This window comes from Chaetodon auriga, chromosome 8 (assembly GCF_051107435.1).
Source record: "Chaetodon auriga isolate fChaAug3 chromosome 8, fChaAug3.hap1, whole genome shotgun sequence".
NCBI classification, from domain to species: domain Eukaryota; kingdom Metazoa; phylum Chordata; class Actinopteri; order Chaetodontiformes; family Chaetodontidae; genus Chaetodon; species Chaetodon auriga.
In genome coordinates, this window is record NC_135081.1 from 15,060,135 (window position 1) to 15,130,249 (window position 70,115).

Consider the following 70,115-nt stretch of genomic DNA (forward strand, 5'->3'; position numbering starts at 1 on the left):
GGGACACCTTGCCTGTCGTGCAGGCTGTAGCATTAACATAAGCACCCGCCACCCACCTAATGCATGCAGTGATTTACATACATGATGGTTGATCCCTTTACACAAAATCAAATTGTGACTGGAGAGAGCTCAAACGCTTCAGACCAGGTGCATTCTGTTTATCCAGCTTCGACTGGCTGACAGATTCATAAAGGTGGCGCTTTCAAACAAATAGATGCAAATAGGCAAAGATACGTAGTGTCACACAAAGAGATGGAAACCGGGAGAGAGAGTTGGACAAGGAGTTGGACTGGAGGGAAGGATTATGCAAAAAGATCCTGATAAGAGCCAAAGACTGAACGTGTGGGGGACTTCCATCAATAAGAGTCCGTGTTCGTTTCCATCCACAGCAATGGCATTGGATGCTGCTATGCAAGAGACTGCTATAAAAAGAAGAAGAAGCCCACATTAATTTAAGATTAATATTTTTATTCTCAATATGGAAGGGACGCTACTTTGAAAACCAGTTTACAGGAAGTCTCATTCTGTAGCTCCTGTTGTCAGTGAGGAAGTGTTCCATTTTTTTCTACATTGTCATGCAAAGGTTTTTGAGTCAGTCACTTTTAGGCTTAAGTTTACAGGTGAGAATGTAAAAGTCAGAAGTTCAAACTCCTCATTGAAGGTGGATGGCAAATGCTCATCTGCTTGTGTTTGCAGATGCACAGAATAAAGCTTTTGGTGAAAGTAAGGAAATACTGCCAAATCTTAGGCTAACTACAATTCTGCCAATTTACAAACAATATTTCGCCATTTCTGTTGCATATCTCAGGCTTTTCTCTCTCTTCTGTAGCTCAGTATCTGATTATGTTACAGCCATTTTTTTTCCTTAGACAAAACTGCCTCCCTCCACATCTTATGTTACATCAGAACTCGTTCACCAGGTAAAGAGAGACCATGTCTGTGTAAGCTGCTTGGTCCCTTTTGTTTGGTCCCTTTTATAGCAGCAGACACGCAATGACACACAGACATATGCACAAAAAAACCACACATTTGGTGACTCATGTACTGAAAATCTGGCCTAATCTCCACAAACCAGCCCAAACTGTCCGTTTGTGCCATAAACAGAGCATTTACTGAAGGTGGATTGATGATTATGTTGTCTACAGAGAACTCTGGCTTTTGTTGACATTGATTACATGTGTATGTATGTGTGTTTCACTCATGTGTGAAGTCTGTGAAGATTCTCAGTCATCCAGTTCATGGAGGAGGGTTAAAACGATTCAGCCCTCCTAGGATCACCAGCCTCCGTGGTTGAGAAGCTTACAGTTTTCAAGTTTCTGCAACCAAGTCAAGTCACTTGAGATTCAACCGTCTTTGGATATTAATGTGTGAGGTGTTTTGTTTACAGTTGGAGTAGATAATCTGTGTGAATGTGGGTAAATGGAAAGCTATACACTGAGTTTCAAGCCAGCCCCAGAAATGGTGAGTTTAAAGCCTGTTCCAGATGAGAAAACTTCCTTTTCAACATTATTACTAATTAATTAATAGTTGGTGTGAAAGGAACCCAAAGTGCCGGGCTGCAGAAACAATGCTAGGCCAAAAGTTTTGTAATCAGAAACTAACCCTAATCCTTATTCTGCACAGAGACTTGTAATTAATCCTGAAGATGGAGGAGACTACACCCAAGTAAATGCAGTGTATCCACATTTCAGTCAGGTTTTGGTCCCTTATGAGACTAAAAGGTTTTAAACTTCATTATAGAAATTTGAAACATTTTTGGAAAATTTGCTATTTGCCGCCTCCCCCCTGCCTCTAGTCTTTGTGCTGTCTAGAACATGCCTCACAGCCACGTCCGTATCGATCTTCTCATCATGGGTAAGACTCCACCCCAAACTCTGCCTTTGGTGTATGTAATAAGACAGTTGTAAAATGTTTGTAAGCTTGTACGATGTGGCAAAGCCATTACAGTCAGGCGCAGACTGAAGGAGAGAAGGCTCTGATATACTGATGAGTTTATGGAGCCGGGCTGGGCGATGGCTGATTGTGGGCAGCAGCAAAGACTCAGCTCTCTGTCAGAAAAGCAGGTAAGGACCTCTGCTGGATCTGAAGGAAAGCACAGCGTTTAATAACTGCCAGTTAGAGAACGATGTCCACCAGTGTAAGACACAACTATATCAGCATTAGTTTTGCATGTGGTATTTACTGTTTTTATATATAGTTCATTTGACAAGAAGACAGCAACATGTCTAAATGCTACTGCCACAAGAGACAGACAACAGCCAAGAATGAAGAAGTTTGACCTTTGAGGAATTGCCATCATATGTCTTCACTGACAACAGGAGCTGCTGGTACATGCACTCAAACCTGTTTATTTGAGATTGAAAACTGGTTTTCAAAGAAGCGTTCATTAAAACCTGGCCAAAAAAAAAAAGAATTTAAAAAAATGCAGTTTTTAGTTTTTTTTTTTTCTAGGCAGTGTTGTGGTTTCCTTCCTCACATCAGGTGCTGTTAAGCCATCAAAGAAGGGATTTCATTGTGGTAGAAAAACCAGTTCTACAGGATTTCATACTCCAAATATTTTGTTGGCAGTGAATTTGTCTTTTTGTAGACGCTTTGAAAAGAAAATCAGTGTAATGTTCTCATGTTTATGACATGTTTAAGTTTAGCACAAAGACCGAGAAGACAGCAAATAGAGGTTTCCAAAATGCAACTTTCCTTGAAGGTTTGGTCAATAAAGATGTATTTCCACCAGGTGAAAAAAAAAAAAGAAAAAAAAAAAGAAATTAAGCAATATCATACTGATATAAACACATTCTTGGAAGATAAAAAATATGAGCTTGTCAAAGATTTTTTATTTTTCCTCCCAATTTTTACTTTTTATCTTATAGTTGTGGCTCACCATGAGCATTTTTTTTTTCTTTAAATCATGACTAACTTTTCATTATTTCTTTTACTTTTACAGGTGGAAATGGGCTCCCCTGAAGAAGAATGCTTGGATTTTACAAGAGAGATATCATGTTAAACTGCATTTTAAACTGTAACCTGTCATTGTTTTGTTGGGCTCATTAAATTTCCCTCTAAAAAGAAGGATTAGGGTTAATATGTGTTCACACAGCTTCCAGCTACACACTAGCTTTGACTGTGGTACATATTCTGTATCTGAAAGGAGGTTTAAAGTCATAGAAACCTTCAGCATTTCAAGGAGTACACTGAAACTTGCAGTACATGAGAGAAAATGATTGTAAGGTCAACAGTGTGCTGGCAGACGATCTCCTCTCATGAAGATATACTGATACACGTGCTCCACCTGGCAGGCAGCAGTGGGAATGCAGTACAATAAATTGGCAGTGGGTGGGACTCTGATTTAGGAAGTGGTGAGGACACAAAGTCAATTTCTTCCTGTGAGGAATTACATTAATTCTGACTATTCAAAGCTTCCAAACACAAACTTTGTACACTACACTACATACACATCTCTGCATTGTATAGCTAAAACATTTGTCATGACCTGCAGGCATCCATCCTTTTGATGACTAACCACATAAAGGAGCAGGAGGTTTGCTGTGAAGTCAATCTTGGAGCTAATTAAATACAAGAAATTAAATCCTGTCGTCATCCGGGCTGCTTTCAGGTGTTGGTCTTTTTTATTTTAACACCCATGGTAAACCTGCACAACCCGTTCTGTTGAGTGACACCTGTTTTCTCACAGGAGGCTCGTTAGGGACACTCTCGTTCCTTCATCTCTCCGCCTGCGGCAGCAAATGTTCTTGGGAGGACTGGATGCTCAGCCAATCACAAGTGCCTCACAGGAATGTAGGTTAGTTAACACTTTGTGGGGTGGATCCACTTGAACGGACACCAAACTGAGCAGAAATTGATTAAATCTATGGGACCATACAGTCACACTTTCAGTCTCTGTGGACACATTCCTGTTGTTCGCACCTAAGTTTTCCGGAGCAAGTGTGCTGTTCGAACTGCTGAAGGGATTGTTGGGCAACAACAAACCTCAAACAACCCTATCAAAGTAGTCTGAGTGCCCCCCCCCCTTTTTTTTTTGTTTGTAATAAACAATAAGCTATAATCCCACTGTGCATTGTCATTTTTGTCAAAGAGAGAGATTTTTTTTCTGAGAGACTGAAGTATAAATGTGGGCTTTAATTCATGTGATTTGACACCTAAACACTGAGAAGACAGACAGAAAAGACAGAGAGATAAATATTTTCAATGATTTTTATGACCTGAAGAATATCTGATGCCAGTCAAAGCCTAAACCTGTGCAGGACTTCAGTGGATAGCATTGGAAAGAATAGACCAGACAGCTCCGCTGAGGAAGCACTGACAGTGATGTGCACTGGAGGACAGAGCAAGCAATGTCTACTTAATGTTTGATGAGTTCACGCTTGTTTCCTTCCACAGCAATGACACCAAATACCGGTGATTGCCATAAATGAACGAGGAAGCTCACAACAAATCAAACTTCATAACTGCCTTTTATTTTCAGTAGCATCTGTTTTCAAGCTCAGCAGTGTCATAACATACACACACTGTATGTGTCACATGTACAAAATGTTTTTCAAAGCATTATGGTGCTATAAACATTTAAGGATTTGTAGTTAATCTCTTTTAGTCTTCTGCTGGTGGTTCTTCTTCCTCTCCTTCCTCTCCTTCTTCTTCTTCCTCTTCATCATCATCCTCTTCTTCGCCTTGGGCTTTCCTGGCAGCCCTGGCAGCCCTGCCACCTTTGCCACCCTTGCCACCTTTGCCGCCCTTGCCGCCCTTGCCACCCTTGCCACCCTTGCAAACTTTGCCGGTCCTCTTCTGGTACTGGGATCTGGCCAGGATATTCACACACCGACAAAACTCTCGGAAGTTGACCTCGCCATCCCGGTTTCTATCAGCTATTTTCATGGCGCCGTCAATGTCATCAGGATTTACTTTAGCCTGAAGAATACATTCTTGGAGTTACAAAGCAGCACAGAATACAGAAAAGCACACTAGAATGATTAGTAAGAAGCGGGATAATGCATTTTTTTTTTTTTTTTTTTGTCTTACTCTTATTTCTGGACTTTCTGTTTCTGCCTCCAACACGCTCTTGAACGCATCTCCGCTCAAGTGCTCTTGATCGCCAACATACTGCAGATATAGATCCACAATGTTTGTGACGACCGAATCCAGGCGAGCCATGGCTGTAGCTGGAGAAAAGATTGTTATTAATTGTAATTAATTAACATATAGGCAGGTGGAATTACCTTTAAAACATACTGGATGAACAGAAAATACTTTGCAGTCCATTAGAGGTATACAGCATGCTGTAATATTAGTGTTTATAGAGCATAAGATGTAAAAGTCAGTGGGTCAACATCAGGAAAAAGGCTGACAATGCTCAGACCTTCTTGTGTTTGCAGTAGCACTGAATAAAGCTTTCATAAGCACCATGAAGTTTCGCTCAAGTTTTAACAGCAATAATAATCTTCTGGCATTTCCACGGCACCTTTCAAGCTCAGCATCCAAATATAAAGCTGCTATTTTCTGGCCTTCCACAAAAGACATCTTGCTTTTCATCAGCACTCACCTCCTTCTTCACGTTCAGCAGGTGAAGAGAGATCACGTCCGTGTCAGCGGTCCCAGGTGAGAATGCTGACTGAGGGGAAAGCCTCCTCTTAAAGAGTTGACACACACTGACAAACACACACCCATCAACAAACACACACACACATAATGGCATGTATATAGCCACAGGCACACACACCAACAATGATTCATCCTCTGGAAATGCTCCCTACTCCACCCAAACTAGCTCCATCAGTTGTCTCACAACTGCAGCGCCCTAAAGAAAACGTTAAGTAAGGTGTTTATGTCTGTGCTGTATAGAACAAATGGTTGCATTTGTTGACTGTTTGTGTGTTTGTTCAGAAGAGCCTCTGTGTTTGCATGCGCATGTGTTATGTTGCCCTGGGGTTTTGCAAATGTTCTGTATTCACAGGGCTATATTTAATTTAATTTAATTCTTTATTTGTTTTGCAAATACAGGCAGGGATGAGACTATGAAAACAGGGCTTCATGCTACTCTAGCCTTCATCACAATGTTAAAAGTAAAGGGGTGTAAGAGCCAAGAGCGCCAGTTTTAAACGTTCGAGTCTTAGTAGTATTAGAATAAAGCTGAATACACTTTGGAATGCATGTTTCTAACTTTAATTGGTAGTATCTGTAAACAACAACATAATTCAAATTAGCAGCAGTAACATGCATGCTGGATATAAGTATCAAAACACTCCAGTGCGAGAGTCTTGACTGTGTCCCTGAAAATCCTTGATTGTGACACAAGTCACTCTTGTTAATCCTGTTATGTTAATCAACCTCCACTTTCCACTTGTCTGTTCCAAGGCAGCATTTTCTTCTTCACTTGCCCTCTCATGCCCCCTGCCAAATCCCTTTACAGGTCAGTTCAAACTGTTAAGCACCAGCCTCTCTTCACTTTGGCCATATTACTTTCACTTATTGAATACTATCAGATTCTCCTTGCAGGGGAGGAAAAGAAAAACGAGATGGAGGAACACGTGGTGTTGATTACAAAAAAGTTCATCTTTCCACACTCTGCTCGCTGAGGTATAAGTTACACTTTCACTGCTGGAGAGGTTGTGTGCCTCTGTGGTGGTAAGTCTGCACAATGAATATGAACATTGAAAAGTAACACAGTAAATAGAGACAGCTCCCTTCTTCATACTGCTGTTCATCAATATTACCAGTCTCTGCAGTAAATGTTTAAAAGGCAGTTTTTAAAGATAAATGATCCATTTTTTCATGTCATCTAATGACTGCACGTTGCTGTGGCTATTTTCCCTTCAAAATCAAAATAATCCCCCAGAAAAGCAAAAAGGAAACAACTTCAAAAGCCACACAAAAAGAGTGACACCACAATGGAAAGATTCAATTCTTTTCTGAAATGCAGGGGTGTGGAGTACAGGTTTCTCTACATTTTGGTATGCACAAACAAAAGTGGGAAGGATATATGTGCTGACTCTATAATTATGTTGATTATGTTCAGTGCAATGCATATCTTGCAAGTTTTACAGGGGAGTGAACATAACTGTCAGCTCACAAAATACAAATCTTCAAAGGCTCTCGTAGGAACTACTTTGAATAACTTTAGAAAATGCGTATGCACGGCAGTAATGTGACCTGCTGATGACGAGTCCTGCACCAACATTAACAGGCACTTTGTCTTGTTGACACTAACGACACTTCATCTACACCAAACCACACTCTGTAAAACAGTGCTTTTCATGTAACCTCCATTCATCTGATGGTCTTTGTCGGGACATGGTAAACAGTTTACATTTTGTGTTTGCAAGCTAAAGTCTGGCATAACACATCCTCACTGAAACCAGCAACCTTTATGACCTTTCCTCACCCAGTTGTGGAACTGGATTCTGGGTGAACTGTCAAAATGTTTTTTAGGAGTTTGGTTACATCTAGTGGCGAATTAAAGACATTACTCCTTGTTTAAAGGACCAAATCAACTGTTTTCAGTGTTGTCTCAATGTCCAGTCCTTGTTAAAGGCTGGCATGCTGGCTGAAGTGTGATCACCAAGTCCCAAAGAAAGTATATTTTAAGTTCATTTATGTCTAACTTTTAAAGTGTCATGTCTCATTGTCCAGCATCCATTCACCTTCCCTTTCTAAAATCCCAGAGAAACTTAAACTTGCAGCCATAACAAATTACAGTCAGGCTTTTGTTGAAGACCCAGCACAGAAAGCACCTTTTTAATAGTTAAAAACATTGTTGTTTAAATAATATCGTCATGGAAGATCATGCTGGTACACGTTCTGTTACCCAGATGATTAACTTGTGCAACATTTGACACTGTTTCCTTTATAGGCTGTAGCAGTGAGTCAGTAACCTACAACTGGGACTGCCATTGCAGTTTTGTGATATTTGTATTTTATTCATCTGTAAAGTAGGCAGTGCTCTGTTGTTGCCGACATTTTAATTTCCCCTCACCTGTGGTGTGCTCCAGGGCTCCTATTCTACTGTCCTGCATGAGCCCCTTGGTTATTGATATAGTTGCTGCAAGTGTCCTTTGAATTTTTGTGGAGATGAGCCTTTTTTCACACCTTGCAACCCCAGTACACAGTCAGCGCTGTATGTCCAACAGGTATGATGGACTGCATGTTTCATAACTTTTGACTTGGCACAGCAGGAAAAGCGCATGCGGAAATGATAAAACAGATGATGGCTGAATTCCATTTAGCTGCTTTGATTTCATACTTTTCCACCTCTCTTGTTGTACAACCATGGCTTTCTGGGACAGAACAAAGCCACTGTTAATGTAACAACAACAACAACAACAACAACAACAACAACAACAACAACAACAACAACAAGTCAATCATATCAAACACTGCAGATCTAAGAGGATAAGAACTGAGACCTTATTCTCATCAGAATTTAGTGGTGGTTTGTTCTAATTCCTCCAGAATGTTATTTTCTTGCCCTGCAATCGGCTGGCGACCGGTTCAGGGTGTACCCCGCCTCCCATTGCCAGCTGGGATAGGCTCCAGCCCCCCCCAACCCCAAAAGGGATACGCGGGGTATAGAAGATGAATGAATGAATGAATGAATGAATGAATGTTATTTTCTTTAAAAAAAAGGTGTTCATTTGCCCTAAAACTATTACTAACTATTAGTAGAAGGTGGGCATTTGCTTGTAGATTGCCTGTTTGCAGAGATGTTTTTATAATCTTTAGCACATGACTTGAAACACTGTCGAACACCTGCTTTAAAATGCTGTAGGTATGGGGTCAACACATGAGGTGGAGGAGTTTGACTAAGGGACAGTGTAGCAGAGCTCAGTTAATGTAATACAGGAGAATTTTCCTGTGGTTATATCTTTTTTACAGGGTTTGCTGTGGTCATCTGTGTTCACGTCAGCACCATTGCCGGCTCTGTTTGAGGTTATTTTGTTAGTGAAGAAGTTCCTCACAGTTTGATGTAGAGAGCTCTGGACGGGTGGGGGCGGTGCTGAGTAGCTGGTCAATAGTGGAGAATAATATTCTACAGTTCCCAACATTCTCTGTGCTAACCTTGGAAAAGTAATCCTTTTTTGCCAGACGCGTTGCTGTGTTACAGACAGTCATGGCTTCTTTTAATTTTTAATAGAGTTTTCCTCCATTTTCTTTCAGCTGCTCGACAGATTCTCTTATTCTCATTAACACTGCTGTTGTTCAACCACAAGGTGATTCTGTCAGTCGGGTTCTTTATAACCTTTAATAGGGCAGCAGTGTTTAAGGCAGATGACATAGCGTTATTGAAATATTATGACTAACAGTTGTGCTTTTTGTACTGTTACAAGTCAAAACACCTGTAACCTTCTGGAAAAATTCACCAAATCATTTTTAATAACTTTTAAAGCATGACAAGGCATGTTTCTTCCCCTCTTTCGTGTATTTTAGGGCTGTGTATCATCGTTTCACTGCAAGATCTCTCTGAATGCTAACTATCCCAAGAATGCATCTGAAAAGACAGGGAGGGATTTTGTAATCATTACCTACAGGCTTGGGAATGATGTTCCCTTAAACGTAAAAAACAGGGAGCTTCTTGCTGTCTTTTAACATCTCCCTTATATTACATGCTGTACAAAAATGCACCCACTGATTAATCATAATTATGATCATCGGTCTCCCACCTCATGCTCTGCAGTGCGCCGTGTGGCTGCACTTTAACCTTTCTTTTACATACAGCACTTTTTTGCCTGATGACATCCGTGGAATTCCATGTTGGCTGGTGCGTGTCGTGTTCAGTCCCGTCGGGGATGTTCATATTTGCAATGAAAATCCTGACCATGCTACTTGTGTGAAATGTCAGTAGAATGTGCACAGAAGTTGAAATGAATTTGTTATCGAAACTGGAGGAGGGACATGCGAGAAACGCGACCATCTGCAAAAACCATAAACATTCACACCCCATCAAATGTCGTACGCACTTATAAGCACTTCTATTTGGCACAAAACGAAGCCATAACTCATGAACTCATGGCATACAGGCATGTGTGCTGCACCCATGTTCATCTGCTATCAGTGCATTCCCATATTGAACCATTTATATACTGGAAAAAAACCCTGCTGCTTCAATTGAACATTCAGGGAGTATTTATGGGTGAAATGATGTGTTTCAGATGTGAACACATCAATATTCTCAATACCTTCTGAGGTATTTTTCTGGCAACTCTTCTTGACTGTAATGGTTCCATGTGTATAAGAAATGGATGACACAGAGCGTATAAAACTATATGCAACCAGAGGAAAGCTTCCTCAAGAAGTAGACAAGAAAATACATTTTTCTATAACAGATACTAAAAGAGCAATCAGACAGAAGGTGCAATCTTTCCAAGGGCAGTTTTTACTTGTGAATCTTGACACACACTTGAGCTACAGTTATCTTGCTCAAAAAAAAAAAAAAAAGAAAAGAAAGAAAAATCAGGATCAGTATTCGCCCATCACTTCTTGCCCTTCTTTTCATGGAGCATGTAACACTTCTCACAGGCCATCGAGAGGCCGGCAATGAGGGGAAGAAACTCTTCAAAGTCCAATTTATCATCTTTGTTTTGGTCCAAATCTTTCATGATGTGGTCCACAGTTTTGATGTTCTTCTGGGCCTGGAAAAGCATTAGCAAGAGAGATGAGTTCATGGAGCAGAGCTAAAGTAAGAGCAATGAGTCATACTGTATGTGGACTGATTGTACATGTATACACAGAGGACAGAGATTAGATTTGATTGACAGAAGATTCTTACTGCCAGGAAGGTGGGTAACTCATTCTCAACCAGTTTCTTCAGTTCCTTCTTGTTTAAGGTCTTTCCTTCACCGTCTTGACTGGCATAGCGGTGGAAAATGACAATCAGGGACTCCATGCATTTCTCCAACTCCGTCATGGCTGCAGAGGCAGGTGCTGAAAGGGAGAAAGACAAGTCAGGGTATAAATTTCACAGGAAACAAACTTTTGTCTTCACTTAATTATCTGACAGGTGGTGTGAGTTTTTATGCTGAGTAATATTTTACACACAGAGAAGCAATGAGAGTGACAGACCTCTATCTCTATCTGGCTCTGGACCACTTACAACAAAAACAGTCTATTTTATATGAACAACCCTGATTCCAAAAAAATTGGGATGCTGTATAAAACTTAAATTAAAAAAGGATGCAATCGTTTGCAAACAAACTACTGACAGCAGTTTTTTAAAGTGTTCTGAGCCCATGCAGTAATCTCCTTTATACAATCATGTGTTCACAAAGCAGTGAACCTCGCTCCACCCTGATGAGTGACTGAGCCTTTCACAAGCTACTCAGCAGAATACAGAATAAACAATAGACCCCACCTTTAAAATAATATATTGTAATGCATCCATACTTATAAATTAAAAATAAAATATATATAATTCTGAAATAGACCATTCTGCATACTGACTACTTAAACTTTTGTTCCTTACAGTATATATTTTAATGTTAATACTTTTGAAGCCTATGTTAATTTTTGACATTAAGATTATAATTTTAAATGCAGGACTTGTAACAGATTATTTCTGCACTGTGGTATTGCTGCTCAAGTAAAGATCAGAGTACTTGTTCGACTTTTCCACCACTGAGGCTACTTCATCCAAAACTAACACATTGTTAACTGAGGATGAGGATGTGGGTGTTGGTTTTACTGGCACTCAAAGAACATTCCTCGGCTATTGGATATTTTCTGGCACATACACTAAAATCCTTATCTCGAAGCTCCCACTCTCGCCCTGCCTTTCCCTTCCATTTACCCTTTTCTGGATTTCAACAAACGAGGTCGGCCTATACAGACCTTAAAGACAAACGAGACTTGAGGAATTTCAGGGAAAGATAACGGAGGACCTGCCGCAACTTGTCAGAAGTGGAAATTCGTGCGTAATGCGCTTTCAACACCCAAACCCACCCAAGAAAACATGGTGAACAGCCGACAGACTAAAACTTAACTGTAGCAACAGCAGCTTTTTCATGCAGCCTGCACGAACTCCACGCAGCGGCTTGGATGAATAATCTCTCTCCGTTAGAAAAGATCAGTTTTCTGTCTAAACTCGTGCAACTTAGAAAAGATCACTGGAAACAGAGAAGTAAGCGTTTGAAATGGTTTTCCATGAACTTACCTGGTCACAAAGAGACAGAAACTGTGGTCTGAGATGAGCAGTGAAGAGAGCAGGGGCTCACTGGAAGTTTATTCAAGAATTTATAGCCAGCCAGGCAACGCCCAATGTGATGGGAGGGAGAGGGAGGGAGTCAGAGGCACAAGCAGAGAGAGAGTGAGAGAGTGAGAAAATAACGTGGAAAATAACCCACCCCTGCGCCTGTGTCTCCACAGGGCTGTCAAAGAAACAGATACAGAGATATGAGTCCATAGCTTTCAAATGTTCGCACATTTTTGAAAACCAAAACAGACGCCAAAGAGTTTTCCTGCTGAGATTTCAGGTGATGTCATCTGTAGACAGAGATTTCCAGGTCCAGCCTCCCTGCCTAGAAAAGCTGTTGGTCTAATGTGAATCATAATCAAAACACCAGACAGGCAACAGCACAGCAAGATGACTCTAAGCTGTGGAGGGACGCCTGCAGGATGCTGGGACTTGCTGCCTAGAGGCAAGCCTGGGCCTGGACTGCCTGAGTCACACCTTTTGGAGACAAATTGGTCTTTAAGGCTCAGGTGGCTTCTCCTGATCCGGTCTTCTGTTAGAGCTGTCTCCAGTGGATATATTTTACTGGAACCACAGCTTTGTGGCTGAAAGAATCAATATAGTTTCATATTTTCCCAGGCCTGATTTCAGCCAACAGACATGGAGCTGATTGCACACTTTGGTTAAAACAAGGTAGAAAGTTGTGTCATAGACTTTTAAAGTCTTAATGTATTTCAGGAAGTTTCACTCTGCCTGCTCACAGTGAGAGCCGCACCTGGAAGCTGTCCAATACAACCACTGTGTGATCTGTCGACCACTGAGCAGCTCTAGTGGAACTGTTGGGAGTGATTTCACCTTCTCCATCCACGTTTGTCCTGTTGGTCCAGGGTTCAAAGCTTGCCAAGCCCTCTTTTTTTCTAATCTTTAGGCCACCATTGCCAAAAAACAAAATAGAGCAAATACAAAAAGAGAAACCACTGAATTTTTTGACATGAAAATCCATACATACTGCCACTTTTTATAACCCCAAAGAGCATCATGTACATTAATTTGGTCTAAACCCATTTATACTAATAAGACTCCATGCACACATTCACACACTTGGTTCCGTCAGTCGACTTCTGTCGCCCACGAAGCAGCTATGAAGGAGTTACTCTGTCAGGGCTGTTTTAACCACTGGTGGCGGAAGAGGAGAGGAAGACAAACAATGACTGTTTCCATCCCTCCTCCACCTTTTCCTTAACAGATGTCCATCAGCTTACGACTTTCAAATACCACCACACCTACATGAAAAAACAGACTGATGTGCAAACTGAATAAAAAACACAAAGTCTTTTCCAAGGTTTAATTAGAAAATGAATCAAACAAAAAAGCAACTTCATGTGCTGATCAGTGCACAAATCATGATGGGATGTATGAATCTCTTTGCAACCAGTGTAAAAAGAGTGCTGAGGAAACGGTTGTCAGTGGAATGTAGATAGCTGTTAGGGGTATTTTTTTATGTCCAGGGACATTTCTCCACAATTCAAATTCCAGATCAATTGTGACAAAATATGCAACTGCTGTGTTGTTCTCCCCATCAGCACCTGGATAATGTTGACTGATTAACTGGATGCAAGTGGGATCCAACAGATTCATCAGTTCTTCCTTTTGCCCTTGCTGGCAGCCTTGGCTGGTGTTACTGCAGGAACGGCTGCTTGGTAGAGAGCGGCAGATACTTTGTTGATGTAGTACAGTGCGAAGAGGGAGAATATCAGGCTGGAACAGAAACAAAGGCAAAGCATAGATATAAGTTTTCTTTTTAGCATAAAATACATTTAGAGACTAATTCTAACTGTGATCTATGAAGTTGAAGGTGGTATTTGTGATCTGCAGAGGTCACGTACCATGTGGTGACACAGACACGGTGTACCAGACCAGAGGCAAACAGTGACAGGCACAGGCACAACAGAACTGGAAGTGGAGAGAAAGAATAACCCAAGTGAGGAGCAGAGCATGAGGGATCTATTAAAGCACCAATATTGTAAGCTAATCCCAGATAAAGTGTACACATTGTTTGTATGTTAAATCACCAACTAGCTGTGTATTAAAGAGGTTATCTCCTATTAGGAGAGGCCAGCACACTGTTTAGACTGCATGCATTTGATTTCAGTGCTGTCACCACTTACTCTCTGGGAATATCTTAGCTTGGAATCCCTTCCCAAAAATCAGGTTTTCCAGATTATTAAATGCCTGCAAATGAAGTTAAGGTAGAACACTGCTCAAGATAGCAGGATACTCAGAGAAATCAGAAAATGTGATGCAGCATTTTGCTGGAGAATCTATACACAAAAGACAACAACGGCATGGGATGTTCATCAATAAAAAGCTGTTTTAAATAAGGCATGAAACTGTGCAGTTCAATCCATGCTGTCACAAACAGGATACAGTGAGGGAGCAGATGAAGAGGACCGAGCCCAGGAAACCTCCCAGGATGGTGAGCCACTCAGTAGATCCCAGCTGCTTACTGAACATCTGCATCCCAGCAAATACCAGCACTGACAGCAGACTGGACAGCACTAGAGACGTGCCCGTGTTCACCGCTACAAGGCAAAGAAAGTCACTGTTACTGTAGCCTTTCAATCACAGATGCAATTCAAAGTCATTCACAAAGGCCAGCTTTACCAATGATGGAATAGTATGATGCAATAAAACAACCGAAAAGACAGGACACTTCAGCTGTAACTAAACTGATTCATCCACTTGACCTCATCAGAAATAAAAACGCTTGATATAAACACACACACAGGTGCGTAACTGGACGTTGACTGCATAACGTTAGCTGCTAATCTAGTGTGTTTAGCGAATAAGCATCGAATATTTCTGAGCATTGTGAGAGTTGGAAGGAGTTACTGTTGAATAACATCCTCATTTAAATTAGAATATCGTCAATTTGGGAATAAATCAGATTAAACCGTCCGGTTACAATATCTGACGTTAACTTCTCATAACGTAACGCCACGTCAGTGTTCGTTCATAAACGTCTCCGACAAATTGATGCTAGCTTTAAGCTAAACTCACGTTGGCAGCAAATATATGCAAATAATATACCGCTCTACATACATAGTACAATCAAAAGTATATTTCCTTGCTGTCTAACATTAAATTAGTACATACAGTGAAAAATGTTGCTGGGCTAACTTAGAATAAGCTATTTCTAAGCGTTAGCCTTAGCTAACTAGCTTGACCACAGACGCTATCTTACAATATTTACGCAAATACAAACTTGCTTGGTGAGATTGCTCGAATGATAAATGAATCGTGCAATACATACCCATGACTCAATGTTAAAATGGTGTCCTTGTGATGAAACAGAGGTGAATTAGGTTTAACTTAGAGCCAGCTAATTGTCCCGGCTCTAGGAACTAAAAAACCTACGACACGGTCGAAACGACAGGTGGGACCAGTGGGCGGAGTCGCGTCACACAACACGTATCCCTTCATCCTGATACCAACAGGCAGTTATTGACACGCAGTATGAGAAATCGATATTCCCCCTTTTTTTGAAAGCTTTTTCATTGATGAATCTGAATCTGGACTCTATACTATGCCATTCAATCCTGCAGCCTGTACTGTATATGAGAGTACTGCCGTAAAACCTTTAATATTTTCCTGCTGTTTCTATGCCTTTGTTTATAATAGTTGAATGATTCCTCATAGTAATGCAACATATATACTGTTTTTTGCCTACTTTCTTTACCCTGACACTCTGCACAATTTTGCCACTCATCTTTTAGAAATTTATGGGAGAATCATGAATGTTATGCTTTCCATCTGCTACAGAGAATGCTGTGTGCTATCGTACATGTTCCAACATTCAAATGCTTTAATGGACATTAGAGGAAGACCCTGGTTATGGTAAGGGTCTGTTTATCAGAGTGAAGGAGGCGGTGTCTGCACATGGCATGGAGTGTGAAAAAGATATGCCAAAAAGGTTCAGAGCAAAAAGAATTAACAAACACTGACAGTTTAAGAAAGGATTTGTACAAAATGTATTTGGGATTATAATAACTTGCTTTTCTACAGAAATTTGACAGACTGAGAGGCTGAGAGAACAGAAAACTACATCAATGTTTACTAATAAATTAGCACTCATTTCACTACAAAGTCAGTTACAACTGACGTTCTGGCACACATCCTCTCTAGACTAACCACTCTGTCCATGTTAAAAATAAAATAACACGTATGCCTTTTCTACATCTATATTATTCAAAATATATAAAACAAAACAAAAACATTGTGGGGAGCAACTTCTACATTCTTTAGATGTATGTTGGTACAGTGTATGCACATAAGTCAGTTAAACACTGTTGTCCAGTTCATTCATCTGCACACCATTAATGAATCACACATTGTGCCACTGCTGTATCTGCTGGTACACTGAGGCAGATGTCCACATCCACGCTCATTTGTAGCATTTCACATTAGGGCTGTCTTTCATAATGGCTTCTTCTTCAGTCCAAACACAGCTATAAACAGAAGAATTTCCACAAAAGCAGGTAGCGCACTAAAGGGAGAGACAGAGAGACAGAGATGTAGGAATAACCACTGAAAAAAGAGGCACAGTACTTACATGCATGCATACTTCATACTTACTGATACTTCAGTGCTTATAGAGGCTCTATCACTCTGCTCTCTGAAAGCTAGTATAAACATGTGCACACACAAACACACCAACCTGCAGATGGCAAAAATAACCCAATATGTCCAGCATTCCCACTTCTCAAACACAAAGAAAGACAAGGATACGGATGCGCTGCAGTGGACAGCCAATGCTGGGTGCAATATCTGTCAGGGAAAAAGCGCTTTTGGAAAAACAAACACACAATATTACATATTTTCTCTATCTACTAACCTGCAAATGGCAAGGATCCACCAGTAGATGTCACACTCCCACTGCTCAAATAAAAAGAAAAGTAGAGCCACTGAGGCACTGGCATGGGCTCCTGTTGCTATAGTAGGCGAAAAGGTGAATATTCAGGAGTTCGGAGTCATGGAATTGTAACTCAAGACTAGAACGACTTTTTAATACCACTTACATCTTTGTATACTTTGACACATTAAGAGGGCTTCTCCAGAGATATTACATTTAACACCAATTTCCTGGCTTGTGTTGAGGCTACCATCAATCCCTGGCTAATTCCCTCATCCCGTTCTTTGTCCAGGAGGTAGACACCATTGAACTTGCAGCTCTTATCTCAGGCCTGAAATTACTGTAAGATTCTATTTATTGACACGTTCGCCTGTATCATACATTTGGTCGTGAAGAGTCAGAGAGGAAACAAATGGGGGAGAGGGAAACAACAGGCTACAAAGGCCCCCGGGCCAAGCTGTACCCAGGATCTTGGGGCCATGTGGCATCCACTGCCAGGACCCTCAATGGAATCTAATTTTAGACAAAATATATTAATTATTGAAATCCACTGTTGATGGATATTAGTTTCTGTTGCTCAAACATATATCAATTAGATCATCATCAGGTATCAGTCATCATCAGTGACAGACCAACAGTGTCAGTGTAAAGGATACACAGGAGACCTTGGCTGCAGTTGAACATGGACACTCCTGAGAAGAACCCAGCCAACTCTATGGCAAACAGACCGAGGGTGACCGCCAGTGCCACCACCAACCTGACACAAGAAGACACATTAGAGGGTGTGCATGCCTGCGTGTGTCCAAGTATTTCTTACTTAGTGAGAATATGTGTCTGTCCCATGTCTTCCTACTTTCTGTCTTCGTTGTCATACTGTTCTTGCGTGAAGTCCAAAGGCAAACAAGCCCTCACGTTGTTTTCCTGTGAAACAAACACTTCATTACTGCTCATCATAAAATCTGGTCTTAAAACGCATTCATCATATCTATCTTCCTTACCCTCGACCAAAAGATGGTGACAACGATGACAAGGTGAGCTATGATGGTCAAGAACCGTGCAGGGACAAGGCTTCCGACAGCCGACATGCTGAGCGACTACTTAATTAATCAGACGAGCACACTTTGACAAACACAATGCGTCAACAGCGCCGGACTGGCGAAACGTTATTTACTGCAAATTAAATGTGGCTGGTAACTAACAGTAAACCACTGTCCGGCTACAGTATTTGCTCACTTAGCATTTAGCTGCAGTCCGATAGTTAAGCTAACTTTATCCGAGACAAACATGAACTCTACTGCTCGACGTTGAACGTTAACGTTAGACTACACGAAATTATTTTAAGGTACATATCGCAGCTTCATCTTACATTTACCATTACAACCAACGCAACTAACTACTTCGTTACTCTCACGTTGTTGCGCTTTAAGGCGGTTGCTACAACAACCGACAACACCAACTTGAAGTTGGTGCAAGCTTAATTCTAGACCGATGTCACCCACGACTGACTTTCAAAAGTTCCGGACACGGACAATAATTAAGAAAGGACTGATTAGTTGTTACACAACACTGCCATCTAACGGCAAAACGAAAAGTAGGCCACAAACAATTCAGCATATGGACGTTTTAGGCTACAGAGACATGAACCTCATCAACCAAGAGGTTTATTTTGGAGAAACTGAGCTGCTGATTATACACAAGAATGAAGCGATGCGTTTCAAACAAGTGCCATTCTTATAAAAAAAAAAAAAATACCCTGTATCAACCGTTATTAGAAGACCAGACCGGGCAGGATGATTTTAAACGATCAAATATGAATTTATATTAAAATAAAATACCTACTGCTGCAACGTGATACCACCAAGGGTCATTTTAACAATGTAACATCACTCCATGGGCAATGCGGCTGTCATATAGCCTAAACCAGACCCTTCCAAATCCCCCTCCCATCCTATTTCTACAACGACTCGACTCGTTGCTTCGGGACAGACAGTAGAGAATCGGCGTGTGCGCAACAGCACAGACCAGGCACGGAAAACTACCGACAGCAAATCTGTTGGAGCGGCTCACCAGCGAAGGCCTGGGGCTGCTTTCCGTCAGCTCGACCGACCTGCACCTGGCTTTCCTCAGGACAAAACAAAAGGTTTAGTTGTTGCATCGCACGGACGCTGACATCGTGCAGGCATGGCAGAAGCGGAGTTTCAGACCTTTACCTCTATCATGGACGCGTTGGTTCGCATTAGTGTAAGTGTGACTCTTGTATTATTACGTTATTTAATTAAACCACGTGTGTTCATTTGAAACCATGTATTATCTTTTGTCCCCCACCTTCAGATTCCACCGCACAATTTTGTCACATTTCCTCTGACCCATCTGGATGCATAGGTTGCGTATGAGCTGAAGGAATGTGATGCATTTCTTTCTTTCGGAGCATTTTTTTTTTTTTTTTTTTTGTATCGATTAAATAAAGCAGAGGTTTGTTGCAGAGCTCTAGCACCGCGGGTGGAAACATACCAGAAAGGCCAGAAATAGCACATACACAAAATCCAAACGCCGAAGCAGATAAAGCAGCGCATGTTTGATGTTTGATTGACAAAATCTGTTGGCCAACAGCAGCTTCAAATCCGTGCCTAGCGAGGGCCACGAGAAGGCAGGGATGGAGGCGCGTTGTCATAGAAACGAGATGCTGCGTTTACTAGCTGCAGAAACAGGGCCTCCACAGCCAGTAACACTTGTGTAAAGACGAGGCCCGCAGCCACAAAGTGAGCAGGAAAAACAGAGGGCTATATTTATTTTATTGATTTGTGATGTTTCCCTCCCTCTTGGATGAAGGTCTGTCCTCTGTTACCAAACTGCGGCACCCAGAGATGCTAGAGATGCCAGAGCTTGCTGAGCTAAATCATGTCTGTATTTGTCATGCTAGAGACAGGCTAACACCTGAAGTCATGGGAAAGCTAGCTCCACATTTGCCCTCCCTGTGCTCTGTATGTCCAAAACCAGCCTGCATAACCAGTGTCTCCTGCAGCTCCCCTTCTCGCTCTTGACTCCTACACATCTCATATACATTTTTTTTTCAGGTCACAGGAGGTGCAGAATGTAAAGAGCAGTGGATGCTTTATTTATTGTAGTGACTCAGACCTTATTGAATCTCTTCTCCCCCTCCTCTGCTCTCCAGTCCAACATGAAGAGCATGGAACAGGAGCTGCATTGCCCGGTGTGTGATGAAATGGTGAGGCAGCCCATCCTGCTGCCCTGCCATCACAGTGTGTGTCTGCTGTGTGCGGCTGAGGTGTTGGTACAAAGAGGTTATCCTCCTCCAGACCTCCCACCAGAGCCTAACTCACCGGCCTCCACTCCCAACACTCGCTCCCCACGACAGGCACGAAGACCCACACCCAGGACGCCTGACCGCCTGGAACGGGTCCTCAGAACAGGTGTTGAACAGGTCCCCATAACAGGATGTGGGGAATATGTGTGTGCATGTGTGTATTTGGTGCAGCTGACGGGAATCAAGTGGCTGAGCAAGAAGCTTTACTCATGTGCGATAGAGTAACTAAATGATATCAGCATGAAGCTACCTAAAAATGACATCATGGGGAAGTGTTGACTCAGGGGGAAGAGTGGGTGGTGCATTGATCATAGAGTAGGTGGTTCAATCCCAACCTCCTCCTGTCCACATGTTGAAGTGGGAAAGAAGCCAAAAATTGCTTGTGACGGTCAGGCGGTAAAAACCCTGTAAAGCCCTTTGGATAAAGGTGCTGTAAAATGTATCTGTTAACCACCATCATGTAAAATGCAAAGACACGATGACGCCACTGTCATTTCATAGGTGATGTAGCTGACACATTGGAATCCTGCTGTACATCCAGAGCTTTATGCATTCATCTCATGACTTATTTAAGTGCATGTAGAGCAAAGGCCACAGAGGCAGAGAGAGTCAAGGAGGCAGGAAAGGCAGTAAGCATCTGTCGGGCAGGTGTGTTGAGTGGAAGCAAACTGTGTTTCCTCCACACTGAACAAACCTTTATCACTGCACTCTCTCTCTATGTATATCATGTAGTATGTGTGTGTCTGTGTGTGTGTGTGTGTGTGTGTGTGTGTGTCTGTGTGTGTGTGTGTGTGTGTGTGTGTGTGTGTGTGTGTGTGTGAGGGACAAGCAAGAGTTCTGCTTTTTACTGTTTCTCAGCAGTCTGTCTATCTGGATTCCTTCATTAACTGCCTCCATTACCTATACAAATCTTCCATTCAACAAACATTCACTTTTTTCCTCCATATCTCTATCCATGTCTCCTTCTCCCTCATATCCTCTCCCGTGTGCACCTGCGCCCTTCTCCCAGTGTGCGGGACATACCCAGGGCGTAGGCGGAAGGACACCGCCCCTCCCCCCATGTTGTTCCCGTGTCCTTCCTGTCAGCAGGACGTGGAACTTGGAGAGAAAGGCCTGACAGACTGCCTCCGCAACCTCACGCTGGAGCGGATTGTGGAGAGGTATGCGCATGCACAAACACTAAAGATACTGTATATACTGTAGCAGACAGAGTCGCAGGCGCGGTCAGGTGTAGCCAGAGCTGATACTGCCGTGTTGTTAAGTCATCTTATGATAATGTCTCAACGTCATCTCATGAAGAGAACTCATAAACAAAGTAGTCACGGGTTTAGGAAAAAAGCTCTTTAACCTATCCTGCAGGCAACGAAGAAAGGCAGCAAATGGACGGTTTAGTCAATACTGCTTTATAAATGAGACAGGAAATCATTTGCTGGGATCAGTTTCAACAATGAATCTTTCCTTTACTCCTGATCCAAGGCTAAGCCTGAGAGCAGATTGCCAGGACGGCTCCAAAACTGCAGTGTACTGCACGACAGTGACTATGGTAAAATGGTTGTGCTAAAGTTTTGTGGAGGAAGTTTGGAGTGAAATTCTTCTCATTCTGCTTTAATGTTAATCATCCCCCTCTCTTATCAGTTCAAATAGCGAAGATCAAAGTGAGAGCAGCTGCTTTTGAAAAAAAAAAAAAGCTTGTGAGATGGGGAGAGAGTTATGGGGAGAGGCAGTTTCCCAGTTTCACACACAGCAGTTTGATGAGTGCAGCTGCAGTGGTTGTGTTGGGCAGGAAAGGGTGACGGTGCATGTTTTACTGCGCAGGATGCACTAACAAGGCAGCAGCTGGTGATGTATCCAGGTCAGGCAGTTAAAGAGTTGGACTCCTAACTACTGAAACGAGAGCAGGGCAAACTCAGATGAGCTCAATCTTCCCTTTCTTAAGTTTAATGGACTCGTTCTTTCTTGCTTCCTCTTCAGCTGCAGAACTGTTTCAGCCCTGCCCTTATCGCCCTGTCCCCCTGTCTGCCCTTTAGGTACAGGCACACAGTAAGTCTGGGCAGCGTAGCCATCATGTGTGGTTTCTGTAAGCCTCCCCAGTCTCTGGAGGCCACTAAGGGCTGCGCTGACTGCAAGTCCAACTTCTGCAATGAGTGCTTCAAACTCTACCACCCCTGGGGAACCCCTCGAGCTCAGCACGAACACATTCTACCTACCAACAACTTTCGGCCAAAGGTTTGCCTGCTTAGGTGTTCTGTGCATCACATACAGGAGCGTCTCTTCCACTGTTGTTTCCTTAATCTCCTTTTATGCCTCAGGTCCTAACGTGCACAGAGCATGAGCAGGAGAGGCTGCAGTGGTACTGCCGTAACTGCCAGAGGTTACTGTGCCCACTCTGTAAGCTGCGGCGTGTCCACCATGGACACAAAGTGTTGCCTATTGCACAGGCCTACCAGGCCCTCAAGGTGAGTTTGTGTGTCTTTTTCAACTGTGTTAAGATCCTGAAGCCAGCAGGTCTGAAATGTCAACTTTTGTCTTGGTCTTACAGGACAAGGTCACCAAGGAAGTCAACTTCATCCTGGCCAACCAGGAGACAATACAGAGTCAGATCACTCAGCTGGAAGCTGTTATCAAACAGATGGAGGTGAACGATCTTTTCTCTGTTTTGTACTTCCTCTGCTTTGTCAAAGTCATTTTTCCTCTCACACTGTACCTGTGTACAGGTGCATTTGTGAGAGGCATTATTTTGTTGTCTTCAATGGAACTGACCATCCAATGCAACTTGGAATTGAATCCATGTTTCCTTGCAAAAAGCAACATTTTTGGCACAGATCAACAACACACTGTAGTTTAAAGGAAACTACCTTTTTTTTATTGTGCATTAATAAAATGGGAATCCATCTCCAGTCTCTCCAGCACTATGCTTTAACTACAGCTGCATCTGAGGGGATAGCTAGTATTAGTGGGCCCTCTAGAGGCCTGTCGCTCCACTGCAATGGAACACTCCTGTGTTAACGATAGCTAAAACAGTGTTTCTGTGTTCATCATTCCTGATCTGCCCACTCTTTGGGGTCCCCTGTCTGTATCTGTCCAGGCAAACAGTGCAGCGGCTCTTCATCAGCTGACCCACTGCATCCGAGAGCTGGGAACGGCTGTAGCGGAGCGTCAGGGGGCTCTAGCTCTGGCCCTTGAGGGATCCCGCAGCAGGAGGGAGGCGGCCCTGTCTGCCCAGGTCTCAGAGAGGCGAGGCCTGCTGGAGCACGCCGGCCTGATGGCCTACACGCAGGAGCTGCTCAAGGAGACCGATGCACCGTGCTTCGTACAGGCTGCCAGAGTCACTCACCACAGGTGACACACACGCACACACACTCAACACTCAGGAAGAATGACTTGGTTAGATTTGACTTTTTGAACTTTCTGAAAAAAATCATCTGTGTCTTTCCCTCTGCAGGCTGGTGAAGGCCATAGAAAACATCCAGTGTTTCTCTCTCTCTGCTGATCCCTCCTTCAGACACTTTCACTTAGATGCATCCAAAGAGGTCAAGCTCATCAATGCCCTGGAGTTCATACGTGGTAGGCCCCTTTGTTTCTGTCGTATGAGCCATGTAAATGATGAGGCAGGTAAATAGAACCAGCATCTCTCTGTGGCTTCGTCTCCTCCACAGCCCCACTGGCTCCAGTCATTGACACTCAGAAGACACTTGCTTATGACCAGCTGTTTCTGTGCTGGCGCCTCCCTCAGGACTCAGCCCCAGCTTGGCACTTCTCTGTTGAATACCAGCGACGAGCAGGAGGAGCCGCAGCCACATGGGGCGGCATCAGATCCCCTAACGCTGCGACAGCATGGCAGCGCCTGGATGAGGTGAGAGGGACCAGCGCTGTGGTCGACCGACTGCAGATTGACAGCGTGTATGTGCTCAGGGTGAGAGGCTGCAACAAGGCCGGGTTTGGAGAGTACAGTGAAGAAGTTTACCTCCACACTCCACCGGCACCTGGTGAGATATGTACATGTATTATATTCCTTTTTTTTTTAATATTCACAACAAAAAACTCTTCATCTCTCCATTCTTCTTAAAACAGATGTGGCCATTCCTTGTTTTCAGTGCAGTTTCAGTGAATTAATGAATCTATAAGGAGTGTACTGTAAAAAGTAATATTTAAATTTGTGAAACATGTTGGTTTGCATTGGTCGCAGGAAAAAACTGTTTTTAATTTGGATATTTTTCCAGTGTTGTCATTTTTCAATCGATTGACTAATCTTGATATTTCTTTTCTCTCCATCCCTTCATGTCCTCCATCCCCACTTTATTTTTCTTTTTATTTCAGCTTCTGCACCAAACCTTCCTTTTTCTGTTATGCATTCCAGTTTCATCAGACTGTTTCCGCTTCTGTCTTTCTTGCTGCAGGTCTGTCATTCTTCCTTTCTATTGTCCATTGTTTCTCTTGACACAGTCATTCCTTCACAAAAAGCATTTAATCAAAATTCTATTATCTGATCGGCTGAAACAATATGTAGGTAGAGTGGATGTTAACTGCTGTGTTTCTCTCATTTCTTCCTCTCGGTAAAGCCACGTCTTCCTACTCTTCCTCTCGAATACCCCTTTTCTCTTGATCTGCTTGTTCTCCCCCTCGTCTTTAGCTCTTTCTTCCTTATGTGATCTGATTTGCTGTAGCCTGACTGTCTCAGCTTCAGGATCTAACCCCTCCTCCCTCCTGACTCCTTTCCTTTACCTTCCTCACCGTCTCTCTCCCTCTTTACTCCTCCCCCTCCGGGTACGCCTCCTTTCCCTGTCCTCTCAGTGTTGAGTTTCTCCTTGGACTCACGCTGGGGGTTGCATGCTGACAGGCTGGCACTGGGTAAAGGCCAAACGTACGCCCGCAGTGTGCCAGGCCTCTCCCTCCTGCAGGCTGCCGACCGCACACTCACTTCTTGCCACTTGACCTCTGACCTGCTGGTGGCTGACTTGGCTGTCACTCAGGGCAGACACTACTGGGCGTGCTCTGTGGAGCCTGGTTCCTACCTGGTAAAGGTGAGAGCGGATGCTTATTGGTGTTATAATGTGTTGTATATTTGGCATCAGCTTTACCTTACGTGCTGACTCAAAATGGATGTGACCAAAGCTTTCCGTCTCTGTGATTCTCTCTCTTGCAGGTGGGAGTAGGGCAGGAGACTAAACTACAAGAGTGGTTTCAACTCCCCCAGGATATGGCCAGCCCTCGGTAGCTAAATCTTACCATCTTAAATATAGAATTTAGATTAATTGTGAGCAACAAGTCTGCTTCACAGACTTTCTTATTTCAATATAATGCACTGAACCACAAATACAGACAGCTATGAATGGGATACATTCATTAACACACCCCCTATACAAATGGTTAGGAGCCACAGCAGAATTGTTCCTTTCCACATACTTAAAGCAACACTGATTGGTTTTCCATTGATTTTTTTTTGCCCACACGGAGCAGTGGAACAACCTGTAAACACAACACTCACATAAGTATTAGTGCAGCTAAGACTAGTGAATGGTACATGCTCTTTAGTGCATTCTATGTGCTACGTAAAATACACCATATTCTTTCACTTAAAAGTGACTCTTCATAAGAAGAATGAATTTTCACTGCTGTTGTTTTGAGTGTCTCATGACTAAATGATCTCTTATTTTTTCAATTATTATGAAGTGCTATACAAATAGTGTTTTAAAGTATTATTAAAGTTTGGTATCATTACCTAATTTTCTCCTCCCCTCTGCTTCCCCCCAGGTGTGACCCAGACAGTGGCCATGACAGCGGGGCGGAGGACGGCCAGGACTCCCCTCCCTTCTGCTTCCTTACAATGGGCATGGGTAAGATCCTGCTTCCTCAAGGACATGGTCACAGTCAGAGCCAGGGGGACAGCCACAGCCAGGGAGGAGTGCACTCCCACAACAGCAGCCACAGCAACCTGCCTCACCCTCATACTGCTCCGCTGCCACCCCGACTAGGAGTGTGTCTGGACTGTGACAAAGGACGTGTCACCTTCTACGATGCTCACTCGTTGCGGATCCTGTGGGAGGGACACGTGGACTGTTCAGCTCCAGTGTGTCCGGCCTTCTGCTTCATTGGCGGAGGGGCCCTGCAGCTGCAGGACCTTGTGGCAAATCGGAACATCGAGGAGCCGCCGCCACGGAGGGTAACTATCCAAACATGTGCGAAAAAGCTCAGCAAATAAATTGTTGTGAGACGGCGGTTTATGGGTGCAGTTCAACCGGTGTTCAAAGTTTCTCTCATGTCTGTAGAGCTAAAGGTGGTTTATATTCACCACTTAATGTGAGTCGATAATTAATTGCCTTGATCCTGTCAAACTTCGATACTTGATTGAACTGTAACTACCAAATGTAGTTACTTTTTTCCTTTCAGTGTGATTTTTGAGATCTGACTATAAATATCTCATGTTGTTTTGCATTTGCACTTGGCCTGAAAATATCAAATCTCTCTTTTGGCTTGATTTATTTCATATTTTTCCTGCTTTCTTTCTCCTAAATTTTGCAATGCTCCTATGGACACTGTGGCTGAAGTGATTTTAGACTATGCAGAATTCTGTCGATAGGGTGAGCAAAACACCTTTATAACAGGTTAACAAAATCTGTTTTCAGCGTAGGAAAAATCTGCCTTCCTTTTACACTTGTCTTAAATTGTCCCAGAACGATCGGACAACAAATGTTGCATGCAAGTGTAACTAGGATGTATATGCAGGTAACTGTCACCTTGGAAAAGCACCTCAGATGTACTGTATGTCTAATTTTATATCTTTTTTTTTTTTAAGTAGCCTCAATAAGCATTAATGATGTGTATATAACTCAGAATTACAAAGTGTGAATATTTGGTTGTTGAATTGTAAAGTTCTGCTGGCTCATGTCAGGATCACGTGTCTCGATGTCTAAACAGTCCCAGTTGGTATTTTATATAGTCGCTGTTTTGCATTTCAAAAAGGACTTGTGTGGCATTTCAGCTGGGTAAACGTGCTCACAGTTGCCTCAGTGTTCAGATTACAAGAGAAATCAAAGTAAAAAAAGGTTCTGAAGAATAATGCAGTTTGACTTAATAACATGAATACATTTCAATGTTTTGCGTTTTGATGAGAGTGAGAAATGTGGGTGGCCTACTTGTCCAGTATTAAACTGTGGTGTCTGAGGGATTTGCACATACATATTAATGATGAAATGCAACCTTAAAGGAGGTGGATGAATGACAAGGTAACCAGCTGAAGTAGGCTAATGACATGAGTTCTTTTTTATGAGCTCCGGTTGACTTTAAATTTGACTTTTATTTTTATAACTTTTGTTTTTCTTACTGCAAGTGACAGTGGCTCATTTACTTACTGACTAAGCTGATTCACAGTTGTGTTTGGGGAATGTAAGAGACCAGTTATGTATCATTTCAACGCAAGAGATTGTCTATATTGCAATATTTTCAAATCGACTGGCTCCGACTGTATTTTGATATATAATATGATTTTTCTGGTGTGTGTGTGAGCTCTGGCTGTGACTTTCATGCTTTGTGTTGCGTGTATGTGTGCGCCCCGTCTTGAATGACGTGTCTCGACTCCTCTACTTGCGTCACAGCACAGCACTTGAATGACTTTAGACTGTAGCATCACAGAAATCAGAATCTCTTCATTTAGATTTATCCTTGCTGGCAGAATGTTTCTATCATGTCATGAGAAAAACAATAAATGATTGAGAACTGTAACAAGGAGTCACTTTGTGTTAATGATGACCACGTGACATCGTTCAATGCTGTGATTTCTTTTCCCTGCTCTCAGAAACATAGAGATTTCTGCACACACACAAATTATCCATAACTTGCTTTCCATGATACAGTTAAGGAAGAAGACTTGTCTTGTCTCTTGGTTGTAAACCTCTTTTATTTTCATCATCGCCTGTCATTTTCCTGCTCTACAGCCAGAATGAATAACATGTTTTTCGGTCAAGTGGAGCTATCAGTTCAATTGTCGAGTTGTCACATTTTGAATGACTGTAAACAGCAGAACAATACTCAGGAGGGGATTATGAAACCAGCCTCTCCTTGCTGAAGTGTCATGGAAAAACGGATGTCTCCGTGAGTGTGCTGTGCCTGTCTACATGTAAGGGCAAGCGTGCCCTTAATCACTCGAGTGTGCCAGAGCTGCATGAACACGTAAAGTGCTTCTTTTGTGCCAGAGGGCTTATAAATATAATCAACCTATTTTGCACTGGGCCAGGACACACCTTATAGGACACCTGATACAGAAGAACAGCAACAGAAGAAGGCAGGCTAAGAGCTCAACAGCTGTATTGTATGTGAACAGAAAACAAGGCACGAGAAGGTGAGCAAGTTGGACTAGTTGTAGGAACATTGCTTTAACGCCCAGACAGTGACAAATACGAATGTTACACGAAGGTCAAAGAGTTGCTGTTGTGTAACACCAGAGTTGTTGTGCATTTGTCCTGTTGCAATCAAACCAGTGTTGCAGCTCTCTAAGATTGACCTGTCTGCTGCAGGAGCTTGCAATAATAAAATTTCGCCATTAGGAGGCGACATTGTTTGTGCTTTGTTGATGATCCCCTGTCTTGTGTAAAAAGGGTTAGTCAGCAACAGGTGCACTGCGTGTCAACACGGACTTGTCTGGTGCCAGATCCGTGATGGCAGGTCACATATTACATGTTAAGAGCTCTCAGCTTCTGTTTAGCTACTCTGAGCCAAACTTTGCGCCATTCATTGTGCTACACCTGCAAAAATATTTCTCTCCCTCCTGTAATTCGTCTTTCTCTTCTTTTCTCTTTTTTGTACCTATTTATTTGTCAGTGACACTACATATAAATCAACATGGACTAAAAGGCACATTTGTCTTGCTTAAGTGCTATAATTAGCTTGACTGAGTTTCATCTGCAGTCCCTCGACAGAATGCACCTGCAATATTGTGGAGAGTGTCACCGGTCCTTTTGGTTACATTGTCTCTTAGCTACAGCTCAGTTTAGTTTACACATGTTTACCCAGTAAAACTCCTCCCCACAAAAGTTAAGCCAATGTTTGTCTGGGTGTTTGCACGCAAGCCGGTTAGTGTGAAGTTCCCCTGAATTGTGTGGTGAAACTTTATCGGTCTTGTAAGATGATTTAATGGAGGAGTTGATCAATTTGCTGATGACGAAAAAGATAGTCACAGGTTAAGATGAATAAGCAACAAAACTGCAGTGTGTACTAACAATGGGAAAAACCTGGGAGTTTACCATTTCAGATAACAGTGGAATTAAAAGATATATCTTATCTCTCCAAATATTTCTTATATTTCAACATAACGTGCATTTGTCATTTTTCATGGCTACAGTCTACTGTCGCCTGGGATAAACTACTGTATTTGAATAGCCAATAAAGCTTTGTTTCATGTGTTAGAGTTGACTGAAGCAAAAAATGCTGAGTGCCATGCAGAATAAGTTCCACACACAATGAGATATAGCAACTTTGAAATGTGCATACAGTGCAGGAAAATGTTTGCTAATGCAAGCACAGACTCCAAGTCCCCTGAACAGCTGTGTCTCCTGTCTTTCCTCAGCACCTCTGCACATCACCGCAGACGTGTATGTCCTGCACGCACGCACACTCAGACACAGTCTACTCCCCAAGCATTTCACTCTGCATGTTCCAACTATGGTCTACACCTTTTTTTTTTTCCCAGAAGAAAAGAAGTCTGTTAAACTGTCAAACAAAATGGATCTCCACCACTCACGCAGGGTTGTGAACTTCACCAAAAAAAAACCCCTTTTTGTCTGTCACTGCACCAAAATCCACACACACACCCATGCAATCAGATCCAAATCCACTTCACATGGTTGCCATTCAAAAACACTTCAAAATCCACGCTGACACATGTGCACACACAGATCTGCCACATGTGTGTGTTCTGGACGGACGCCAAACTGTGAAAGCATGCTCAGACAGGACCAGAGCTCCTCAGGCTTCGTGAGTATTTATGTGTGTGTGTGTGTCATTTTTAGACAGAAAAAACATTAACTCTCCATAAAGTTGTCAGCTGTACAGTACCACCTGTTTGGCTTGCTGTTTAATTGTTTTCCTCACAACTATAAGCTGCTTTTTGTGGATGTATTTACTATGTAAGTATTAGAAATCATTTATAGAATCATTTATGAGTTTAATGCAAATGTATATTTATCTTTATTGAAATAAGTTCATTAATCTTGCTTTGCACGCATAATGCCTTTGTTGGGTCCTGTGGCGTCAAGCACGGTTATTGAAACTCTGAAGACGAAGAATACCTGACAAATGATTTATATCAAAGGCATAATGTGTATGTTCATCCATGTTGACAGTGTTTTGGTCCATAGGCTGCCCTATGACAGCTTAATGACTAGCTGTCCACATATCACTTCACTGGCTGTTCCCATTCTGAAGGGCGGCAAAGCATAGGGAGGAGGAGGAAGAGGAAGGAGGAGGAATGAGAAGGGAGCAAAACAATCTGGGAGCCTGAGACAGGACATACTGAACCACGCTATAACCCTTAGGACACACCGGAGGGCCGCCTGTAAATCTATTTCCGTGGCAGAGCTACAGAGCAAAGGTCTTTCAGCGCCAACTGGTAACTGTGAAAGAGCTGAAGAGTCACATTTTTTGTATGTACAATTGTTAATGAAAAACAGGAAGGTGGTCTTTGTGTGTTACCTGCGATGCGTGCAAGTTGTTGTGTGAGCCCCTCAGCTGCGTACCCACCGGGCCCTGAGGAGAAAAGTGCTGATTATAAAGTCAAAACAAAGCTGGTAAAACTGGGAATAGAAAGTCACTTGCTGCTCCCTGCACATGGTTCCCCCATAAATACCTACAGCACCAACTGCATTTACTAACAAGGGCTTGCATATACATGCACACTAATAAAAAAGCCATGATAGAAAGCTTCAGTGTTAATTGGGGGATGTTTATGTGCAAATCTGCTGCATATAAAGAGCTTGGACTGATTTTTTTTTAGCTTCAGCTTGTGTGCTTCTCTCTCCTACACTTATGAAATCTATATAAATCTCAGACTGAGTGACAGTTTCACGAGACAGACCTGATTATCACCGCAGATGATCTGCGTGTACAAAACATGGCTGTCATCCGCATGTGACTGTTTCATAAATGTAAGAGCAAGACTGAGGGACCGCCAAGTATTAGTAGAGTGAAAGGTGAAGGAGGAGAGTTATAAATTGAGACTGAGTGAGATATGAGTGACAGCAGTGGTTTGGGAGGTACTCTTTGCTTAAGTAAAACGACTAATACCACACTGTAAAAAGCCTCTTCAAGCAAAAATCCTGCACTGAAACGTTACTTATGTAATAGTCTGTAAGTCTGTAAGTATAATCAGGAAAATAAATACTTGAAGTATTGAAAGTATGTCCACTGTGACTGTTATACTCTCATATATTATATCAGTAACACTTCATATTAAGGTACACATATTCACCATTAACTAGTTGCTTCTCAGTATGTGTATTAGTAGCATATTTGCTCTTTATTAGTTATTCTAAAGCATTTATTCTTACGACCATATTCTACAACTACCAGGCCATTAACTAAGAGTTTTCTCTCAATAACCCCCTAATGACTGCTTATTGATGGCAAGTAAGGAAGGAAGGAAAAAAAGAATTCAGCTAATTACAAGGAAAAGCAGCAATTCATGAAATGTTTTTGCATGAAAATGAACGTATTTCAGTTGTACATCAATTTTTATAAACTCTTCCTATGTTTTGTATGCAGAAATGTTCACGTGAAATAACTAGCAATTAAAGCTGTGAGATAATTGCAGTGAAGTAAATAGAACGATAGTTCGCTCTCACATGCGGTGGAGTGGAAGCAGAAAGTGACATGAAAAGACTCGAGTAAAGTACAAGTGCCTCACATTTACACACATTCACATACTCAGTTATATCCCACTGCTGAGTAAGAGAGATGATTTGGGTAGAGGTAAACAAAAGCACCACGAAGAGAAAGAAAGAAATGAGATGACAGTGTACGCCAGAAGACGAGGAACAATAGCTGACCATGGGAATAATTAGATAAACAAGTCAAGAGAGGAGGGCGACAGGGGCGGCTGGGAGGGGTGAGGGGCTGACAGGAAAACTGAGAGAAGCACATTCCTTCTTTCCCTCCTCTTCTCTTCAAAACAGCAGCTGGGACAGGTGTGCTTTTACTGATGGTAGAAAGTGCACAAGCTGCTGACTGCCCCCCCAGTGTGAATGCTGTGTGTGTGTTTATATGCTGAGTGTGCACACTGTCTGGCTGCACACTGCATGTTAGCAGAGATTTTGTTGTGTGTAATTACGGGGGAAACAAAACCCATAGATCAGAAGTCGCCCCATCATGACAAAAATAGACATCTGCTGAAGGCACACATGGTGTTTGTGGGGGGAGAGACGGTGGGAGTGTCTGTGTATGAGACAACACACTGTACATGCAGTGTGTATATGTTTAAAAGGATGTGTGCAAAAGTACAAGAGCTAGCTTGTGTGTGTGTGTGTGTGTGTGTGTGTGTGTGTGTGTGTGTTGCTTAAGGAGACAGTCTCTACTACAGGAAACAGAGGGATCCTGTTTGTGAGTTGTACTCATTGTTCAGCTGATTGCCCCCCCCACAACACCCCTTCTCCTCCACACACACACACACACACTCATACACAAAACATAAGCCTCCTGTCACTTTGGCTGCGGACCAAAGACATGTACACATCAGCGTGAGGGCCGTGCTTTGATTTCCTGCCTAACACTTAACACGTTGTCTCTTCACGATAAAGCCACAGTGTGTAATGAAGGGTGTGTCCGGCCAGTCTATTCGACTCCATGCATTGTCCTTCCAACCTTACTGATGTCTGTCTCTTTTCACGAGAAGAATGGACAACACCCAGCTCTCCCTTATCGTCTCCTGGACGCATCGTTTACTCTTTTTTCTCGCCACTGAACCTCCCCCCCATCTACCACCAAAATGAATCATTACTGTTCACAAGGCCCTACTTTTTCTCTGTGTGTGTGTGTTGTTTATCAAAGCACACTGGCTCATGTTTCTAGTCATGAGCAGACCTGATGAGTCTGACTCATGTGTCTGCAATATCCTGTTTGCTTGCATAACACACTTTTTACCTTTGGTCATATTAAAACTTCTTTACAGAACAAGACAAATCCATAGAATTTCTTTAATGTCATACAGACTTTGGTTATCCCCTCACTTTTCCTCTAGGTCCACCGTGAGGTTCACGTTTTTGGTTTAGAGGTAAATGTCTCAGAATCTGTTGTATGGACTGCCATGAAATTTGGTTAAGGTAATGGACTGGCTGACATGTTCAGCTTTTATGTTGTCTGTTGGTAAGACACAGGAGACAAGTCAAGACAGAAAGGACTGTTTGTTACAGTTGCTAAAATTTCAAGGATGTTTTAAGATTAGAAGCCGTGAAGCCTGTCAGTCATGTCAGCCACCTGTGTGAGACAGTGTACCTGTGATGTTTCTTGTTGTTCCTGCTAGTTTGGGGGTGAGAGTTAGTCGAAAGGTGGGAGTCAATGCCAGACACTAGTTCAGAGAGCATCGCTGTGTAAGCTGCTTTGGCGCTGGCGACAGACCATAGCAGCCTGTGAGCTGTTCACTAATAAATTACAAGTGAAACCAGATTATGATGTCAAGTATGACCAAATACCTTAAAGACGAATGAGGTTCCCATCAGCGTAAACTATGCTTTGTGTTAACTATCAATTAGCAAATGTTAGCATGGTGATAATGCAAATATGACACATACTGTTCACTAAACTGAATGTTAGCTTCGTCACCACGAGCATGTTGGCATGCAGACATTGCTGCTAGTGTGGCTGTAAAGTCTTAGTCTGGTTTTATTGAACTTTCATCGTGTTACAACAGAACTATAGAACAAACCACACCCAAGTTTTTCTCTTATTCATGTCCCAGGTTTTTGCTGTTTTCCACTCTGTTTCATTTATTCATCCCTTCTGCTTCCTCCTCTCAGAAATGTCTCCTTTTTTTTCTTGTTCCCTCTTTCAACTGCAGCTCGTTTATCTCCCACCTCCAGTCCTCTCAGCTTAGCTTTTCTACATAACACTCAATTCCAGCACAATACTGTGTTGTGTCTGTGTGCTCTTTGAGCTCAGGAAGAGAGGCCAATGTAACACACACACACACACACACACACACTCACACACGGGATGAGAACCTCTGGCGTGGCCTTTCCCACCACTGCCCTCTCTATATCAACATACTCACACAAACAAGCTCATTCACACTGCTGCACCATCAAACAAGCTTTTGTCTCTTCTTGCACAACCATCCGACTCATACACACACACACACACACACACACACACACACATACACTTATCTCCACACATCTGCATGTAAGCTCATTACTGCGTCCAAAACAAAACCTCCAAACTACAGCGCAAATCTCCCCGCTTCAAAGGGTCAAGTGCAGCTTTCTCACTACAAGAAAATCTTTCATGTCCGCAAATTAACAAGCAACCAGCAAATAAAAGTCATTGATGTTAAAGGTAAAAATTTATTTACAAGGAACCTTTAAAGATCTTACATCCTTTAGAAGTGTAATGAATCGGCGCTGACACTCAGCTGCGTAATTTGCATAACATATGTCCTTATTACGGATAATAATGAGGAGACAAGCAGGACTCGATTACCATGACAAACTGCCACCAGAAAAATAAACTTCATTCATTCTTGTAAACATAATTCTGTGGTATTAATTTCTTATTTTATTTAATCTCATATACAAGAGCATATAAAAATAGCATTAACAATATAGCTAAACAATAGTTGATCTTGGACAGAAGCCAACATACACAATCTGTATCAAAAAAAAAAAAATATATAGAAAACAATTCTGAACAAATATAATTCACTGCCACAGGTATGACTCAATTTTCTGTCTCCACGTTGACACAGAGGCATGAGTATCAATTAAAGAGATATGAAATTGTCATTTCCTCACCAAGCTGTGGGGAAAAAATATGAAACTTCGTATTACATTATTCCATACATGAGCATTGGGGAGCAGAGCAGCTATATGTGACATCAAAACGGCAGCCAGCTAGTCACAACTCCACGAAATCTTTGGCTAACATGAGGTGAGGAAGATTCAATCCAATTCACTGGATTGTGAACAAACAGCAAGTCTCTTGACATGTTTGTAGATCAGCGAATGTCATTCATCTTAACTGGCAACCATGATCAGAACAGAAGGCACTTGAAGGACACGGAGAGGAGAGGCAGGTCACAAGTTTCACAAACAGCTGCAGAACAAAAAAAAAAACTGTTGGACATGAATTGAAGACAGTGTCCCACCTAACTGAGTTACTGATATACATCCCCGAGAAGATTAACAACAAACACAGGACATCATGTCCACGTCGTCAGTGGGCGAATGGAGAGCTTCGCGGCTCCGTGGAATCAACAGGCCTGTCACATTTTTCTTCTCCTCCCTCCATCCTCATATATGCATAGGCTTATAGGAAGGCGAGCCGTGACCGACAGATGCAAATCTCCAAAACAGATAAAATCGGATGAGGCTGGTCAAGATTCCGGGTGTGTTTGGAACCTGGTATGAACACAGACAAGAGGAAGAAAAGGCTTTACGGACAACAGTTTTCATTTGACTCAAACAGTGCTGTGTTTACAGGTGCGCTCCGTCTTACCACAACGTAGTAGTCGTTCAGCTGGAGGCCGTAGAAAACCCAGGAAGTTGAAGTGAACAGGGTGGCTACAGTCAGGGGGAAGGACAAGCGCTGCACATTACCGCTACGCACTATTTCTACCTGAGAGGGAAGAGAAACAGCAACAATCAGTTAATAAATGAAACGCTTTAAAGCTTTTATATTCACAGTGGATCTAATGACTATATGTAATGTGAAGTCTCCGCAGCTCCCCTCTGCTCCGCGGAGCATTTCAGCATCATTCAGTTGACTGTTTCGGTTTAACAGCTGGAAACTTTATGATGTTGGTGCACTCCGCTTGCTCCCATCATCCTTGCTTTCAGCAGCAGCAGCAGCAGCAGCAGCAGCAGGCAGCCACTTTGAGCAAAAACCTCTGATAAACCAACAGCACGCTACCTGCTCATCACCACAGTGGAGCCAGATTATTTCCCTCAGGAGCTGGTGAAGACCAAAACAGAGCTAAAAGCAGGGTGACTCTTGGACTTTCATGTGTCAGGACTTCAAATGAATGGTCATTTTGGTCAGTGTCTGCAACGATTTCTTAAGGCGATAATGTGCCAGTGTTGTGTTTATAGCTTGTTGCCTCCAGGTTTCTCTCTCAGGTTTTCTTTTTAACACAACTACTTCTGTGACTTCTCAGACCGTCTGAAAACATGCGCTGATCTCGGCCCTCTCCACAACGGCAGACTTTTCACCACACAAGTGTACCTGTTTGGAACAGCTGTTAACACTTTTGACTTCTGACATAGTTGGAAGAAACATTTTACAACCCCGATTACAAAAGAAGTTGGGATGCTGAACGTGAACTGTAAGGAGAAAACAGCAAAGAAACCAAGGGGATGAGACACAAACAGACAGAAGCTGAGAAAAACAGGAAGAGACAGATGAGGGAAAGAAAGGCAGGAAACTGACTGGGGATCATTGGGAGCTTGGAGGCAGATGGAGGGAAGGAGACAAACAGGATAGCAGACAGAGAACAAGACAAGATGACTCAAAGAGACAAAAGGAAAGAGAGAAAAAAAAGGGGATTTATTCCTTCATTAATGAACAGCCGCACGTGCAGAGCTGACCGAGTTGACTGAACAGATGCTGCCTGCTGTCTGTGTGCAAGTTCAGTCAGACATATGGTCAGAAAAGAAGCCTGCGTATGCTTGAAGTTGTATGCACTGAATATAACCAGAGTGTTTCAGTGACTATTGTTTTCTAAACTGTGACAAGTAGAAAACAGCTTTAACAGCACACTCAGTGCTCAGAAACAACTGCTTCCTCCTGGCCTAAAATCCAGGGATTAGCCAGTCTTCCCGGTCCCGCCTGCAGCGGGTGCAGTACACCACAGCCAGGTTCCTGACGGGGACCCAGAAGGGAAATCGTATTACCCCAAGCAGCAACCTCTGAGGCTGACAAATGCAGCCAACTTAAAGTGGCGAAAACTGCAGTTTCTTGAATGGCCACTTGAGGCCAGCTCCAAAAATGAGTCAATTCCCATAGACCCCCATATTAACATGGCCAACTTTGGTTTTGGTCTCTATAACTATATTGAGGCTTAAAGTTCTGCATGATTATAGGCATGCCCGCTTTGAGTGACAGCTAGCTGCTAGGTCTAAGTAGTCAGGGTCATTCGATGCCTCATCTCCACCCACTCTCCACCTCTTTGCCCATTTTTGGATCAGCTGGGAGTTAGGCGGAGTCCGACACTGCTAAGATGGTGACGGCTGGAGCCACCGTCACTGAGCTTCACAATGGCTTTTCAGAAACCTCTGACAGACATCATGGAGACTATGTCCATAGTACAGTCTGTGTATTACTCCTCATCTGGCCTCTCTCAGTATGGAGTTCTTCACTGACTGTCTGTCTTTATGCAGGTAAATCAACTCTCACATGAACAAGTCACTTAAAGTCAACATTTCCCCACTGCAGATTCATTAAACAGCCCTGTGCTGCACGTTTCCCCACTTTAACTTTAGTGCTCATAAGCATGAATGACACATTTCAAAGGTCACTGCTTGCACAATGTCAAAGCTGCACTTAGACATACAACCAGCTCATTTGACTGGTTCTGCTGGGATTTAATGGGCAGAAAAGCAGCCATGACTGGTCACCATGAATGACCGCTTCCACTTTGAGGTGAGCAATAACTCACTAACTTCGCTGCTTTAGCACCTTTCGAGAGAACTGCTGCATAATAAATAACAATATCTTACAACCATTATGTTGAAATCAGAAGTCTTGATTTTGCTTGCTGCCATGCCACAAACATCTATTCACCATCATCTATGCAATTATCAGACCAGCTGCGGCTGCACTGTAGAACAGACCACACCGTAATAAAAAACATTATCTATGAATCCAGTGAGGCGAGTCAGCTCATTTGGCTTTGCACATGCGTGTGTGTTGTGTTTGCGTGTAAAGCATGTGAGCCGTACCAGGTCGGTGAGCGGCGACAGGTACATGCTGACTGTGACCACACTGCAGGTGAGGCCTAGCTGGCTGAGTCGAGTGTCGTCCTCGGGAAGAAACATGGTGAAGTAAAGCCCCCCGCAGGTCAGCACCATGCCGGCTCCTAAGGTCTCGGACATCACCAGCCTCTGAAACACACACACGCACACACAGATGCTGAGAGACAAGTGTGCACATGGGAAATAAAGTTGAGGTATATACTCGGGGGCCCGCTGACCTTCTGTTTTGTGTAGTGGAAGTACACAATGATGTAGAGGACCTGGAGGAGAGCTCCAATGAAGTTGACCAGGACGATTGTCTGATCTCTCTTCAGAATCCCATAATACAGCCATCCCAGGTTACTATGGAAACGAGGCGTGCATGACATGTGCTGACCAGAACAAGATGACAATGCTACTGAACTGATCATAGTGGAACATCAACACACACTCACTTAAGACACGTGGTGAGGAAGGGGAGAAACTGGATATTATCAGCACTTTTGGTTTCTCGCATCTTCTTCAGGTCGGTCCTGGAAGCACGCGCGCGCGCGCGCGCGCACAAACACAGACACACACACACACACACACACACACACACACACAAAAGTAGACAGAGAGACAGAGAGAGAGAGATCACAGTGTCAGATAGGCCTACTTCGGAAACCAAATCACTTGATCAATCAATATTAGCGCATTCCTTCACACGTGACCATTCCTGTAGTTAACTTGGGTTCAGACAAGCAGGTGAAGGCGTTTCTGCAAATGTGCCCTCATGTTATAAACCAGACGCACAGAGTGAGAGGAGCAAATGAAAACTGATGCGATGCAGCATGATGACGAGCAATTCAACTTACAGTCCAGTCGAGAACATCCCGACTGTAAACACGATGCACGCCCATGACAGAAGCTGCAGCAAATCCATAGAACGGGACAAGAAATCCTAACACGCTGCCCGCTTCTATTTTCGTGCAATGTGTGCTTTTAATAGCGGATTCTTGCCCTGTATTAAATTAAAAGCGAATAAAACTACGCTGACGCCTCCTTCTCTCACTGCGTTTCCGTGTTTGCAGTCAGCAAACTCAGTCATTCTGCGCTCTGATTGGTTACGTTATTAAACAGGTGGGGTGAATTTGCTCCAATAGGATGCTCAAACGATGCGGATGTAGGGCCATACGTCATCACGCTGACGGGATCTTGCCGGGTTCAGGAAGGAGTATTTTTCCCGTAGGATGGCGAAGGCATGGCCCGCCCTTTTCTGCCTTTGAAATGTAGATTTCAGTTTGTACCATACTGTGCTATGCGTGAAATCAGTCCATATCAGTCTGATCAGTAGTTTCTGATCTGGGGTTCAGGTTGGGGGGCACTCCAGTGATGTTAGAGAAAGAAATTAAGAAAGAAGAGATTAATTTAACTCCATAGTTAGTAAGTCAGCCTGAGAAAAGGTAGGTTAGTATGTTCTGTGGATTTGAAAGGAGTTTTCCAAAGTTTGAAAAAATATGTGAGCTTGGGTTTGAAGTGGGCATTCAGGAGGCAGAGGGGTTCGAATGAAAGATGCTCTTGAGTTGCATTACTTGATTTAGTCTCTGAGTCTCTGTGAGATCTCCAATGAAAGTTCAATACTGGAGTGACCTTTCAACGGAATAGAAAAGCAGAAGAGGGATATTTCTCTTATTCCGCACTCTTTTCTGGCGAGTTATTGGGTATTTCTACATCTTAAAGCCTCTACAAAGTAGTATTCTCAACATTTAGGTTTTCAAGTTTTCAAATGAAAGGATGCAAGATGAAAGAAACCACTCTTTGGTTGAAGTGGCCACCACATGCAACCTGTGATGAGGGGCCACAAGCTGACAAAGCTCTGTAATAAGGGGTCACAAGGCAGAAAAGCTGCAAACCACTGGCTTACATCATCTCACTGGAAGAATCACAAGTACATACTGTGGATTTTCTAAATTCAAAATGCAGTCATTTTGCTGTTTCAAAGACAATTAAAAATACACTCCACTGGGGCGCACCAGTGTAATTTGATTTATTTCATTCTGTATGGATCATTTTTCAACTAGACAGTGGGCTATGGGAGCTACAGAGTGTTATTTCATGGATATTACATTCAGCATTTAACACAAGGATTCATAATTCAAGTTGTGAAATAAAACCTTAAACTACCGCAGCCTTCTCATTTAGCAAAGCTCGGGTGAATTTAATGCTAATCACCTAATAAGTCCTCATTAACTTCCTTTGCCTCTTCTTACCTCTCTCACCCCCTCCACCATCTCGGTCCATCATGGACTCGTCTGTCCTGCGTCCGGCCGTCAGGACCAAGCATCAGAGGGCGGACGAGGCTTTCAGCAGTGCAGCCTCGTCTCTCTGCAAAGACCCTTTTCCACTCTACGCTCAGAATCTCTCAGACCTGACCTTTAACAACAGCCTTTGATGTATAATTTTCTTCCGTCTTCTCCTTCATTTTCTTTTAGTTCAAGCTTTTTTTTTTTTTGGTAGGCATCTGTTTGACATTTCATTTTTCCACTTCAATTTTTCTGTCATTATTTTAATGTCATTTCTATAAAGATGCAGAACAGTTTCATATTTGTGGTTTATATTCGACCGTTCTCTTATTAAATTGTCATTCTTTTTCTTTGTGTGACAGTGTTTTTTCACTTTGAGTTCTTTTAAATGTTACACAAAGAAAATCTTTGTCTGGCTTTGGTGTTTAGATATCCTTTGTCTTTTCAACCGTATTATGAATCTAATTCAATATTGATTAATCCACATTTCCAGACATTTGAAATATTCAAATATATATTTCAAAAGTACACTTGTTTCATGATCATCCATTGTAACAGATTACAGATTTCAGCTGTCAGAGATGAAACTAACTGTGCTTTTTGCTTTGTTTTCTTCAACATTGCAGAGGGAAATTTTCGCTTTTTACTCTGAATTTATCTGATGCCTGTGGTTACAGGGTGTTTTGCAGATTGCACCATTAACATAAAATCATGAAGATTCTGCAGAGATTCAGAGAATTCGTTCTCCCGCTGTGTCAGAGTGCATAATCCTCCAACTGATCTAAGAGCATGAAAATCCTCATAAATTGGAGATAGACTTTCTGGATCTACAGTTTTGGGAATTTTCATTTCATGTTGTAGAAATTTCTGATTTTATGGAATTGGTGTATTTCCATTTGTGATGCATGTAGATGTACCAAGTGCATCAATGACATGACACTCCATATTATTATAATATGACTGTATTTCAGATTTCTTTGGGTACCTGAGTGCTGCTAATACTTTTATTAGCACGTTTAGGGCTTGCATATTTCTTCATGACAATAGGTTATTAATCATTAGTCTTGCAATCTGAGTGCATCTCATCGACCTTTGCACACCGCTGTATGACACTGTCTCCAGATGAAACATTCCCAGTGACAGGCTGTCCTGTGCAGAACCACACGCATACATGGATGCTACACTGCAACATGTCTGAGACTGTGTGATCATCTGCCGTGAATTCAAACTATGACGTTATTATGGAGAAACAAACAACTCAGTTTTATGTTGAGGTTTTGAATGTATATGTTGTGTGGTTTTACAGGGGATGGTGACTTCTGACAGTTTTCAGTCAGCTCTGAGGTTCTTGCACTGTGCTCGTCTTCGTTCCAACATACCACTGCATACAAGGATGTTCAGCTTTCCCTCCAAAGAGGATGTACAGAGCAGTAAAAAAAAAAAAAAAAAGTCCAGAAAAGAGTGAAAGAGTGTGAGCGAGGAGGCGAGAGTGACACCTTCACACCCAGTTGTCAGTTTGCTCGCTGGCCTCTCTCGCTACACTATCCTGTACTCTCGCTCCTTCATCATCCCCCTCTCTGCTCTCGTGTTTGGTTTTCTGACTGTGAAACCTAAGCCAGATGAGCGATGTCACCAGGGATGAAAGGCGGGGAGAAGAGGGGATGAAAAACAGAGGTTGGGAAAGACCTGGGGGTGGAAATATGGAGAGTGCTGGAGAGATTTCATCTGACGGGAGACGGTTAGCTTCAGTGAGCGTCATGCAGGCCAAGATTCTGAAGGGGCACAGATAGAACGGGGGCCATGGGGGTCTTTACCCTGACAGCCAAAAAAGACTCAATCAGTTTTTGTAGCTCAGTAATCTGTCATTATATTGAGGTAAAAACTATGTATTTATTTAGAGATTTCAATGCCAATTACATGTTTGTATTGTTGGTTGTTGAACATGATACTTATTCACTCATTTATACACCAGCTTCTACACTGCTGCCACTTTTCTTGAAAAAGAGCTAAATCTTGTCTGCTTCACGCCCCCCCCCCCCCCCCCCCCCCCCCCAAAATTAAGGTCCATAAATTCACAAATCTTTCACTTACACACCCATAAAAGGAAAAATAGCCAATCACTAGAAATCTCACCTCAGCTAACTTACAGCATCCGGACTGAGGACAGGGCTGAGGTTTTTTGTGAAAGAATGATGAGAGCACAAGTCATGGCTAGCGAGCAATCCAGAAGGCTAAACAGCCAAGTTGAGAGAAAGCCTCTAGCTGTATGTGTGTGTGTGTGTGTGTGTGTGTGTGTGTGTGTGTGTGTGTGTGTGCAGCAGCTACCTGATATCATCCTGCAACTTTTGTTTCACTCATAATATAAAATGATCTGCTTAAAAAAAGGCAGACACTTTTATTACGTCACAACTTTTTTTTATTTCACTGAACATTTTTCACATCTTAAAACAGCTTCTTATAGTTTTCTCTATATACAAATGTACATATAAACATTTACGAAATGACACAAGCATGTTTAACAAGGAAACAAACAGCTGCAAATATGCTCTGGGAAGTCCCTTCAGTTTGAGGTTTGACAATGTGCAAGTCAGATCACATCTGCACATCGGCCAGTGTACCATGATGCTGCCAAGACAGCAGAAATGAGCGAATAACCATAAGTACTGAAGAAGCTCAGCCCCTAAAATCACTGTTAGTGTCTCTTTTGTTGCCTCAATCAGTGGCTTTCAACTTTATGAGAACATGTAATTGAGAAGTGAGAACTTATGACACAAAAAATGAATATTTCTAGGATCCAAATGAATTCTATAGCATTTCTTCTGAAATACATTGGCAAATTCAAACAAAAAAGCTTGAAAAAGAAAATTTCTTTAGTGTTTTAATTTGTGCGGGCAGTGGTAGGCATCACTTTAAAGACTCATGAGCTCCCCAAAAAGATTGAGAACCACTGGTGCGGATTAAACCATTTGTTTTCTTGTGTTGTTTTATAGCTGAACTGAAAAAATATGTTCAATGATGCTCATTCAAACCACAGCACTTGAATCAAAGTGTCAGCTTTTGCATCAGTATGAATGTGACAGTGGTGCTTTGACAGAGATATAACAGGGGGCTGAGTGCTACACAACAACATGACAAAAATCCTACATAATGTATACCACTCTGGCAGTAGCCGACAACATTTCCAAGACAAAGAATTAATAGTTTCTCTACATGTAGAGGAAGAAAACTGACATTACATTGACATGACATTGGAGATGAGGAGTACAATGTAAATCTGTTGAAAACACAGGATACTGAAGACAATGTTATCCTCTTGTCATTTTCAATATTCATCCATGAAGTATTTTGATTCGCTTGTTTTGTTCATTATGACTGAAAAAAGTGTGCGTCTGAAACGGTCCAAAATGAGAATTTCCATCCTCATGGCAAAGTAATACAAAAAGATCTTTGAGGTCCTCTTCTTTGGAACGATCCACGTTCCACATTCGCGCAAACAAACACACAAACACACACTGACGGCACTGTTCATGCTCTTATAAAAAAAATCTGCTTAAAAAAATGTCAAGTGTTTGTGGCCCAAGTGACCTGCACTGGGCTGGCATTGTCTCTGCATTATCAGCGTTACTGTAGCATCAGAGCTAATAAGACTGGGATCAAGGTAAAGAAGAGCGGAAAGGAGACCAGCTGTGCTCCTGAATTGCCGATACTCCTCTGAACGTTTGGCTCCATCACAGCAGGGTCATCTGAGGAGAGAAAAGGGAGGGAGAGAATCAGTATTGGGTTTCACCATTCCTTCATGGTAAACACCCAGCTGAGCTCCTCTCAGACAGGGGACTGCTGTGACTATCTTGCATCTGTCTGGTATTTTTTTTTAAAAAAGAATCCTCACCTGCTGGGAGCCGGTTAGAGGGGTTGTGAACTCCTCCTGCAGCAGTAAATATCCTTTTTCCTCCATCTGTGCTTTTTCCTGTATCATCTGCCTTGGATTTATCTGGATGGGTCTTTCCAGAGCCTTTATGTCCGGTGACGTCCACTCTCAGCCTGAGACACTCCTGGCCGTGGTGATGCATTGGCTTTGCTGCAGAAAGTCAGAAAAGAGGGAAAAGTTGAATACGAGAAACCTCCTCGGCATCACAATAAGTTGATAAAAATGTTACTGCTGATACTTACAGATATAATAATAGCTCTCTCCCTGTCTGAACTCCTTGCCCAGGGTGAAGGGAGTGAAACGCTGGAATTTCTCAGAGAATTTCTCGGGGGCGTGGGGAGCGAACGGCCGCGAGCACTCCCAGCGGAGCTGGTCGAAGGAGTGAGGTTTACACACCTCGTAGTCCTCCCTCTCCACCATGTACAGCACGTAGCGCTCGGCTGAATGCGATGACACCTCGCCGTGGGTGTAGTGTGGGCAGATGATGTCCAGATAGTCATTGATGCGGACTTCCACTGTGTACTCGTCCCACAGGAAGCTGCAGGGGGACAGCAAAGAAAGAGGAGGTTAGCGACAGAAGTCCTCACCCAGCGTCAAAACATCTTTATTCCGCAAAATTAATAACAACATGAATAATAGGCACATATTGTCCCCACACACCCTGACAGCTTGGCTCATACAACACACGTGTTAGGAATAATAATGAGGGCTAATTACACACAGACACGCAAAGCAACCGAAAACACACTTAGTCACACGAGCAGCACACGTTAACATACAGGTACGGCTACTTGGGCGGAATTCAGGTGCCATGTGAGGATGTTTGTGTTGACGTGCTTCGGTGTACTTGTGCAAACCTGTCACTTTGACTGAAATAGAAAAAGCCGGATCAGGCTGGACTTGTTCACTTTGTGGACGAGACAACACACCTAGAACCTCACAAAGCCCTTCCAGCATCGCAGTCACAAACACACACACACACACACACACCTTCCTGCTCTCCCTCCTCGGTTAACCTTCAGCAGAGATGCACTTCTCACTCGCTTCCAGGAGGACAAGATTTTAAATGACAGCTCAAGCCCAATCTCTCTTTTTCATCTTCGCTGCTAGTCCACTTTTCGATCTGTGCAGCTCCATGACTCTTTCTGTCAAGTCCTTTTTATCTAAACTGTTTTCCACTTTCTGGGTGTTTGTCTATCTATGTTGAAGCTCCTCACACTTATTTGTTGTCACTATCTGTATCTCTGTCTCTCAATTTCTTTCTTATTTCATCAAAGACAGGGAGGGGGCGGGTGGAGACAGTCAGACTGTCGCTCTCTTTCTCTCTTTTCATCTTTACCCTTCATTTAGTTTTATGGCTCTTTTTCAGCCTTCCTCCCGTCTCCTCTTCGCACGCTTCCTATGCTTGTTTCCCCCCAGTGTCCTACTCAGGTATGGAGAAATGGTGAAAAATGTGGATAAGTCCTGTGCGGCCCCACCGCACGTTTGTGGCGATGATGTTACAATACAAAAGCTGTTTTCATGGAGCTGTTAAATTTTCACTTTAGTAGAACTGATTGTTAATAAGTAGCTACAGCTCAGTGAAGGAATGGATTTGTTGGGGCAAGGAGGAAAAACAATTCATGTGTGAAAACTGAATGAACTCTAACCTGCTGTCTTCACTTTCAGCTTCACGTAACTAATATGTCCTTCCTTTCAAGTAAACACGACGCAGACGAGGCCGTGCTCAGCTGCAGCTTGTGATGTGCTGCTGGCAGGCATGTTGCAACTGATGTGAGATCAGCCAAAAGCCAGTAGGTGAAGAAATACTGATATTTGCGTGTTACTCAGATGACATCCTCGGGGACAACAGGCTCTAATCCTCAAATTTGCTGCTCGGGTTAACGTGTTGTAGGCAGCGAAAGTGACAAGAAAACAGCTCCTGCTTGTCTGCCATTGTTTATGTGTGCTGTAAGTGTGTGTGCCCCAGCATCAAAGCGTGGGATGTGGTGGCTGTGACCCCCCCTCTCCTGTTGTTGTGGCTCCTGTTAGGACCCCCTGGCCAAGTCACAGACACACTGGCTCCAAACATGGGCCTCTAACCCCTCCTTCCTGCCTCTGTATGTGTGTGTGTGTGTGTGTGTGTGTGTGGGTTAGCGCTAACCTACCTGTCAAAACATGCTTTGTTAGCTGAGCACAGCTCTACACTTGTTATCCAGGGCTAACAGGCTGATCACCTCCCTCCACTTGCAATCACTGCTCTCCCTCAGAAAAGCTCTTTGTAAGTGTGTACACTCCCGTGCAGGTGTGCACGCCTTTGTTTGTGTGTGCTCTGCGAGGGCGAGTGATTCAGTGAAAGGAAAAGAGACACAGCCTGTAGCCGCCTAATTGGCTAAATAATCTCTACTCTCATCTTGTTCCTCTCTGCTCTCTTTTCTTTGACTCAGATCAGTAATAACAGAGTTGGAGAAAAACAAGGCGCTTGGAGATCTCTAGCTGCTCCCTCTGAAGTAAAGAATAGTTTTAAATTGGATAGGATACACCGTTTTCCCACACTGTGTGCTTGTCAGTGGCCTGGCTGACCTCCACATGAAAACACAGGCTTGTCAAAAGCCAACAAAACAGATTCTGTTGCTAATTTCATTCACAACTCATGCTTTTAAGAAAACTCCCCTTTTATCCTTCTCTTCACCTCCTCATTTCCTCCTCCTCCTCGTCTCCTCCATTGGTCTGGCTAATTAAAAGCTGTTAGGGGTCTGGGGCCAACGTGTTCACTCGAAAAGGAGGGGAGGAGGAATGAATGGGGTGTAATTATACTCTTTCCCTCCCCAAAGACAGAATGTCTGAAGGCCACAGGGCCCCTTCAACCCCTGTACCTTACCCCCTGTAGAGCTTTCACTACGCTGACTGGTGGATGTGTGTTATATGTGCGCTCATATGACTGTGAGTGTGTTTTTAGTGGTTTCACAGTTGCATTTGAGTTGCCCAGAATTGTTTATGCTTGAATGAGGTCCTTTTTTTTTTGGGATTGTGTTTTCTTTACGCAACCACAAGTCAAGGAAGTGGGAACACTCGCCCACAGATGCCTGTTGAACCAGGCCAGCATTTTACAGCGCAAAACTCTGCCTCTGGTCCTCTCCCTGACGCGTCACTCATCAAAGCTCTCCACTTCTGGAGACTCACGTATCTCCCTGCATCTACTCTCGCCCTGACTGACAGTTCTCGGGAGAGTGAGAGACGCGTTGACGTGATAGCTCTGTCGTATGTGAGAGTGAGAACCAGGTGTGTGAGTTGTTGCAGACCTACTTTCCACACAGCTTCATCATCCCGTGTGTTGATTGTGTGTGTGTGTGTGTGTGTGTGTGTGTGTGTGTGTGTGTGTGTGTGTGTATGTTTTCATGGGAGAGGGATTCTCTGAAGACCCTTATTCAGGGCGTCTTGCGCCCCAGGCTTATGGGCACATCTGTTTATTAAGGCATACTCAAGTCTCTTGTGTGTTTGAGTGTGTGTGTGTGTGTGTGTGTGTGTGTGTGTGTGTGTGTGTGTGTTCTTGCGTGTGACTGAGGTGTGGGTAAACAGCGAGGGTTGAAGGTGGCTGTAGTCGTTCTTCCTCTCTAGCGCAAAAAGGTCATTTCTCACTATGGAGCCACTCTTGCTTTTGCGTCAGTGAACAAGGTGTGTTATAAGGGTCTAAATAGTAAAATAGCTGTAGAGCTGGTAGTTATGACAGTAGGTGAGTTCTTCAACACTTCGCCTTCTCACCCAAGCTTTGAAGTCTTGCCACTGTCCTTGCGCTGCTCTGCAACCTCTTCCCTTTTCTTTTCTCCCCCTCCCCGCCTGCCATCCCTCCCATTTGTCCCCTCAGCTCTCACTGGTTTGGGTCAAACAACTGACGCAGGAACTCTGTCTTTCACCGTCTCTCTGGGGAGTGTTTCAAACTGGCAGCCGGGTCAAGGGGTAAGAGTTCAGGGTCGCAAATTCTCACACACACTACCATCTGAGTCAGCACTGAAGATGTTTGTTCCACACACACACACACACAACACAGTCATGGAGCCAGTCAGCACGACTGAAACACTAAACAGATGCACCCCCCCACACACACACACCAACCATTTGCTCTGCAGGTAATCAGTAGTAAGTGTGCACATGCTGGAATGTCACAACGGGGGGCTGCGGTTTGGATGGTTTATGTTCTCACAAGGCGCACTCATCAAATTTCCAGTCGCACTCTCACACACTTTTACTTTGAGGTGTACACTTAATACCCTATTAATTTGCTGTGGTATGGCAGATTCACACCTCCCTTCACACAGGCGGAGGAGCTGTCAGTGGTTCTAATGGGTTTAGCTGCTCACTAGTGGGATGCTCCATTATAGCCAATCTAATATACACTGAAAGGTCTTTCTATATTAACTTCCAATGTAATCTACCTTCATTCTTCCTCTATCTCATTGTCTTGCAATAAGAAACCCAGTGGGGATTCTTCCAATAAAAGGCACCAATACAATATTCTCTCCTGCTTGGATTATAAGTGCTGAACTCTGTACTTTCCACTTTTTGCAAATCTCTGCGTGCTTGAATATGTGTGCATGATACAGTTAAGACACTGAATATCCTTTTGCAAGATGAGAGCTTTTAAAACGGTCAACACTGCAGTTTCTCACTTATTCAATTCCAAACTTCTCTCCTCCCTTCATCCATCACTGTCCTCTCTCTCCTCCCTCCGTCTGCCTCTCTTTTATTCTCCCCAAATCAGCCCATCCCCCCTCTCCCTCTCCTCTATTTTGTCCTGTCCCTTAACACTGACATAATATACCAGCGCTCTTCATCCAGGCTAATTTCTTAACACAAATCCCTTTCTGCAGTTCACCCTTCTCTCACCCTGCACCCTCCTCCTCCTCTCTGCCCCCAAAACCTTTTCACCCATTCTCCCCTTTATGCACCCTCGCATTCTGTCTGGGATGAATAGAAGAAGGCCAAATGGTATCATGCTTGGTTTAATATGTTGGCGGTGGTGATGGAGGCGGGGGGGGTCACAGAGAGTTAATCTGTGCGCCTGTGTCTGTCTGTCTAGCTGAGAGAGACCGACTTTATATTATTCGGCTTGTCTTATTTGAAAAAAAAAGAAGTTTTGGATTAACTGAGGCAAAACAAAACATGAAATACTTGATCATACTTGACCATCTGACTAGAAATCTCTTGCTAATTCTGCCCTTTAGGGGGCGATAGTAAGCTATGAGTGGACAGCAATGGCAAAGTATGCCTGCAATGCTATGAATGAGCAGTGTACACACACGCACGCATGCTTGCCCACACATACTACGATAACTAGGCAGAAAGCAGGCCTCTCCAGTGTTAGCAGAGCCAGGGCTGAGAGGTGCTCTGTCCTCCTCCGGTGGAAAACTACTGGAGCAAAAAACAGAGGAAGGTCTGTGAGAAAGAGGGGGACTGATGGAGGGAGGGAAGGAAGTCTGGACCACAGATAAGGAAGCGAGAGGAAGAACACAGAGAAAACAGAGGTGCATGGATACTGTGACGGGGGGAGGAGGATGTCTGCAGACCTGAGACAGATTTAATGAATATACTGTAGTTTAGAAACTTTGTTATTGCTAAAATCCTCTGCTGTGTGCTACGATGCATGAAGGAATTTCTAAGCGTGTTGACAGTTGACAGTTATATCTGCAGGGAATACACACAAAGCCTTCTGATATGAAATGGGCAGGATTCATAGTAAGATGAATGGAGATGTCCTGTTGTGCTGGTAACTCATTGTTCTGATGTACTATGGATCCCATCTGGTAGATTATGGCAGGAATGATCCACTGTGACAACTTCAGGTTTATGAAGAAAGTTATATATATATATATATATATATACATCGCAACAGTTACACAATAACCCACCTATCCAGATACACACACGTAGAGACTGTGAGGGTCATCGCATAATGAAACAGACAGAAGTTACATCACAGGATCACAGAGGCATAAATATATACAGAATGAAGCCAGCAGGTTGATGGTTTTGTGTCTATGGGTCAGATGGTCAGATTACAAGCCGTCTGTAATCTATGTTAGTGTGTGTGAGCGTGTTCTCATTCTGGTGAGATTAGAGGCCAACAACCAGACGGGACACGGGCCGGGGAGGGCTAAATAATGAGTGCAGAGAGAGACGGCAAGAAGGAACAAAATGTATAAAATGTTCGAGACAAAACACAGTGGGGAGGGTGGAGGGGTCTGACATCAACCCCCTTCACTCCAAACTCATCCTCCAGGCCACATGTACATGTCAAGGCAGGCCACGGCTGCTTCAATAACAGCAAAGGCAGACAGAGCCAGACACAGACGGAGATAAACAGAATATTACATTACACCAAACTCCTGATAGAGATATTTGCACAGATAGTGGGAGCATGGCAAATAAACCCAGGCTACTCTGGATGGATGAAAGCAGGCAAAAAAGCAGAGAGATAGCAGATATAAAGGAGGCTGTGGAGTGCTGTGTTAATAGCACCCACATCTGTGCAGAAAAGAAATCTTGAATGTGCTTGAATTAGTCAGTAGAGAGAAAAAGAGGGAGAGATGGAGGGCTCAGGGCCAGCGGCCAGTCTGGGAGGAGACCCAGCTGTTAAAGAGAAGGAGAGGAGTGAAGATGGGGAGAGGAGCAGACAGGTACAGTGAGACACACACACACACACACACACACACACACACACACACACACACACACACACACACACACAGCTGACTGAGTTGAGTATAGTAACAGCAGGGTGGAATGTTGTCTGTGGCTAATATTAACATCCAAGTACTCCCTCTTGCCCCCAAGTGTGTGTAAGTGTGAGTCACACATTTATGATGTCTCGGAAAGGCTGCCTACGGTAACAGACACTCCTTACTTTACCCTAATGTTGGGACACACACACACATACGGAGACACACTCTCAATCACGTACTCTGAATCCACAACACAACAAAATCACTTCCCGTTAAAAGCTGGTAAAGGGCAGCACAAGTTCAGACTCTTTCTCTCTCTCTCTCTCTCTCTCTCTCTCTCTCTCTCTCTCTCTCTCTCACCCACACACACACACACACACACACACACACACACACACACACACAACTGACACAGGCAGAGACACGTAGTGTGAAAACAAGACCGGACTGGACTGAGAAAAACATGGCTCTTCACCTGTCATGTAGGGCAACAGTACACACACATGCACACAAACACACTCAGAGTATCAGGTCCCTACAGGACTCAAAGTTCGAGATTAAGCTAATCATAATAATCTTAATTAATCATTAAGTCGCACGGACAAGTTGGCGAAAATCAAACACACTCATGCATGCATAGAGAAAAACACACACCTAAGCTGCCAATGTGCTTCACATCTCTCTACTCCTCAACATGAATGGGCAGGCTGCTGCCATCTGGCCACTGTCCTCCACCTAAGACAAATCACTGCTGCTCACGACCAACCCAAGAATCAATTAGCATCAATTATCCGCAGCCTACTGCTGTCAAAGTCCGCTGATGGATCAATGTAATCCGCCCAACAGGTGACTGATTGATCATTGGGGACAGTTTGGGGGCAGGTGGGCTTTTAGTTAGAGCTGGAAACCAGAAGACAAGAGAGAAGGAAGGGGGGGGGGGGGGGGATTACAGAGGAGTAATGGAGATTAGACTGTAAAATGTGGCAAAAAATATAATGCGACTGGCATGTTGGGGTCAGCTGATTATGGTTTCAGTTTGGCTTTTATCTGCAATTATCCTCAGGATACAAACCGTCTTTCTGAGAAACTCATGTCTTCATTGGAGGTAAAAGAGAAAGAGAAACCGGTCTTGGTTCAACAAAAGTAGTATGACATAAGAGCAGCAGAATAGACACATTTTTGTGTTGTTGTGATGTGTGAAGTTTATGTCTGTCAGTGTCGGGGTCTATATTTAGCCATCGAGCAGAAAGGGATTAGTGTTATATTATGATTTTTCTTCTGGTTATACAACTCCCATTTGACAGCAGAAATAGTGCAGGGCCGGATTAGAGACAGCAGACACAAGATCTGACTATTAGACCACCCCCGTTTTTCTCTCTATGTGCCTTCTTTTTGTTTTTTGCCAGCCCTTCTCATCTGAGCTAAAACCTAGAACTCCAGTCTTCTCCTTTATCCAGAGCAAGGAGCCTCTGGTTTCACATTTCTCTCCGTGTACCTGTCCTGTCTGTTCCTCCCCTCTGTCTGTGGTGACTCAGGTGTAAGACTCAGGTGGGTCAAACCCGGGCCGTTGAGTCATACATGGACTAACCCATGACACAAGCACTGCTCATGAAGACAGGACTTTCCATTACACTCCTTATCCAATTATCAGGACAATTGTTTTCGTTGTTGCAGGGCTCTTTTCTAGCCCCGCGTCTATTGTCATTCTTAAAGGGCAATTAGAGAGCCAGTAATGTAATCAAGACAAGACTAAAAGGCCATAATAGCTTTTGCCCTTGTTGCGGATTTTAATCGACCTATCTCGGCAATAAGAGAAGCGGGGACCTGTCCTTCTGTTTCAGCTCGGTTATAAAATAATACTGTCTTTCAAGCCTCGGGATCACTCGCTCCGCGCTAAAAGCTCAATAAATCGCGCTGCGATATTGCGCGTCTGTCAAGCTCCATCGATTCCACTGAGTGGTCGGATAGCATTACATTTCTGACCTCAGAACAAAATCATCAGCAATATGTGCCTCTCTCTCTCTCTCTCTCTCTCTCTCTCTCTCTCTCTCTCTCTCTCTCACACACACACACACACACTATCTCCCAATAAAAAAAAAACACCTTAACACACCAAGACTTCATGTGGTTTCTGCATAAAACTCATTATTAAATTGCACTACTGATTCACTCTCATTTATAGACTTTCCATGACACACACACACGCACACACACAGGTGCAGACCATACAGACAGCGTCACTGGCCAAGTTCATACTTGTCAGTCTATTTTCTACTATTAGAGTATGTCTGTGTCTATGTGTTGCGGTTAAATATAGTGGTGAATCTGTCCATCTGTCTGGGCACTCGCTCACTATCTCCTGCCTTTCCACCCCGCTGCTGAATGTGTAGTCCAACGGCCTATGACCACAGTCCCGTTAGGTGAGTTTACAGATGGACACATGCGTGGCTTTAAACGCCACATGGATGGAAACAGCGACAAGCTGAGCTGAAGCCAGTTTACGAGCGTGAGCAGCCTCGGGGGTCTTAATGATACAGGGAACAGTGAGTTTAAATGTGTGAAATCTCAGGAAGGCAGAAAATGACATCCACTCGCCTCTGGAGACATCAGGAAATAGCCTCCACATAGTCACACGGACAGAGCAGTGAGTGATTGAGCCCTCACAGGTACTCACACAGTAGACAAGTTCCCGGACTGCAGGCACGCGCACTCACTTACTCACTCACACACACACACACACACACACACACACACACACACACACACACACACACGTATCCCGCACAATGACAACAATCAGCACTTACTTCGGGTTCGAGCTGTTCCAGTAGACGCTGTGTCTCTCCGCAGAGGCGAACCAGGCACCGATGCTCAGCGCCAAACACACCAGACACACCAAATCCATATCTCCTCTTCTCCAAAGGACGCTTACCAAGTTCTATTAGCGAGCGGTAACGTTAAGATGCGTCTGAGTTAAATGCGTAAAAACGCGCACGGACACTAATCGCGGCTTTTACGCTGCTAGTGTAGTGATGAAGACAGTTTAAAGGGATGTAGTTGACAAATCACGGTCGCAACTCCTGACTGGTTCACAGAAACGCTACTTGTCTGTTTTGTCCGGGCGTGGCTCCACCCCTCGATGTGCCGACAACCAATAGGAGTGAGCGCAATGCGTATGAGCCGCCCAGCACAGCCACTGGAGACGCTCCCTCCAGCTGCCCGCACTTCAGACTAGAAAAACACAAAAACAGCTCCACCAGGACTCGAATAACGTCGTAGAAGCATAATAAACAAATATAAGTCCAATAATACAATTAGAGTGATAAGATAAGAAAATGATAAACAGCAAATAGTGGCACTGAAACGCATTATATTATTATATTACAAGACTACTGGTCAGAGTTACTTAAAAGTAAGTCCAGTCAGCTGTCAAGAGTTTTAGCAGATGTTAAAATAAATAAAATCAATTAGGAGAAAATAAAGGAATATGTAGCGTACAAGAAGTGCCAGTGGTGATACTCAGATCATTTAATTAAGTCAATACCACACTATAATAATAATAGTAAAAGTAATAGTCAAGTCATTATGCAGAATGGCCAACTGTCAGTATTATAATCAGAATTACTGATGCATGAACATGGAAGTAGAACTTAATGCTGTAATTGGCTGAGGTGGAGCTAATTTTAACTATCTATATACTATATTAACTATCAATAACAATGTTTTTCTAAGTGGGGTGTTAATTTGAAAAGTAACTATAGCTTTCAAATTAATGTGGTAGAGTCAAAGTAAAACATTACCCTCTGAACGAAGTGGAGTAGAGGTATAAAGTAGCATAAAATGGAAATACTCAAGTAAATGTACCTTGCGCTTTCCACCAGTGTGATAAGTTACGTGAATCCTTACAGCCGTTATGTTTATTTCTGTTGTTGTCATAACTGTGTTAGTAACAAACACCTCAGTGGTAATGTTGTTGTGTTGTTTTGTAACGTGTAGCTGTTGTGCTGTGTTGCATTGCTTTGTGATGTACTGTGTGTTGTAACTCATTGCATTGTGTTGAGCTGTCATTATGTGTTGTAATGCTGTTTGTCAACTTGTATGTTTTTTTTGTATTGTTTGCTGTTGTGGACCTTGAAACTGAGCTGTAAATATGTTGCTGCCAAGACAGATTACTTTAATATATTGTATACTGAAGAGATTTTGGCTCTGGTGGTCTCACTGGTTGTGTTTCAGTCATTTGAGAACCCTCTGAAGAATGGTGCGTATGTTCTTCCAGGCTGTTGTTGTCTCTGCACGCTGGTGTACTGATTATGGTCTGTCAGATAATAAAGAATTATTACCGTCTTATCACTCAGTCTGATCTAGTGGTCTCCGCTTAGCCGCTTCCCCAGACAGGTGACTTTACAAAACAACCTCACAGATGGAGTGGATAAAGTCCAGACCATAGGGTGTCAGCGGGATTGTGGCCCCAGCGAGGGCTTCCCTTGGGCAGGGATGGAACCCAGCCTGGGTTAGCTGGTTCAGAGCTCCGTAGCTGCAGGGCAACAGGAGGGGGCATTGTGTGCATGCTGTAAGTTTGTGTGTCTGTGCGTGTGTGTGTGTTTGTGTGTATTTATATGTGCAGACAAGCTGAGTGTCTGGCTGTCCCTAGGCTGGGCAAGCACACACACGTCCTGGCACTCTGAGAGGATCACAGACACACACACACACACACACACACACACACACACACACACACACACACACATACAGTGTCTCACACACACACACACGCACACACACACACGCACGCACGCACGCACGCACACACACACACACACACACACACAGACTGACTGTAGATCCTGTAGGCAGTGGGGAGTTAATCATGGCTTAGGGTGCTTTTCCATTCTATAATGTCTCCCCAAAAATGAGGGAGGAAGGAGAAGGACGATGGATGAGGAAGTGAACTAATGCGTGATAAAGAATAATGGGTACAAGAGGTCAATTTAACAATTTGACATCACAATTAAAAAATTCCATTCATCATCTATGCATAACCCTCTTTGCAGGGTCACGGGAGGCTGGAGCTGTTCCAGCTGACACTGGGCAAGAGGAAGGGTGCAGTCTGGACAGGTCACCAGTTCATCACAAGGCTGACGCGTAGACACATGTAACATTCCTGCCCACATTCACACCAACAGGCTTTTTAGAGCATTTTAACTTGCATGTCTTTGGACTGTGGGAGGAAGCCAGAGCTCCTGAAGGAAGCCTCACAATCTATACAAACAGGCCCCACTTGACCTGCGGGTTTGAACCCAGAACCCTCTTGCTGTAAGGTGGCAGTGCCAACCACTGCACCACTGTGCCATCCATCAGAATTCCTGTTCAGGATAAATTCTCCAAATGCAAAACCTCTAAATACTTTCATATTTACAAGCATCTATTCCTGTAATGGCTAAATTCAGACGCTGCTGTATGCATGTATTGATTTCCTCTAACCAAATGATTGAAATGCAAATACTGTTCCAGCAAAACTAGCTGAACAGGCTTCAGACTACAGCAACAGCATCCCCCAGGTTCGTGCTCATACACAGCACTGGTGAGTGACTGTCAGAGTGCTCCGAGTTGTCAGCAGACTTCCGCTGCTCAATCATGGGATCTCCTCATGATGCATTCATCTGACATATAACCAAATGTGTGGCAAGACAGGAACACAAATTTAGAAATTCACAACCCACAAATACACCTCCTCTCTGCTGCTGTAACCAAGAGCAGAGTCAGATGGCTGGGATCTCCCATCACATACATGGACACACACACAGTGAAACACGCGTGCAAGCAAACATTGCAGGCTCTTGTGATAATGTTGCAGCCAGTAAAAACCGCGGATGACTCCCAGAGTGAGACTTAATCCTCCCACAGCCCATACAGGCACACACAGATACACAGAAAGAGGGAAGACCAGGGCTTCTGCGAATGACAGTAAAGCAGAGAAAATATGATGGCTCAAAAGAGAAACTGAGAGGAAAAGTGTTTGAGACGATGGAAAGCTCGACAGTTCTAAAAGTGGATTAAAGGAAGTCGGGGGAAGACCTGACAGCCATACAAACCTTTCAGCAAACAGAAATAGGCTTGTTTATTTTCTGGGGACTTGTCTCCAGGTGTCACAGTATCTGTCACGAGTTGTTCAACGTTACGGAAATCCTGCAATTACATAACTTGCGCAATTAAGTAAAAGAAAACATAAGAGAGTGCGTGGAGATACCTGTACCTGGCAGCGCCTCTTATTTTCTCTTTCCTACTCTCTCAACCGTAGCAAATGCAATTTTTATTGGAGGGGAACATGGAGAAGCGTTTTGGGGAGTGGAGAGATATATAAAACAAAAACAGATGGTGTCAGAAGGAAGAAGACAAGTATCAGCCCAGCTAGAATAAATGTTTTGATAAGAGAGGTTAAGAATATGTGGGAGACAGATTTCTTTTTTTCTTTTCTTTTCTTTTTTTAAAAGACCCCTAGCCTATTAAATTTTCAGTCTTGCTTCTTTCTCCACTTTTTCCTCTGCGCTCTCACCCTGTCAGCCTCGGGCAGGGATCAGAGCCGGTCAGGGAACTCTGTCTCAAGATTTGGAGGGATTTCCTAATACACACACACACACACACACAGAAACGGACAGAAATATGCAGCTGGAGCAGGAGTGTTTAATAGAGAGGAGAGAATATATGAAAACAACGTGGAGTGAAACTTTGAGAAGAAGTAGGGCGTTATAGATAAGAGACACATGGAAACAGTGGGCGTCAGCCACACCGAAACATAACAAGGACCAAACAAGCATGGTAGAGAAACTGCGTGGTAGCTGTTTGGGCGAGTGTATGAGCACATCTGCCCAAACACACACGTGCTTTCACAGGTTTTTATTTGAGTTTAAAGATGTGTGGACTTATCTGATCCCTGCTGCTGTCCCTATTAGACAAAGTGAGATGTTATCCTGTTGATTACATTTGTGCCTCTTTTTTTTTCGCCTGGCTTTATCACGTCATCACTGGTCGTGCCCTGGAGCCTCAGCGGCTGATGTGCCATTTGTGTCTGTTCTCCCTGTCCTCTCCCACTGAGAATAATCTTAGCTGGCACTGGAAAAAAAGGTCATAGGGAAGATCAACATTATGATACAATGAAAAGGGTATAAAGGGGCTTAAAGGGGCTAAATCAGTGTAATGTGCTCCGTATTGACTCTAGTTGATCACAGATTGCATTTCAAACAGTTGCCTTTTGTTCACCGAACCTCAGTCATTACCGCTAGCTTAGGCTTGTTAACACTTGGCATTGTTTCATCTACACATGGACAGCTTGTCACCCTGCTGCCCTCTGTCCCTTTATCCCCGGCCTCCTGCAGGCCCTTGGCCCTCTGGCTCATAGCGGCACACTCCTACAAGCTGCTACTTCTCCGGCACCACAAAGGCATGTCTCCCGGCCCCTATTCACGTCCATTCATCTGCATATAGGTGGTCCCCAATTCAAATGCGGGGAGGCACACTTCTGCTCAGTAGTGCTCCATGTGTGTAGATTTAGCCCGGTAGGGGTGCAAATAGTGATTCTTGCAATGGAAACTAAAAAAAAAAAGTGATGTTTCTGCTCTGAGCATCTTCTGGAAAGTTGCCAGGGAAGCTGAGCTGATTCCAAACGTGCAACACACAAGCTAACAGGGTATCAAAGCAAGCCACGGACCCACATGCGAACAAACTAAAACAGTGTTGCATGTGTGTGTCAGCAGGGGGTAAATGAGCCTCCTCCCTCTTGGACACTGTCCCACTATTCAGACCGCAGGAATCATTAACTCGCCCAGTCAACAGGCACACTTCACTCGTCCCCGCCGCTCTGTCCTCCTTTTTGTCTCCCAGGGACTCTCACTCACTATGCCCACGCACACAAACACACACACACACACACACACACACACACACACACACACACACACACACACCAGCACACAAAAGCACAAACAAACCCCTGTGAAATATTTAACCACGCTAGTCAGCTTGCATTGCCTCTGCCATCATTTGTTATACTGTATCTCCTTGTCTGTCTCCCTGCCTGTTCTCTCGGCTCATCTGTTGTCTCTGCTGTCTCTCCTTCCTTCCTTTTCTTCTGTTCATCTGTTCAGTTATTTCCACGGGGCCCTCATCAGCCCTGGTCCAGAACACACTGGATACGTCTCCCTCTGATTACTTAACTTTCTCTTGTTTTTCTTTTCACATTGACAAGCGCTTGAGCGTCTTGCCTTTACTCTCTTTTCTGCTCTATTGCTCTCTTTCAGTTCATACTTCCCCTCGTCTTGGTGTGGACCCCCCGCTCCCACTTTCAATCTTTTCTTATCCGTGTTTTTTCCCCCCTCAACTACCTCGGGCAGTGCATTTGTTAGGAGAGAATCCATTATCCTCCTCCATCCTCCCACCTTCTGTCCTCTTTCTCTTTCTCTCTCTCTCTCTCTCTCTCTCTCCTCTCCTCACATGCCCCAGCCCTATATTCATTAACATAGTGTTAATGATCCCAGATGGACTGACATGTACTCTATGGGGGCGAAGTGTGAGTGGCTTCTTCCAAGGGTTTGCGTGGGTGGTTGTATGTGTGCATGCACGGCTGTTTGGTACATGTGTGTATAATTGTGCACATATGTGCATGACTGCGTCTACATGCGTGCATGTGTGTGGGTACATGTGTTCATATCAGCATTTGAGGAGGAAAGAGACTGCTTATTTCTCTTCCGGCAGCAGGTTGCTCCGTTACGACGATAAGCATCTCTAATACAGTTGCTCAGACTGCAGCTGAGGAAGGATGTAAGTTGCCTTTGAATATAAAGTGAAGAGCTGTGATCCTTCTGTACTTCAGCCATAAAGTCAACTAAGAATAAATTGATTCATTTTGACACCCTGAAGTCAAAATAAGTAGCTCTGGAAGAACAAGTCAACATTTCATCACTTCAATAGAGGTCAGTAGCTTTGCCATGTAGGTCTGGAATTATCCTTATTTATTATAGGTAATCATAACATTTCACACCTTTGGGATCAGTGTCTCATTATTGCTGTTACACAGGGACGCCTGAGGAATTTCTGATTGGCAAAAAGGTGCTGCAGGCTGTTAAAGATGTACACCAAGTGACAATCATCGGTGTGTTGTTTTTTAATAGATGATCCTTTCATGGATGATGTGATTGTTTCTACATGGTATTCTGTTGTACAGGCCCTGAAAATCAGTATCTGACTCCAATATCACATCACAATATGAGTGCACACACCAGCCAAGAGTATAAGGATCAAAGAATAATTAGACATTTTGAAAAATAAAAATTAAATTTGCTCTGGTTGTCAACCTGCTGGTTGTCGTTGTTAGGCAGGTTTTGTGACCTTCTAGGCTGTTTCATCATATTTACAGTTTTTTATGTTAAGCTAGGCTAATAAGCTGCTGGGTCCAGCTTCATATTTGCAGTACAAAATTAACAGTGCCATGTGGATTTTTCTTGCTAAACAAATAAAAGTCACGTTTACTTTCACTGTTGCTCACCAAAACCATTGTATGCATATTTGAGCTCTAACAAATATGTTGAGTGTATTTCCTTCCTCATCAAACATTTGCAAAGCCAATTTCTAAAATATTTACCAGCTAGCAGTCTTCTTCTTCTCTGCCTTTGCTGATGCATTGTACCATGTTCATATTTTGGCATGTTGCCACCACCTGTAGGTCAGTGGAATTGGTACGACCATGTATCGTGTCACCTGTGTGTGCACATTACAGTGTGGATACCCAGCAGGAGGCCAACACATCGGTCAGAATTGATGTTCGGGTCAGGCATGGAAAATATGCAGGAAAATCGACGCCATGCAGACATTTCAATTCAGTAGTCAGTGCAGATGATAACAAAGCAATTGGTTATGTAAAATGTAAAACGTGTGGGGCTCTGATGAGATGCGACAAGAAGAAGACTGGGAATTCAGCCCTGCAGCAACATGTGGACAGGGGGTGCAGGCTGAACAACTGCATGACAGGGTAGCACAAACTCAGTGCATCAGCTTATATTAACTGCACGGGGCTCTGGTCGGGTTCTGACATCAAAAACAGAATGCCTGTTGAGTCGGGCCTGAGAAACACTCCAGTGCACATATTCATCCTTGTTAGCATGCACAACATCAACATATCAACATATGTGTGGTCAAGCAGTTTGATTTTTGGTGGTGAAGTGACTGTTAGACACATAGCATGCATGCTATGCTAAATGTGTCTATGAATAGGCCAAAAGGATCAACAAATTACACAAGGCAAGAAGTTAAAACCCTGCAGCTAACCGAGTTTAGGTCCTGTGGTGCACCCTCACACACACATAAACACACACAGTCTGCTAAGGTTACAATGTTACAGGTGCGAGGGCAAAGTGCATGTATGTGTGTCATGGATACGTTAGCATTCTCTAAATGCATACACACATTGCCTGACCCCTTCCAAATATAGTTTACTGCATGCTCACTAGTAGCATAAATCTCAACCCACACACCATAAAACCAAGTTTCCATCTAACTCCGGCAAAAAATACCAAACAACTCAACTTTATCTTTAAATCTTTCTCTGCAATACATCTTTTCTTCTCAGTGGTGTTTCTTTTCTTTTGTCAGATATTCATCCAACCCTGTCACACTGTTCTCTCTGCCTCCTGTTCTGTCTCTCTGTTCTTTCTTTGTCTAACATTGGCATGGTCACGCTCGTTGCATAATCGCACAGTCGCTTAATTATCAAGAACGCTCAGTCTAGCACTTTGCCATGTCAGGGGGCTGTCCCTGTTCCCTTCTACACACAAACATGCTCGACCCGGGAGCGCACGCACACACATGCACGCACACAAAATCAATCACTGTCTTAATTGGACCCATCATCTCTGCATCTCTTGTTTTCTCCCGTTGAGCTGGAATGTGACATAAAGCTAATGCACCACTAGAAAAACACCTGTAGATGCAATTACAGAAAGAAAATTCCAATATAACACAGCCAGAACCACCCACACACAGACACTCAGTCACACACCTAGAGTTATTATGCTCGTCTGTGTGCTACACTCGATATGCAGTTTTTTGTTACAGGTTTTTGTAGTTTCACATCCTCTGCAAAGCATCCCCAAGATCATGCTGTGTAAACGCTGATAATGATAAGAGCACAAAAAGGAATCACTCAGAACGGGAGCGCAGATGTGGTCCTGGAAGAGGTTGTCTAATGGGAGACTGGAAATGAATTTAGTGAGTACAGTCCATTAATAATTGATGTAGTCTCTAGTCAGACATGGGATGTGTGTTTGTTTGTGTGTTTGTGTGTGCACCTCTTGGCAGAGAGTGGTCACCATGGTGATCTCCTAAATCAGGGTCTCCTGAATGACAGAAGTGGGCGGCAGCAAAGTCTAGTCAAGCCATCACACTAGCACACACAGGCAAACACACATTTACAACACATCAGTTTCTCTATACGGTTAGAGCTCTGTATTCACGATGTGTTACAGTAGAATAATCCACTGATGGTCTCACAGTATCAGCATTTTATATCATGACTTTTATCTTTATAACTCTGCCCATCAGGTTGGTTTATGACATTAATTTTCACACCAAGGTACATGTAGACCTGAGGATGTGGCAACACCACTTCAATAGTCCAGTAGGGCAAGGAACACGAGTGATCAGACCAGGGCCAAAGCTGCAAGGTCAGTTCCTTGGTAATGTTTATAGTACAGACAGAGAAGGCATTGAATCAATATTTTCACCATAAGGCAGAGAGATGAAATTCACAAAATATAATTTAATAGCTAAGTGAATCAATAAAATATACATTTTTATAATTTGGTTAGAAGATAGTCAAATTTTCTTATGCTGGTGTAATTTTGCAGCCGAAAATTTGACCGGGGGCGAAGCAAGATGTCGTAAATATTCTGGGCATATCGGCATTTTCAGAATTTCATTGACTATTTTATTGTCATCTGCAAACTTGGTTGCGATTGGCTCGATTTTTGCATGGAAAGAGAGAAAGAGGCCCTTCTGATACTGGCTTCTCTGGTTGCTAGGCTTCACATGGCAAATCGGTCAAGTGAGGTGCATTTTGAAACCTGAGACTCCACAAAGTAACTGGAGACAAGATGGTGCCCACTTGTATACGTTTCCAGAAGTTGTAATGGGAATACACAGAAGTGGAAGACGAGCACCTCACCTGTTAATTTGAAAGGAGAAAGCATTTATCTGGGGAGTATTATCATGTTTTGGACTAAATGCTTTTATTGCAGAAGATCATCTGGACCTCTGTTAATGTTACCAGATGTTACTTTTTTGTTATCGATCTGTGGATCACTGAGACGTCATTAGTGAGGTGCCTCAATGTCGCCTGCATTTTAAAAACAGTTGTTTGTCTGATAAATTCTCTAACAGCCAGCGTGTCAGTTGTCAAGTGTACATGAGCTAAACCAGACCACACACAGACACGCAGACACACACACACACACACACACACACACACACACACACACACACTCACACACACACACACACACACACACACAGACTAGGAGGGTTGGATGGTTTAGCCTTGGAAGATGTACATGCACAACCTCTGTGTGGATCTTCCATAGTGCTGCCAAACCTGATCAGCAGAGGGTCATCCACACACACATGGGCATGCCTCACTCGAGTGATTTATGGAACTGGCACTGAATTTATCCAAGTTGGTCGTCGTGTGGACAGGTTGTGCATCCAGTTTTCTGATGACAGCAGGTGATGGGTTGGGAGAAGGTCAGGTCAGATTTTGGAGGTTATTGGGAGAGTTAAAACAGGCAGTGAGCGACAGTTCAGCTGGGGCGGTGGTCTCCTCCCAAGCTCTTAACAGCTAACAGATGGTGTCCTCCACCAGAACGGACTAATGGAATAAAATACCCTGATTCAGTTAGACACACGCACAAAAGCACATTGATCCTGCGAGGAAAGAGGCTCAAAGGGATCTGAAGAATGTTTTTGACATCATTCAGTTGCAAGGAAAGGGAGGTTCCTTTGGAGGAGCCTTTCCATCAGGGACTCTACTCACTCAAATAAAATGTTCTGTTCTGATGTGGGCTTTTTATGGACTATCAGTAAGGGAATATGCTCACGACCAAGATGTCTTAGTCACTGTGACATGATGCACGATCGGTGCAGTCTCAAAAATGAATGTGATGCATTGTAATAAATATTGCAGAATACATGTCCCTTGATCATATTTGATTTTGACAAAGACAAAGACCAGAAGTGAACTCCAAACAAAATCAAAATTGGATGGGTGCATGCAGGAAAAATAAAGACTTTGGCTTCGATCACTGCCATCTTGCTTGCTGGCCAAACCTGTTGAAACATTTGCATACACAGAATCACAGAATCTGTCAGATCCCAGATTTGGTGTAACACTGACCTCAGACTTCAGGTACTGAACAATTATCCATCAATAGTATTCCTATATCCTGTACTAATGTATAATAACATTTTGAGTGCACACTTCTCATATTTAAAGAAACTTCTAATGGAAAAAAAAAAAAGCACCGTGAAGCCTCCACTCGAAGCCCACCTACTCCTTATCCCTCTGGTCAGCACTGTCTGTACAGTGGAAGCATGTAATTTAATCCAGCCCTCGAGCCAGAGGTCAGGTTAGCTGGAATACACTTAAAGTGCAGGTCAGGGGGTTATTCAAAGAAAAGTCAAAGAACAGTGTACCGGACGGGATTACTTAACTCTGCAAAGTCTCTATTGTTACTCTTACACGATTAAAACCAATCCCATTACAGTGCCCACGTCTATGCAGGGGGATAAGGTATGAAGACGAGGCGTAGTGAGTCCGCTGTAACAGGCTTATGGTTAAGGGCTGTGAGCTTCAAAGCACTATGCATCATTTCTCTGAACTCTCAATATTTGTCATCTAATCTGTACAGCACCCTCATGTCTAAAATCTCACATCTGTTATTGGTTTAACTGGAGAGGACATCGAAAGGAAGAAATCGACTGAGGAGGACTGAGGAGGGGACTGAGGAGGGGACTGAGGACTCATTTTATGGTCGTCTCAGTACATGTGGGACCCCTCCTCTCTTCGCTCTTCTCTGCGTCACTAGAATAAAGGATCTAATCCCATTATTGGATATTACACATAAGTAGGTTAACGTCAGTGGTTATGCCTATCACAGATGCTGTGTGTGTGTGTGTGTGTGTGTGTGTGTGTGTGTGTGTGTGTGTGTGTTTGTGAATCTGTGTGTACATTTGGCTCACTCTACAGTGTGTTCTAGTATGAAAACACTATGAGTATGCCAGTGCATTGGCCTAAATCAGTCAAAGATAAATGTCAGATTTGGAAATGATTACTGAAAAACAAAAAACAAACTTGTGGTCTTATCAGCATCACATCAGACAGATTGTCTTTAGGGTCGTGTGTTCCAAGTGTGTGCAAGTATGTTTGCATTTACGTCTTGTTAATGTGCGTTTCATAAACACATTTTAACTCCGCTTGGTTGTTGTAATAATTTCTTTCCTTGTTTTTGGGGTCTTTTAGGTTGGGATTAACGTATGTAAAACATGGCTTCTTCCCGTTGGTTGGTCTTGGATGTCTCCTTGCTGTTTTATCTTTGTAATGCGTCTTTCTGCCTCTCTTTGTGGAGAAAAAAATGATCATTCTTCACTGCAAAACATTAATGTTTAATATTTGACTGCTTGCTATAAGAGGATTTCTAAATCACTGGCAGCCGCAGGTGTATTTAGCATTCATGTGATCCACTCTGGAACATTGATGTGCATTTCAATAAAATGTCAGCTTTTGAAATTGATTTGTCCTGCCTGCATCCACTCTGCACTGTGTATTTCGGGAGCAGAAAAAGCGGTGGAAAGGAAATGTGGCAAACTTGAAATTTGATTAACAAAAGCTTGGTAGATGACACGAATGCCAAATTAATCAGTGAACCCTGACGGCTCGGAAAAGCTCTCGAGTCGAGCTCCCTCATGGTTGTCATATCCTGAGAGGTGTGCATGTTTGCTGATAAGCAAGTTGACGGTAAACTGCTTTTGCAATTGCAGATTTTGCAGAGACATTTCAAGTGGCACTTTATTGTACTCAAGAAGAGAGTGTGTGTTTGTATAAACTGTATGGTCAGTATAGAAGTTGACTGTTTTCTATGCTGTTTTCTCACTATTCTCGGAAAAATCTTAATTGCAGTCCTTCATTGTGGTTAGCTCGCTGTGGTTCAGGGCTGCACTCGTGCTCACACTGCTCTCTTTCTGTTACACACACAAACACAGACACACACACACACGGTCATGGGGCCAATCCCTGCAGCTTTGCATCACCTCTTTGCTGGCCTCCACTCCATCATGACCACACTGGAAATTATTCCCTGAATACAAATAGCTGCCAACAGGGTTGCCGGTTCAATTCCCTCAGCTGCTTGTCTTGTATGTCTCTGTTGAAGCAGGGCAGAGAAATGTCCAAAGATACACTTTAGGTCAGCTCTGACATTTCTAATTAAAGAACAGAACGTAGCAGAGAGAGGGGCTGTTAATGCACTGTGGTCTGTTCAGACTGACTGCCATAATTACAATCAGGTTGGCATAGCCAGGCCCCGTCTACAGGGCCGAGGTGTTAAACCACCCGTGGCTCTCATTAGAGGACACAGGCTAATGAGTGTACCCCACACACATACACTGGGAACACACACAAACACACACACACATCGCGTCCAGAGCCCACTGTGCTTTTACTGCATTCTGGCGAGCTTAATTTCACACTGTTGCCTCCAGTGACACACACACAGACGCACCTACCCTGAGAGGGGTGTGATTTTAAATAGAGTTGTTATGAATGGAGCTGGGAAAGAGCCAATTAAGAGTGTGTGATTCTAATTATGCCATTCATTTTACTGTGCGCCAGTCCACAAGGGAACCAGAGAGCACAGGAAATGACCGTGACGGGGAATTTTAAGGAAGAAATAAAATGGTGGAAATAGGTAAGAGGGGAAATGTTTCCAAAGATAGAAGGAGGAGATTTGAAAAAGAAAGAGGCAGAAGCAGAGAGAATGAGGGAGGAGAAAAGAGAGCGGGGAAGAGGGATAGGGTGAGGGTGAAGGGGGGTAACCTGATCTCTGTCCTGATAAAGCCAAATTTATTTTGGAGGGTAACAGAAACAGCTCGGTGTCACTACGCAGATCTACAGGCCTGGGGAGAGGAGAAATAGCAGAGTCTGATACTGTCAGAGAGAGTAAATGAGGCAGAGATATGCAGATTAGGTTCAGGAGGATACACTAGAAACGAAAATGTTAGATTAGAAATGGGAAATAATTGACAAGGTTTTATACTAGTACTAAAAAGAGGAAGGAAGAAAACTGAGAAAGAGGAGATGGGGCTGAATGAAGGACTTTGATTGCCTGCTGGCTTGTCTGAAGAGGTTAGCTGAAGTTAAATACAGCACCAATCACTGCTCTGCCACATGAACCAGAATGATTGACAGCGAGACAACAAAAAACGTACATGGGCAGCTGTTCGGAAAGCTGAAATTAACATAAAGCAACATGGCAGCCAAAACAGAAATCATGTTTACATGGAAACATGGGTGATGTCAATTCAAAATGTCAGGCCAATGAAATCACAGTTTTTTGAGGTAACACCCAATAAACAAACAGTTCTAGATGTTACTGGTCTCTGGTCTATTTAAGTGTTTGGGTGGGGCACATGGCCTTTGGGGTTGATTCACGAGGTGTTTGACTCTCGTTGATCTCCATCTGTGTGCTTCTTGGCTCTGTCAATGTTTTATTAGGATTGCTGTTGACTTGTCTGCAGACAGTGACTTAATGTGTGGACACACTGTGGACCAGCATCACTCAGATTGTGTGTCTGACCCGATAAAGCAAACACTGGATGGAAAAAAAAAACACATACAGTATGTCCAACTTGGCAGTGTCCATCCAAAGGGACTATCCTGACCTACATCTTAGTGTCCGTAGCTTCAGACAGTTAACAGTAGGCTAAACCCTACTTACGCACAACATTATGGACACCTACTGCAGCTTAAAGGATACTGGTCTGTTGCCATTTGTACAGAGTTAAAACAGCTGTTGGAGAAAATCAAGGCTGCGCATTTGCTTGTGTGAATTAAGCAGAAAGATGTTTAGGGGACAAATTGTATTTAGGGCAGTTTTTCCAGACATTCAGCACTGATTCCCGTGTCCTTAATGCACGATCCAGTCCGCTAGAGTCTCCACAAATTAAGGACTGGTTAATACAGTCAACCCTGGATCGGACTACTTGGTCTCCGCAGGTCAGGAGGATCAGACAGATTCAGACAGACTGAATTTAATTGACAGATGCCTGGGATGACAGAAAGAGCAGACAGTAAGCACTCTGCCTCTCATATCTATCAGAAAAGCCACATTCTCCTATTTCTGTCAAGCCTGGATTGTGGAGATGAAAGGATAGGAGAGGTTTAGAGAGAGAGAAGAGATGGACGGATGGATGCAGGGGTGGAATGAGGGGAGAGGCTGGCACATTGTAATTAGGTTCTGCCTCCGACTGGTGGGTCAGTTTAGGTTACCTTGACAATAACAGACACAGCTGCGTGGTATTATAGGATGTTTGGGATGTACAACTGGTGATTTTCTCACATGGTATAAGCAGCCAAAACACAAACACTGAAGAGGATAAAGATGTAAGATGCTAATATCTCCGTAGACCATTGCAGAAGTGGTTGATTTATTGAAGGGAGCATGTACGTGCTTTATCGCTCGCTCCAGGCTCACGTTAACGTGATGTATGTACTTTTGCTCTGCTGAGTCACATGTGCAAGTGTACGTGCCTTAAGTCATGATGAGCTCTGCATTTGAGTTATTACCTAGGTGTGTGTGTGTGTGTGTGTGTGTGTGTGTGTGTGTGTGTGTGCACCTTGTCCAGAGCTGATAAGAAAGTCAGAGAAAGGGAGCCACATAAAGCGCGAGACAGACAGCCTGTGCAGTTGTACTCGTTATCATAACTCAATAAAACTTTAATCTTACAACTGTGCGTGCAAAGTTCGCCTCCATTTCTCAAGAACGGACTTTGTAAGTTTTGGCCGAACAGACAATATAAACTGTAAACTCAGCTCTGAAACCTCTCATTCTGTGCTGAAGTGGAATCCATTAAACTCCCACAGAGACAGGCACAGCAAAGCTCAAAAGGCGTACACAGGCCCTATTGTCCCCTCATCTCCATTGACCACCATTGTCTCTGTGTGTGCATGCATGTGCATAGTTATTGCCTTGTGCACCAGAGTGTGCAAGCAGTCTGTTAGTCTACATAAGCGTGTGAGTTTATGTATGCATGCATGATGGCATGCTAGTATGTCTTAGGAGAGGGAGCTTATGGACTTTGGCATTGGCAGACTCAAAAGAAACACATGCGTTGATGTGAAAATGTGAGACAGAGAGATTGAAAAGCTAGAGAAACACAGAAAAACAGAAGAAAAAAGAAGGCTAATATTTTCGTATTGAGTAGATGTGGATATAGCTTGCAAAAAATGTTAAAAATGCAATGTAAAAACAGTGCAATCAGAATTCAAACAGCTTAGTCTGTGTAAATATTATTCCCAAATACTAAAGGAAGAAGGAAGTCAGACAGAAAGAAAGAA

At 43.3% G+C, this 70,115-nt stretch overlaps 6 protein-coding genes across 7 annotated transcripts; 1 reads left to right on the forward strand and 5 right to left on the reverse strand.

The window, feature by feature from the left end:
* Positions 1-4,587: 4,587 nt before the first annotated feature.
* Positions 4,588-12,281, reverse strand: s100a10b (S100 calcium binding protein A10b). Its single transcript, XM_076736730.1, has 5 exons — positions 12,152-12,281; positions 10,772-10,926; positions 10,478-10,634; positions 5,032-5,171; positions 4,588-4,920 (listed from the first exon to the last, which is right to left on the reverse strand). The coding sequence occupies exons 2-5, from the start codon at positions 10,907-10,909 to the stop codon at positions 4,603-4,605; spliced, it is 753 nt and encodes a 250-aa protein (XP_076592845.1). The 5' UTR covers positions 10,910-10,926; positions 12,152-12,281; the 3' UTR covers positions 4,588-4,602.
* A 1,205-nt stretch (positions 12,282-13,486) lies between these two features.
* On the reverse strand, positions 13,487-15,606 carry krtcap2 (keratinocyte associated protein 2). Its single transcript, XM_076737074.1, has 5 exons — positions 15,483-15,606; positions 14,597-14,751; positions 14,338-14,401; positions 14,056-14,122; positions 13,487-13,927 (listed from the first exon to the last, which is right to left on the reverse strand). The coding sequence occupies exons 1-5, from the start codon at positions 15,484-15,486 to the stop codon at positions 13,807-13,809; spliced, it is 411 nt and encodes a 136-aa protein (XP_076593189.1). The 5' UTR covers positions 15,487-15,606; the 3' UTR covers positions 13,487-13,806.
* Positions 15,607-16,179: 573 nt separating this feature from the next.
* LOC143324518 (transmembrane protein 107-like) lies at positions 16,180-18,563 on the reverse strand. 2 transcript variants are annotated; one of them, XM_076737076.1, is made up of 5 exons: positions 18,080-18,563; positions 17,935-18,002; positions 17,738-17,838; positions 16,887-16,983; positions 16,180-16,715 (listed from the first exon to the last, which is right to left on the reverse strand). In XM_076737076.1, the coding sequence occupies exons 1-5, from the start codon at positions 18,164-18,166 to the stop codon at positions 16,646-16,648; spliced, it is 423 nt and encodes a 140-aa protein (XP_076593191.1). In that variant the 5' UTR covers positions 18,167-18,563; the 3' UTR covers positions 16,180-16,645. The 2 variants fall into 2 exon arrangements, with proteins under 2 accessions (XP_076593191.1, XP_076593192.1); XM_076737077.1 differs by lacking the exon at positions 16,887-16,983 and adding an exon at positions 17,064-17,160.
* Positions 18,564-18,646: 83 nt separating this feature from the next.
* On the forward strand, positions 18,647-28,128 carry trim46a (tripartite motif containing 46a). Its single transcript, XM_076737075.1, has 12 exons — positions 18,647-19,322; positions 20,254-20,512; positions 21,416-21,566; positions 22,434-22,632; positions 22,716-22,862; positions 22,946-23,041; positions 23,492-23,745; positions 23,849-23,970; positions 24,063-24,392; positions 25,198-25,427; positions 25,550-25,617; positions 26,158-28,128. Exons 1-12 carry the CDS (start codon positions 19,263-19,265, stop codon positions 26,603-26,605), a joined length of 2,364 nt encoding a protein of 787 aa, XP_076593190.1. The 5' UTR covers positions 18,647-19,262; the 3' UTR covers positions 26,606-28,128.
* A 6,802-nt stretch (positions 28,129-34,930) lies between these two features.
* slc50a1 (solute carrier family 50 member 1) lies at positions 34,931-39,642 on the reverse strand. The gene is made up of 6 exons (XM_076736280.1): positions 39,410-39,642; positions 39,008-39,085; positions 38,792-38,915; positions 38,541-38,702; positions 36,100-36,219; positions 34,931-36,002 (listed from the first exon to the last, which is right to left on the reverse strand). The coding sequence occupies exons 1-6, from the start codon at positions 39,475-39,477 to the stop codon at positions 35,895-35,897; spliced, it is 660 nt and encodes a 219-aa protein (XP_076592395.1). The 5' UTR covers positions 39,478-39,642; the 3' UTR covers positions 34,931-35,894.
* Positions 39,643-43,237: 3,595 nt separating this feature from the next.
* efna1b (ephrin-A1b) lies at positions 43,238-54,549 on the reverse strand. The gene is made up of 4 exons (XM_076737492.1): positions 54,271-54,549; positions 45,008-45,303; positions 44,727-44,915; positions 43,238-44,580 (listed from the first exon to the last, which is right to left on the reverse strand). Exons 1-4 carry the CDS (start codon positions 54,366-54,368, stop codon positions 44,459-44,461), a joined length of 705 nt encoding a protein of 234 aa, XP_076593607.1. The 5' UTR covers positions 54,369-54,549; the 3' UTR covers positions 43,238-44,458.
* Between the last annotated feature and the right edge of the window lie 15,566 nt (positions 54,550-70,115).

Excerpts from the sequence above, each read along its gene's own strand:
- s100a10b (XM_076736730.1), bottom strand. The coding sequence starts at position 10,909 with ATGACGGAGTTGGAGAAATGCATGGAGTCCCTGATTGTCATTTTCCAC. Across the intron at positions 10,635-10,771 it reads AGTTACCCACCTTCCTGGCA|GCCCAGAAGAACATCAAAAC; the intron begins GTAAGAATCTTC and ends ATGCTTTTCCAG. Across the intron at positions 4,921-5,031 it reads CAGAAAGTCCAGAAATAAGA|GCTAAAGTAAATCCTGATGA; the intron begins GTAAGACAAAAA and ends TGTATTCTTCAG.
- krtcap2 (XM_076737074.1), bottom strand. Across the intron at positions 14,123-14,337 it reads AGCTAAGATATTCCCAGAGA|TTCTGTTGTGCCTGTGCCTG; the intron begins GTAAGTGGTGAC and ends CTCCACTTCCAG. Across the intron at positions 13,928-14,055 it reads CGTGTCTGTGTCACCACATG|CCTGATATTCTCCCTCTTCG; the intron begins GTACGTGACCTC and ends TTTCTGTTCCAG.
- LOC143324518 (XM_076737076.1), bottom strand. The coding sequence starts at position 18,166 with ATGTCGGCTGTCGGAAGCCTTGTCCCTGCACGGTTCTTGACCATCATA. Across the intron at positions 17,839-17,934 it reads TATGACAACGAAGACAGAAA|GTTGGTGGTGGCACTGGCGG; the intron begins GTAGGAAGACAT and ends TTCTTGTGTCAG. Across the intron at positions 16,984-17,737 it reads CTGCAGCCAAGGTCTCCTGT|CATTGGCTGTCCACTGCAGC; the intron begins GTATCCTTTACA and ends TATTGCACCCAG.
- trim46a (XM_076737075.1), top strand. The coding sequence starts at position 19,263 with ATGGCAGAAGCGGAGTTTCAGACCTTTACCTCTATCATGGACGCGTTG. Across the intron at positions 22,863-22,945 it reads AGGCCTACCAGGCCCTCAAG|GACAAGGTCACCAAGGAAGT; the intron begins GTGAGTTTGTGT and ends TTGGTCTTACAG. Across the intron at positions 23,746-23,848 it reads GCCAGAGTCACTCACCACAG|GCTGGTGAAGGCCATAGAAA; the intron begins GTGACACACACG and ends TTCCCTCTGCAG.
- slc50a1 (XM_076736280.1), bottom strand. The coding sequence starts at position 39,477 with ATGGATTTGCTGCAGCTTCTGTCATGGGCGTGCATCGTGTTTACAGTC. Across the intron at positions 39,086-39,409 it reads GGGATGTTCTCGACTGGACT|GACCGACCTGAAGAAGATGC; the intron begins GTAAGTTGAATT and ends GCGTGCTTCCAG. Across the intron at positions 36,220-38,540 it reads TGTCGCCGCTCACCGACCTG|GTAGAAATAGTGCGTAGCGG; the intron begins GTACGGCTCACA and ends CTTCCCTCTCAG.
- efna1b (XM_076737492.1), bottom strand. The coding sequence starts at position 54,368 with ATGGATTTGGTGTGTCTGGTGTGTTTGGCGCTGAGCATCGGTGCCTGG. Across the intron at positions 44,916-45,007 it reads AGAGAGCTATTATTATATCT|CAAAGCCAATGCATCACCAC; the intron begins GTAAGTATCAGC and ends GACTTTCTGCAG. Across the intron at positions 44,581-44,726 it reads CTCTAACCGGCTCCCAGCAG|ATGACCCTGCTGTGATGGAG; the intron begins GTGAGGATTCTT and ends TTCTCTCCTCAG.